The sequence below is a fragment of the Coregonus clupeaformis genome, chromosome 35 (assembly GCF_020615455.1).
Source record: "Coregonus clupeaformis isolate EN_2021a chromosome 35, ASM2061545v1, whole genome shotgun sequence".
NCBI lineage: Eukaryota > Metazoa > Chordata > Actinopteri > Salmoniformes > Salmonidae > Coregonus > Coregonus clupeaformis.
Window position 1 is genome coordinate 41,625,030 of NC_059226.1, and position 69,833 is coordinate 41,694,862.

The 69,833-nt window shown below is 44.6% G+C and overlaps 5 protein-coding genes across 9 annotated transcripts; 4 read left to right on the forward strand and 1 right to left on the reverse strand.

The window, feature by feature from the left end:
- Positions 1 to 1,319: 1,319 nt before the first annotated feature.
- Positions 1,320 to 13,579, forward strand: cavin2b (caveolae associated protein 2b). The gene is made up of 5 exons (XM_041888870.2): positions 1,320 to 2,080; positions 2,390 to 2,491; positions 12,344 to 12,607; positions 12,839 to 13,000; positions 13,102 to 13,579. The coding sequence occupies exons 1-5, from the start codon at positions 1,634 to 1,636 to the stop codon at positions 13,543 to 13,545; spliced, it is 1,419 nt and encodes a 472-aa protein (XP_041744804.2). The 5' UTR covers positions 1,320 to 1,633; the 3' UTR covers positions 13,546 to 13,579.
- A 5,759-nt stretch (positions 13,580 to 19,338) lies between these two features.
- On the forward strand, positions 19,339 to 27,989 carry vps16 (VPS16 core subunit of CORVET and HOPS complexes). Of its 2 annotated transcripts, XM_041888867.2 has the most exons (19): positions 19,343 to 19,579; positions 19,889 to 19,977; positions 20,211 to 20,302; positions 20,466 to 20,594; positions 20,683 to 20,827; positions 20,929 to 21,044; positions 21,126 to 21,248; positions 21,574 to 21,719; positions 22,036 to 22,207; positions 22,313 to 22,444; positions 22,680 to 22,843; positions 22,925 to 23,033; positions 24,428 to 24,562; positions 25,084 to 25,290; positions 25,397 to 25,579; positions 26,122 to 26,291; positions 26,838 to 26,934; positions 27,052 to 27,155; positions 27,240 to 27,989. In XM_041888867.2, exons 1-19 carry the CDS (start codon positions 19,530 to 19,532, stop codon positions 27,382 to 27,384), a joined length of 2,508 nt encoding a protein of 835 aa, XP_041744801.2. In that variant the 5' UTR covers positions 19,343 to 19,529; the 3' UTR covers positions 27,385 to 27,989. The 2 variants fall into 2 exon arrangements, with proteins under 2 accessions (XP_045067053.1, XP_041744801.2); XM_045211118.1 differs by lacking the exons at positions 27,052 to 27,155; positions 27,240 to 27,989 and having other exon boundaries at positions 19,339 to 19,579; positions 26,122 to 26,297; positions 26,838 to 26,922.
- Positions 27,990 to 28,429: 440 nt separating this feature from the next.
- rgn (regucalcin) lies at positions 28,430 to 37,219 on the forward strand. 2 transcript variants are annotated; one of them, XM_041888872.1, is made up of 8 exons: positions 28,430 to 28,522; positions 31,515 to 31,662; positions 32,129 to 32,311; positions 32,421 to 32,521; positions 32,683 to 32,797; positions 32,899 to 33,030; positions 33,413 to 33,567; positions 36,972 to 37,219. In XM_041888872.1, exons 1-8 carry the CDS (start codon positions 28,445 to 28,447, stop codon positions 37,020 to 37,022), a joined length of 963 nt encoding a protein of 320 aa, XP_041744806.1. In that variant the 5' UTR covers positions 28,430 to 28,444; the 3' UTR covers positions 37,023 to 37,219. The 2 variants fall into 2 exon arrangements, with proteins under 2 accessions (XP_041744806.1, XP_041744807.1); XM_041888873.1 differs by having other exon boundaries at positions 28,443 to 28,522; positions 31,498 to 31,662.
- An 87-nt stretch (positions 37,220 to 37,306) lies between these two features.
- On the forward strand, positions 37,307 to 46,101 carry LOC121575648 (PI-PLC X domain-containing protein 1). 2 transcript variants are annotated; one of them, XM_045211119.1, is made up of 8 exons: positions 37,307 to 37,632; positions 37,984 to 38,120; positions 38,388 to 38,555; positions 38,662 to 38,817; positions 39,027 to 39,139; positions 39,237 to 39,310; positions 39,401 to 39,558; positions 45,878 to 46,101. In XM_045211119.1, exons 1-8 carry the CDS (start codon positions 37,536 to 37,538, stop codon positions 45,968 to 45,970), a joined length of 996 nt encoding a protein of 331 aa, XP_045067054.1. In that variant the 5' UTR covers positions 37,307 to 37,535; the 3' UTR covers positions 45,971 to 46,101. The 2 variants fall into 2 exon arrangements, with proteins under 2 accessions (XP_045067054.1, XP_041744805.1); XM_041888871.2 differs by lacking the exon at positions 45,878 to 46,101 and having other exon boundaries at positions 37,313 to 37,632; positions 39,401 to 40,313.
- LOC123482661 lies at positions 40,408 to 50,786 on the reverse strand. 2 transcript variants are annotated; one of them, XM_045211120.1, is made up of 2 exons: positions 50,475 to 50,786; positions 40,408 to 41,493 (listed from the first exon to the last, which is right to left on the reverse strand). In XM_045211120.1, exons 1-2 carry the CDS (start codon positions 50,756 to 50,758, stop codon positions 40,983 to 40,985), a joined length of 795 nt encoding a protein of 264 aa, XP_045067055.1. In that variant the 5' UTR covers positions 50,759 to 50,786; the 3' UTR covers positions 40,408 to 40,982. The 2 variants fall into 2 exon arrangements, with proteins under 2 accessions (XP_045067055.1, XP_045067056.1); XM_045211121.1 differs by having other exon boundaries at positions 40,408 to 40,939; positions 49,921 to 50,786.
- Between the last annotated feature and the right edge of the window lie 19,047 nt (positions 50,787 to 69,833).

Genomic DNA, 69,833 nt, shown 5'->3' on the forward strand with positions numbered 1-69,833 from the left:
TCCAGTGTAAGTGCTGCAGGTGTTGGTGCTTGTGTGTTACATTGTCTGTGCTGTGAATCAGTGTGTGTGCGTGTTTCTTTGTGTGTATGTGTAGGGTGAGGTTAGAGGATAGGGTCTCTTCCGTTCTCATCAGGCCATGTTTCCATAGTGTACACACACACACACACACGCACGCACACACACACACACACACACAAACGCGCACGCGCACACACACACACACACACACACACACACACACACACACACACACACACACACACACACATCACACAGACACACACCACCTAATGACTCTGGTGTCCTAATGGCTGTATTGTTGAAACCTCCATGATGTCACCTCTCCCTTCCTTCCCCTCAGGCGACCGGACTGTGTGTGTGTGTGTGTGTGTGTGTGTGTGTCCTGACTCTCTTACAGTCTTTCACAGGGGTCATGTCATCCCACATGTGACAGAGAACTCCCTCTCTTCTTTCTGTCTTCTGTTGTTTTTCCATCTGAAATGTGCGGAACAGTACATTGTTCTAATACAGCACTATTGAAAGATATATTCTACTCTATTCCATTGGGATCGTTTCTGTTATTTGTGTTGTGCTTTGAGGTGTTCTGAACTCAACATAAGACATAAACCCACTCAGAGAGACAGACTCACTTCAGGAAACACCTTTCTCCCTCTCCTCCTTCTCTCTGTGTTTGTGTAGGGTTCAGGGCCATGTTTAAACAGTGAAGTCATCTGTGCCAGGGTGGAACCGCCCCCTTTCTACCCCTGCTACCCCTTCTCAGAGAGAGAGAGAGACTGGGAGAGAGAAAGAGAGAGAGAGAGTGTGAGAGAGGGAGAGATGCTTCCCTTGACAGAGAAACTGAATGTGTTTTTACTGAAGAGAGAGTCATGAGTGACAAACATAATTCTCTCCCTCGCTGTCACACACACAGCTCACCTCTCACAAACACACACACAGCTCACCTTTTACAAACATGCACACACACACATAGCTCACACACAGTGCTGGGCAGGTCTAGTTGCCGTGGTGAAAGGCTCCTCCCCTTTGGGTGTGGGAGAGATTTTAAGCTCTGGGGCAAAAACACTGCCGCTCTTCTGACTCATAAAAACGAGGGAGAGACTGAGAGAGAGAGAGAGAGAGAGAGAGAGAGAGAGAGAGAGAGAGAGAGAGAGAGAGAGAGAGAGAGAGAGAGAGAGAGAGAGAGAGAGAGAGAGAGAGAGAGAGAGAGAGAGAGAGAGAGAAAGAGAGTGAGAGAGAGCAGAGGGTGAAAGAGAGAGAGAGAGAGAGAGAGAGAGAGAGAGAGGCGATGAGAGAGAGAGAGAGAGAGAGAGAGAGAGAGAGAGAGAGTGAGAGAGCGAGGGAGAGAGAGAGAGAGGCTGACTGAGGAAAGGGAAAAGGGGTGGGGACGGTGAATGCAGGAAAGTTTTCCTTCGTAGCAACAAGTTGGAGAAACTCAGGAAACTGTGGAACAAAATCCTCAGCCAGCTCGACAGCAAAGCAAACAGTGCGGGACTGAACACACACTCCAACTGCCACACACGCTGAGGAGAGAGAGCAGAGCTTTATTCCACGGTGTGAGTGTCCTGTCTGTGTATGTGTGTGTTAGCTAGCACATTATCCAGCCACGTTAGCAATGTGTGAGGACGCAGTCCAAGCAGAGAGGAACAGCATGGTGAGCAGCACCCACGAGAGCCAGGACCTGATGGTCCCCAGCCCCGACCAACCCTCCCCCAATCACAGCCTCTCCCAGCTGGGCATAGGAGCTCAAAGCGCAGACTCCGAATCCGGAGCTCCTGGAGGAACCACCACCAAGGAGGGGCCACCAAGCCCAACACTGACCCCAGGGACGGGCCCGGTTAACGCCATCACGGTGCTGACCCTCCTGGACAAACTGGTCAACATGCTGGACACGGTGCAGGAGAACCAGCACAAGATGGAGGTGCGTCAGGTGGAGATGGAGGGAGCGGTGATGGGGATCCAGGCAGACATGACCAAGCTGTCCAAGAGCCACACACACACCGCCAACACCGTCAGCAAGCTGCTGGACAAGAGCCGCAAGGTGTCCGTCACCATGAAGGAGGTGAGTAGAAGATGGGTTAGTTAGGGATGGATGGGTGGGAAGGTGAGAGAGTAAGAGACAGGCAGTCAGACAGACAGACAGACAGTCAGTCAGTCAGACAGACAGACAGTCAGACAGTCAGTCAGACAGACAGTCAGACAAACAGTCAGACAGACAACAGACAGACAGTCAGACAGTCAGACAGTCAGACAGACAGTCAGACAGTCAGTCAGTCAGTCAGACAGTCAGTCAGTCAGTCAGTCAGACAGACAGACAGATCCATAGATAGATGTATTGTATAGTGTATGTCTGATCACTGTATCTCTCCAGGTGCGTGACAGGATGGAGCGTCAGGCTGGACAGGTTAAGAAGCTGGAGGCAAACCACTCCCACCTGCTCAAGAGGGATAACTTCAAAGTGCTCATATTCCAGGTGAGACGTGTGTGTGTGTTTGTATGTGTGTGTGTGTTTGTGCGTGCATGTGCGTGCGTGTGCGTGTGTGTGTGTGCGTGCGTGTGTGTCTGCCCAAGAGGGACAACTTCAAAGTGGCCATCATCAAGAAGAGAAAATGGATGGGGTCAAAAAAGGGCGTGGGGCGGGACTGGGGGGATCAACAGAGGTATTGAGGGGTCCAAGGTTGTTGTTGGGGCAGGGAGTGGTACTGTAGAGCAGAGGTCACCAACCGGTCGATCGCGATCTTTGGTTTAGCTCTTAATTTAGTAGGAAAGCAAAAATGCAAACTCTAAGCCAGTGGTCGCCAACCAGTCGACTGGTCGATCTTCAAGACATTCCTAGTAGATCATTAAACATTTCTGTAGAAAAGCCAATAATAAAGGCAGAAAGGCTTGCTCTCCTTTTTACCTGTTGTGCTGTTGGCGGTAAGTGCACTTGATTCAGAAGCCCTGTGCACCAGGTGGGCAAAGTGGTCACATGTTGAACCATTTATTGAAAAGACAAACTTCGCCTACCCAGCGGACCGGGAGATCTGTGGCTAAATCGAGTGTGCCTACTGTGCTGGCCAATCGGACTGCTCAAATCACTGTGACTACAGCTTTTCACGACCCCTGCCACAGCAAAGTTTGATACTAGCCTATGTAAGATTTCATAACTTTTAAGACAATGACCAGAGAGACTTTCAAAGGATACAGCAAAGAGCTGCTGTTGTTCTGAGTGAGTATATGTTTTTATTCTGGACTGTCAGCACTGTTTTTATTCAACACTATTACAAAGCATAAAACACGCTTTTCCCTACTTCCACTGGTGCTGCAGCTGCAATGATTGAGTAGCCAAGTGAATCGATAGCCCTGCGTTTTTATTATTATTAGCAGCTCTTCATGTCTATTTTAATATCAAGGAATATTTCACTTTCTCTGGTCATAGGAACAACGTGAATTTGTGCATGAGGCAGATGCGGTGTGACTCGAGTTTCGCCATCAGGTGGAAGACGGTGTCCCCTCTCTCTGGTCAGATTCACTGGAGGAAAGGAAGGAGAGAGCAGGGACCGTGAGAGACGGACCTTCTGCTGCTCTTTCCCTCCCTCCGCTGAGACTAATGCTGTGTTCAAAACAACTTGGAACTGGGAAATCTCAGACTTCCGACTTCAGTGCGTCTCAGACTTCTGTTTAACCTGAAATCTGTTTTACCTAATCTCAGACTTCCGACTATCCGACTGGGAAATATCGCTTTGAACGGTCATCCAACTGAGAAATTCCAAGTGCGAAACGAATCCCGTGTTGTCTTGAAAGCCCCATGACAGATACAATACCATCACATCAGTCCAGTCAAAAAGGCAAATTATTTCAATTTATGCTCAGCTGTGCCTCGCAAGTGCTACACCAACTGATGCTATTTTGTTATCAAAGGTTGAGTTTTGCAATATAATATGGTCTGAGAAGAACAATATTGGCAGGCCAGGCATATAGCCAATATGCTGTGATAATGTATTAGGGATACTGCACAAACCCCATTCATACAGAACAGTTTTTAATAGGTTAATGTAAAAAAAAGATGTTTAGAAATCTGAGCGGTAAATCTCGGCTTGCATTTTGACTGCGAAAGTGATCTGGACTCAGAAAGGTTTGGTGACCACTGCTATAGAGCACGAGACTGTGCAATGTGTGTGAGTTTACACTCTTATCAGCCCGCGGGATAGTCGGCTGAAAACTACAAGATTAAAACAAGGAGACAACTGAGGGGGAGAGAGGATCAGTCATGTCTTGTCTTGTGACACTGAGATGGATTCTGTTATCAATAACACACTAGCATTCTATGGAGGGTGGGGTCGCTCAGACAGCACTTTGTGTGTGAGTTTGTGAGATCCTGTTGGTGTGTGTGTGTGTGTTTCTCTTATTGTGTGTGTTTGTATTTCATACCCCAGAGCCCAGACAGTCTGTCCAGTGACTCAATTCTTCCATGAAGAAAGAAAGAGAGAGAGAGAGAGAGAGAGAGAGAGAGAGAGAGAGAGAGAGAGAGAGAGAGAGAGAGAGAGAGAGAGAGAGAGAGAGAGAGAGAGAGAGAGAGAGAGAGAGAGAGAGAGAGAGAGAGAGAGAGAGAGAGATACATTTTGTCTAACTCGAGCATGGCGTTTCAGTCTAAACTTTGGAAACGACCTCATCACTGTTCTGCAAGGGAAACCCTCGCTGAAGCGGGAAAGCCTGCCTGATTCACCACTAAACAGCGTGTTTGTGTGGCCGTGGCAGGGTGGGGCTGCAGAAGGGAAGAGAGTAGGGAACAAGTGAGGAGCTAACGGTCGGAGCTAGATATAGAGGTCTGGAAGTGTGTGTGATCTATCATGGTTGAGGTTTGGTCTCTTATGCAGCCAAAGGAAAGTCACACTGTTAAGAGTGTGAGTGAGACTTCTAGCACAGTGGAGGGTTTTAATGTTACATTTTTCATACTTACACGCGTAGAGACATAGGCATGGGAACTCACGCACGCACGCACACACTCGCACACACACGCACACACACGCACGCACACGCACACACACACACACACACACACTGGTCTTGCATAAACAGCACCTTTGGAACAGATATACACATTCCTTCACTTTGGCAACTCTCTCTCTCAACCCCTCTCCCTCTTTCTCTCCTCCCTCCCTCCCTCCCTCCCCCCTCCTCGGTTATTAATAGAATAGACTAGAGGCTATGATAACCTCTGGCAGCAGCTGTGTTGTGAATGTTTGAGTGTCTCCTACAGTACAATGAGCCAGCAATCACTAATAGTGTTCTTCTAACAGTCTAGTAAACTCAGTCCAGTAAACTCAGTCTAGTAAACTCAGTCTAGTAAACTCAGTCTAGTAAACTCAGTCTAGTAAACTCAGTCTAGTAAACTCAGTTTAGTAAACTCAGTCTAGTAAACTAGTAAATCAGTCTAGTAAACTCAAGTTATTCTAGTTAGTGCTCTCTTTTGCGCTGTCTCTCCTCCTTTTCTCTCTACCTACTCCACTTTCTCTCTCTCTCTGTCCCCCCCTCTCTCTCTCTCTGTCCCCTTCCCCTCTCTATCTTTCCCCCTCTCCCTCCCCCCCTCTCTCCCTCTCCTTTTGCAGTAGTGTTATGAGAGCAGGATTCTGTATTTTTACTCCGATGCCCTAGTAAGGCTGTCTGCTCTCCTCCAGGGAACACTAGTGTCTGTATGGAGACTAGAGAGACGGAGAGAAAGACAGAAGAAGAAGAGCGAGAGGGAGAAAATAAGAAATAGAGGGAGAGAGGAGGAGTGCGAGGAGAGAGAGAGAGAGAGAGAGAGAGAGAGAGAGAGAGAGAGAGAGAGAGAGAGAGAGAGAGAGAGAGAGAGAGACAATATATATTTTTAAATAATGGGTACACACACAGGTCGGATTTGACCCACTTGTATGTTTGACACCCTTTCACTAGACCATCCCCAGCCCACTGGATGGTCCAGTCTAAGGGGCACCCAGCCCCATTCCTCTGGATGGTCCAGTCTAAGAGGCACCCAGCCCCATTCCTCTGGGCGTGGGCAAATACCAGAGGGGTGTGTGAAATAGTGAACACTGTCTGTTTTAAAATCCATGAGGGAAATACTGTAACCTCATTAGTACAGGATTTACAAAACGTGTGTGTGTGTGTGTGTGTGTGTGTGTGTGTGTGTGAACAATGTGTTGAGGGGCCATGCCTAGGAGAGAGATGTGATTGGTTGAAGCTGTGTGTGTGGTTACTAAACATGCAGAGCGAGGAATGTGGTTTGCCCCATCAGAACCGTTTCACAACTTCATCTCTCTCTCTCTCTCTCTCTCTCTCCCTCTCCCGGGAATAGAGTACATTATTATCACTATCTGCACATACAAAGCAGAGCTACGGACACACCACACCCACACACAGTGAGATACAAAAGCTGTCATTGTGTTGGTCTCGTGACCTGGGTGATAAAGAGCTTGGCAGGACTCTCTCTCCCCCTCTCTCCCTCTCCCTCTCTCTCTCTCTCGCTCACTTTCTAAGTGTTAGTGTTAGTTCAAAGGCTAGTAGGATTGTTGACCACTACTCTCTCTCTACACTCTTAGAAAAAAAGCTATCTAGAACCTAAAAGGGTTCTTCAGCTGTCCCCAAAGGAGAACCCTTTGAATAACCCTTTTTGGTTCCAGGTAGAACCCTTTCCACAGAGGGTTCTACATAGAACCCAAAAGAGTTCTACCTGGAACCAAAAAGGGTTCTACCTGGAACCAAATAGGGTTATCCTATGAGGGACAGCCGAAGAACCCTTTCGGAACCTTTAAAAAAAAGAATGTACTCTCTCCACCTCTTCTCCTCCTTCCCTCACATCTTTCTCGTACCTTTCTCATCATCACACACACACACGCACGCACGCACACACACACACACAAACACACACACACACACACACACACACACACACACACACACACCAACCAATACTCAATCAATGTGTTGAGTACATAACAGCTGTTTTCTGTCAACTGTGCTGAGGACCAGACACTGGAATGTGTGACAGATGAATGTGTGTAGGTGTCTCTGTGCTCAAAAAGTAAAGTCTCTCCAGTCCATAGGCCCAGTCCTATTCATGTGATGGATCCATTACATGGGTAATAACACAAGGAAATAATGTGCTGATACAGATGAACACACACACCCTGCTTGAACACAAACACACTGTTAGGCAGGCAGACATCTGGGCTTTCTCACTCCTCTTAGCTAGGGGAGGACGGACTGCACCCTGACTCTGACTGGTACAGTGAGGTAGCAGTAGCAGGCCTATCATACATGTGTTCACTGAAGGAACCACACCTTATAGGCAGCACAGGGAAACCTAGAGTAAAGCAAAACTCTCTCTCTCTCTCTCTCTCTCGCTCTCTCTCTCTCTCGCTCTCTCTCTCTCTCTCCTACTCTCGCAATGTCTCTTGATGTAATTTTGATCTTGGTGGCAGCTTCATTGGCAAAATGTACCTCTGTGTTTCATTGGTATAACGTGTATTGACTTGTGTAGGTATTCATGTAGCACAGGAATAACAGGTTTCCAACTGAAGCTAGCTAAATTACAGTGACAGAACTCTGATAAGGCTAAGCTACTGTATGCTCTTACTTAATATCCCGGAACACCTTGGCTTTGCTTGGCTTGCCAGTTTCACTTCTGTCAGACTGTTGAGTGATTGATCGGTTGTAGATGTTGTTGATGTTGTGTGTAATGCCGCTTTCAAGACAACTGGGAACTTGGAACTCGGAAATCTCCAACATACGATTTAGTGCGTTCAAGACAACTGGGACCTCAGGGAAAAACGGTAATCCAATTCGGAATTCCAAGTCGGAAACTCTGGGATCATCCTAGAGCTCCAACTTCTCTGACCTGAAGATCACTGACGTCACTACGTGACCTTGTTTTTTTCCCGAGTTCCCAGTTGTCTTGAAAGCACCATTATTATGCTATGAGGGAATGATAGTGCTAGCTAATGTTGGTACTGTAATGGCTGGTAATGGCTGGTATTGACCAAAGCTAACATTAGTATTAGAACACTGTTGTGGCTAAGACCATTAGCACTGGTCCGGTGTCTCCAGTGTCCTAGACTCTTACAGTAGCTATGGGTAGCTAGCTAAAACACAGAAGTTAAAGCTAAAGGTAAGGCTAAGAGTAGCAGCTAAAGGCAGCTAAATGTAGCTGAGGGAAGCTAAATAAGCTAAGGGTAGCTAAATGAAGCTAAGGGTAGCAGCTAAATGTAGCCAAGGGAAGCTAAATACGCTAAGGGTAGCTAAATTAATCTAAGGGTAGCAACTAAATGTAGCTGAAGATAGCTAAATGAAGCTATGGGTAGCAGCTAAATGTAGCTGAAGGAAGCTAAATAAGATAAGGGTAGCTATTGACTCTGCACCGGTACCCCCCTGTATATATAGCCTCCCTACTGTTATTTTATTTTACTTCTGCCCTTTTTTTTCTCAACCCTTTTTTTGTTGTTGTTTTATTTTTACTTTTTTTGTTAAAAATAAATGCACTGTTGGTTAAGGGCTGTAAGTAAGCATTTCACTGTAATGTCTGCACCTGTTGTATTCGGCGCATGTGGCCAATAAAATTTGATTTGATTTGATTTAAATAAGCTAAGGGTAACTAAATTAATCTAAGGGTAGCAGCTACATGTAGCTGAAGGAAGCTAAATAAGCTAAGGGTAGCTAAATAAGATAAGGGTAGCTAAATTAATCTAAGGGTAGCAGCTACATGTACAGTGGGGAAAAAAAGTATTTAGTCAGCCACCAATTGTGCATGTTCTCCCACTTAAAAACATGAGAGAGGCCTGTAATTTTCATCATAGGTACACGTCAACTATGACAGACAAATTGAGAAAAAAAAATCCAGAAAATCCCATTGTAGGATTTTTAATGAATTTATTTGCAAATTATGGTGGAAAATAAGTATTTGGTCACCTACAAACAAGCAAGATTTCTGGCTCTCACAGACCTGTAACTTCTTATTTAAGAGGCTCCTCTGTCCTCCACTCGTTACCTGTATTAATGGCACCTGTTTGAACTTGTTATCAGTATAAAAGACACCTGTCCACAACCTCAAACAGTCACACTCCAAACTTCACAATGGCCAAGACCAAAGAGCTGTCAAAGGACACCAAAAACAAAATTGTAGACCTGCACCAGGCTGGGAAGACTGAATCTGCAATAGGTAAGCAGCTTGGTTTGAAGAAATCAACTGTGGGAGCAATTATTAGGAAATGGAAGACATACAAGACCACTGATAATCTCCCTCGATCTGGGGCTCCACGCAAGATCTCACCCCGTGGGGTCAAAATGATCACAAGAACGGTGAGCAAAAATCCCAGAACCACACGGGGGGACCTAGTGAATGACCTGCAGAGAGCTGGGACCAAAGTAACAAAGCCAACCATCAGTAACACACTACGACGCCAGGGACTCAAATCCTGCAGTGCGAGATGTGTCCCCCTGCTTAAGCCAGTACATGTCCAGGCCCGTCTGAAGTGCATTTGGATGATCCAGAAGAGGATTGGGAGAATGTCATATGGTCAGATGAAACCAAAATATAACTTTTTGGTAAAAACTCAACTCGTCATGTTTGGAGGACAAAGAATGCTGAGTTGCATCCAAAGAACACCATACGTACTGTGAAGCATGGGGTTGGAAACATCCTGCTTTGGGGCTGTTTTTTCTGCAAAGGGACCAGGACGACTGATCCGTGTAAAGGAAAGAATGAATGGGGCCATGTATCGTGAGATTTTGAGTGAAAACCTCCTTCCATCAGCAAGGGCATTGAAGATGAAACGTGGCTGGGTCTTTCAGCATGACAATGATCCCAAACACACCGCCCGGGCAACGAAGGAGTGGCCTCGTAAGAAGCATTTCAAGGTCCTGGAGTGGCCTAGCCAGTCTCCAGATCTCAACCCCCATAGAAAATCTTTGGAGGGAGTTGAAAGTCTGTGTTGCCCAGCGACAGCCCCAAAACATCACTGCTCTAGAGGAGATCTGCATGAAGGAATGGGCCAAAATACCAGCAACAGTGTGTGAAAACCTTGTGAAGACTTACAGAAAATGTTTGACCTGTGTCATTGCCAACAAAGGGTATATAACAAAGTATTGAGAAACTTTTGTTATTGACCAAATACTTATTTTCCACCATCATATGCCAATAAATTCATTAAAAATCCTACAATGTGATTTTCTGGAAAAAAATTTCTCATTTTGTCTGTCATAGTTGACGTGTACCTATGATGAAAATTACAGGCCTCTCTCATCTTTTTAAGTGGGAGAACTTGCACAATTGGTGGCTGACTAAATACTTTTTTTCCCCACTGTAGCTGAAGGAAGCTAAATGAGCTAAGGGTAGCTAAATAAGCTAAGGGTAGCTAAATTAATCTAAGGGTAGCAGCTACATGTAGCTGAAGGAAGCTAAATAAGCTAAGGGTAGCTAAATAAGATAAGGGTAGCTAAATTAATCTAAGGGTAGCAGCTACATGTAGCTGAAGGAAGCTAAATAAACTAAGGGTAGCTAAATAAAGCCAAAGGTACCATAGCTAATGCTAGCCTAAAAGTGAATGCATTCCTCTGAGCCAAGTGGGACATTTTTGTCCGTCTCATCAGGAAAATCCTTGGTAAAGGAGGGAGCAAGTCAATTCCATGACCATTACTCACTTCACAAGCTAGACTTTTCCAGTCTGCTGTCTCTGTCAGAACTGAACTATTTTCTTCGAGTATTAAACACACAGCCCTCTAACTTTATCTTGCAAAAACAGACGTTCCATTTCCTCCACTAACTCCCTACTGCACTTGTGTGTGTGTGTGTGTGCGTGCGTGCGTGCGTGAGCGTGTGAGCGTGTGTGCGTGTGTGTGTGTGTCCAGAGTAATTGTTCTTAAGGTCGAAGGTGCAGAGAATAATACTTTGTCATCTGAGGTTGTGTTGTGGTGCCAGAGGGAGACAGATGATCTCCAGGGTGTGTGTGTGTACGTGCACATGCATGTATGTGTGTACGTACGTGTGTGCACGCATGTGTGTATGTGTCTCTCTCTCCCTTCTCTCTCCTCTTCTCTCTCCTCCTCTCAGGGTTTGACCCATGTCCAGCATTTGGTGGAAACTCTGAGTGCTGCCTTGCCTCCCCAGTGTGTGTGTGAGTGTGTGTGTGTGTGTGTTGCTTCCTTCCCCTCTTCTTCGACATTCTTCTGCCTTTATGATTGTTCCCAGCAACCTGTGTGTGTGTGTGTGTGTGTGTGTGTGTGTGTGTGTGTGTGTGTCCTTCTGTGATGTAGCGCTACATGATATCTTTGTGACAAAGTTTCCAGCAGAACAAACTCTCCCCCAGCCACAGTACCCTTATCATCATGGCTGGACTGTGTTTCCAGCCTGGGCCCAAGCCAGAGCCCAACAACACTGTGTGTGCGTCCGTCCCGTGTGTGTGTGTGTGTTGCGTCGGCCATTTTGTGAAATGTCATTAGGAATGTAGCAATGATTAGTGACTGCATGTAGATGGTATGTGTTCATGGTTTGTAAATAACGCTTTCCACAAATCCAATGATTCCATAACTCAATAGGCCTATGTAGTTTCCCACCACTACACGTCACCACAGAAGGTTTTCAAAGTTAATAGGCCTATGTAGTTTCCCACCATCACACGTAACCACAGAAGGTTTTCAATGTTTTCATACATCAGAAGCAGTCCTGAGTAAACCCTTGAGCAAGGCACTAAACCCTAATTGCTCCTGTAAGTCGCTCTCGCTAAAATGACTAAAATGAAAAATCTACAGGCCTCAATCCCAAAAGAATGGGAAAAAAACCTAACAAGCTGAACATTCCCTTTAGGATACCACTTACTCAGTCTTACAGGCTGTAAGGGCCTGATAATATTGACGTTGGGTAGAAACTAATAAGTAGCGTAAAGAAATCACAAGGTTCTGTTGTGCATCGCCAACATTCCAAACTAACGGGTGAGTTGTCATGGTAACCTACCAGAATAGAACCTGTGATGAGTGTCGGTTTGTGAGAGAGAGAGAGAGAGAGAGAGAGAGAGAGAGAGAGAGAGAGAGAGAGAGAGAGAGAGAGAGAGAGAGAGAGAGAGAGAGAGAGAGACAGAGAGAGAAGAAAAATAGGCATTTTGACATAAATGTGAACCACTCCTAAACTATTAGCTATTAATAAAGATAATTAAATATCTCAACATACCACATCTGTTTTGAATGATGAACGTACTGTTCATGAGTTTCTTTCTCTAACTTCTTATCACACACTTTCCTTTTTACACCCTCTCATTCTCTTTCTCTCCTTCCCTACTCGCCTAACTTCCTCCCTCTTCCCTCTCTCTCTCTGTAGGAGGAGAATGAAATCCCAACCAGTGTGTTTGTCAAGGATCCTGTTCCTTTCCCCCGTGAAGCTGAGGAGGGGGAGGAGCCCACCGCCGTCATCGACGCCAACCGCTCCACGGAGGAGGGGCTTCACACCATCGACCTATCCTCGGACGAGGACGTAGGGCTGGAGGCGGACCTGGACGAGGTGGGAGATGGCGTATACGAGCTGGCCGGAGAGCACACAGACAAATCCCGCGCGGATAAGTTCAAACGCTCCAGTCTAAAGAAGGTGAGTGATGGAGAAAGCCGGGGTTAGGTGTCAAAGTTCATGGGTGAGAGGTTAGGGGTCAAGGTCATGTTCTGTGGCTGCGTGGCATGTTCACTGCTGACTTTTGATGTATTGCAGATGGACAGTCTAAACAAAGCTTAAGATCAGGGGTCAGGGGTCGGAGGTTAGGGGTAAGGGTTAGGAGATTTCCTGCTATGTACTGACTGCATGGGTTTGTACAACGTATTGCAGGTGGACAGTCTGAAGAGGGCCTTCTCCAAAGCGAATATTGAGAAGAAGATGAACAAGATTGTGTCTCAGGAGAAACGAGAGAAGATGAAGAAGAGCCTGACACCCAACCACCCAAAGAGCTCCTCCTTCAAAGTGTCCCCTCTCACCTTCAGCATCAAGAAGGTCAGTACACACACACACACACTTGTAGTATGTACACACACACACACAAACACTCACACTGTTGTGGATTCATCTGACACGACTACATCCTGCTGTAACAGAATCGTAAGTCTGAGGGCCAACCTGAAGCTGAAGCCGAGGTGGAGGCCTCATCCCAGACCGGGGTCTCGCCTACCGCCGTGGCCTCTATCGAGATCTCCCCGCTGGCCAGCCCTGACGAGGAGGTCCTCTTCACCGAGGTGCACTCCCAACTGGCTCCGGGGCTGGAGGAGTCCAAGGCTGAGGCTGATGCTTTGGAGACGGAAGAGGTGGCCGTCAGTGAAGTTCCAGAATCTGACGAAATTCCAGAATCCAACGTTTTCTCTGATTCCAAACCGTTCGTAGAATCCGACGTTCCTGAGGCGGATGTGGATCTGTCGGTTATGACGGAGGGAGTGAGCGAGGAGTACGCTCTCTCTGCCACGCTCCCACAGGATGCCTTCCACTCTACCTCGCCCTTCGATGAGGAAGACAGGGAGGACAAAGTGCAGAGGGAGAAAGAGTAGGAGAAGGAAGGAGAGAAGGATGTGTAGAAAGAGGTGGAGGAGAAGGAAGAGGAGATAGAGGTGGAGGAGAAGGAAGAGGAGATAGAGGTGGAGGAGAAGGAAGAGGAGATAGAGGTGGAGGAGAAGGAAGAGGAGATAGAGGTGGAGGAGAAGGAAGAGGAGATAGAGGTGGAGGAGAAGGAAGTAGAGAAGGAGTTGGAGAAGGAGGGGAGCCTTGTGGAAGAGGAGGCCCAGCCTGAGGCTGTCAAAGGCCCCTAAAACAAACACACACAAAATAAATACACATATACCTATTCCCTAACATACTTTACCCATTCTCACTCCCACACACTCTGTCCATCATCCTCTAAAAAACTCAGACGGACCCTCTGTTCAAAACACACACACACATACAATTATAGTTCCTTTCTGTGTGTGTCTTCCTGTATGTCATTGTGTGCAATTTGTGTGTGTGTGTGTGTGTGTGTGTGTGTGTGTGTGTGTGTGTGTGTGTGTGTTTGCGTCAGGGGCAGATGTCTGTTTCACATGTGAAAAAGGATGATGAAGTTCTTAAAAGGTTTAATTATCTTCTTATGCTACTGCTTAAAGTTTAAACCTAAACGTATATTTGTGTATGTAAGATGCTAACTTTGTTTGACCTAATATATACAATTCAAGCCAATCAGTACAACACAAAGATTTTTGGCATCCATTAGTGTCCGTTACAGGTTTGCCTATACAAAACACCGCCATAGATCTTTCCACTAACCTGGTATTGGCGATACTCTCTTCAATCTCGATTCAGGAAAACAGATATTTTAGAAATGTTTCTATCCAGTTGCAGGTGGTTCTACAAAAACCAGAGAAAACTCAGATAGTAAATCCATGTTTTGTACTGCGCGAGGAGGATCCTCTCCATCTTAGCTGCCGGACATCTAGAATTTCCCAGCATCTTTGACGGAACTAGTCATTTCTATGCGACGTAGCCGCGGCCAGACAGCGCATCACGTTAAAACAAAGATCTACACACATCAATACAAAACTCTTTCAGAGTTTTCTCTGGTGCTTGTAGAACCACCTGCAACTGGAGATGGACATTTCTAAGATAACTGCTTTCCAGAATCGAGAAAGAAGACAGTATTGCCTACACCAGGTTAATTGAAGAATCCATGCCAGCGTTTTGTATAGGCATATCTGTAACTCCCAGTAATGGATACCAAAAATATTTGGTTATATCACATTATCTGGTGTACAATCTGTAGCTATCATAATACATGATCCTCGAATATCTTAGTACTGTATCATCTCTCAGTGAATTTATTGAAAACATAGAGAGAGATAGCATGGCAATAGTTGATAATAAAACATTATAAGGGTTCATACCACAGGAGGATGGTGGCACCTTAATTTGGGAGGACAGGCTCCTGGTAATGGCTCGAGCAGAATAAGTGGATTGATATCAAATGCACCAAACACATGGTTTCCATGTGTTTGCTGCCATTCCATTCACTCCGTTCCAGCCATTATAATGAGCCGTCCTCCCCTCAGCAGCCTCCACTGGTTCATACATACTGTACAACAAGTAATAATGCATTATTGTATATCTGTTGGCTTCAAATGAAGTGTTACTGAAGTAGTGCTTATTTCACTGAAAATTATCTCTGGTGCCAAAGAAACTCCTCTTCAAAATATTTTCCAGATTGTTAAAACTGTGATTGTCATGTTTCTTGCTCTTATTAAAAAAACAGCTATCTCCAGAATCCTTAGAATTCTAAATAAAAACAGCATTGAAACTGTCCTCCTCCTCCTCTTTATTTCCTCCTGTTGGGGATTTGTTTATTTGGATTAGGCTAGATTATAGATAAATAGATTAGAAATTAGACAGCTATTGGTCATTCTGTTCATTACAGCCACAGCGTGTCATATTCCCAGTCATTTCAAGTAATAAAATACACCCTGTGAATTTGAGCTATATGATCGAGTGCTATTTGCATGTGAAGATGTGCTCCGGGCTCACGGACTACCTTCCACTCTTTAATGGTGTGATGGAAAATGTTGCTGCTTTTCTAATAAACCATTTCTGTGTTCTATGTTTGTGCTTTTCTAATAACCAATTTCTGTGTTCATGCAAGTGACTGATTGAATGAATCCTCACTATCAGTATCTGCAATTTGGCAGTACGCCCAGAACCTTGTTTTGAGAACGAAAGGATATCTCAGTTTCAAGGTCTCAGCTTAGAGAAGAAGCCTCGTGAGGTATTGGTCTGTCACATGCATGAACCAGTATTGGTCAGTCACATGCATGAACCAAACGTTAATTATGAATTAATTATGAATGATAAGATAAATCATACCTATGTAACGTGTCTGTAAGCAGTACATAAGAGATCTAACGGGACTGCCCCGATAGAGCTCCTGACAGACGTGTACTATGGTGCATCAAGTTTGCTGGAACCTCTCCAGTTAACTGTTGATAAACAATGATTCATTTAAGATTGACTTTGAGTGTCCCTGTGTAGAATTTCCACGACAATGGCATGTACAGTATGCACACATCTCAAGAAACTGTAACAGGCTATCATAACCTGTCCAGTAGATAGCCAAATTTTGGCCTATTCAAAGCTCTGAGAGTCAGACCTGGTCAAATTAGGTCAAACTTGAACGTATTGAAGCGATTTCGAGGGGTTGCCCCGACCGGGACTCAAAACACGAGTCCAGTTGACTGTCAAGACAACACCTTAACTGTTACGCCAAGAGGTTCAAACCTCTTGACGAGGTCGCTAGGAGAGTGTGTCCCCACGCTTCTCTATACCAAGTCCCTCACGTGTACCCGCCTCAACGATGGCTTCACAGGCACCATCCCACTTTTGACACCAGTGTAGCGATTTCAGGGGTAGCCCAGACTGGGACTCGAACCCAGGTACAGCGACTGTCAAGACAACACCTTAACCGTTACGCGGAGATGTCCGAACCTCTTGATGAGGTTGCTAGGTGCTGGACAGTAGCGGTGCATAGGTAAAATCACTGGGGAAGCCAAGCCAGGGAAAAAAAGCAATATTACAATCTATATGTTGTGATAATTGTGTTGTTTGCTCTATAACCTGTTAGTTCATATGCCTTGACACCGTGATATATAGGCCTAAGGCCGAGACAATAAGAAGACACAGTGGCAGAATAAATTCAACCACACCTTTGTTTCATCACAAAACCGGAGAGCAACATCTGTCCGGTGGAGTCCACAAAGCAAATTGTGTAACAAATAGCTCCATGACCTACAGCATGATCAATCAAGTTAATGTTTCCAAAATTTTCGGACTACTAAACAACTATTGATTTAGAACACTAGAGAGGTACCACAAGTCGCAAAGAAAATAGGAGCTGCCTCCACTATTCCAGCACCTTTTATACTTCATAATTTCAACATCATCCAAATCACCTCTGCTTAGTCTAATACAGTGACAACTAAAAGATTCCCAAAAACAATTTAGTCCAATCAGCGTAAGCTATATATCATGTAGCTGTCCATGGTATTGATTTCTGTCTGGGCCCAGCCAATCAGAATGAATAAAGTGACGTTGGAGGCGGCTTATGGTAGATAAATTAACATTCAATTCTCTGGCAACAGCTCTGGTGGACATTTATGCAGTCAGAATGCCAATTGCACGTTCCCTCAAAACTTGAGACATCTGTGGCATTGTGTTGTGTGACAAAACTGCACATTTTAGAGTGGCCTTTTATTGTCCCCATTACAAGGTGCACCTGTGTAATGATCATGCTGTTTAATAAACTTCTTGATATGCCACACCTGTCAGGTGGATGGATTATCTTGGCAAAGGAGAAATGCTCACTAACAGGGATGTAAATATGTGCACAAAATTTGAGCTAAATAAGCTTCTTTTTTTTTGTGGGTACTTTTTGCATGTTGCGTTTATATTTTTGTTCAGTATACATTATCACAGCATATTGGCTATATGCCTGGCTGGCCAATATTGTTATTCTCAGACCATATTATATTTCAAAACTCAACCTTTGATAACAAAATAGATCAGTCGGTGTAGCACTTGCGAGGCACAGCTGAGCATAAATTGAAATAATTTGCTAATAATTTGCTTTTTATTTGACTGGACCTACATCTGTAACGGTGCTTTCAAGACAACCGCGGATTCTGAAGAAAAATAGGTCAAATCATGACGTCATCTTCAAGTCGGAAAGTCGGAGCTCAAGAAAGATGCCAGAGTTTCCCACTTGGAATTCTGAGTTGGATGACCGTTCAAAGCGATATTTCCCAGTCGGATCTCGTTTTTTTCAGAGTTCCCAGTTGTGAAGTCGGAAGTCTGAGATTAGGTAAAACAGATTTCAGGTAAAACAGAAGTCTGAGACGCACTGAAGTCAGAAGTCTGAGATTTCCCAGTTCCAAGTTGTTTTGAACACGGCATTAGTCTCAGCGGAGGGAGGGAAAGGGCAGCAGAAGGTCCGTCTCTCACGGTCCCTGCTCTCTCCTTCCTTTCCTTCAGTGAATCTGACCAGAGAGAGGGGACATAGTCTCCCACCTGATGGCGAAACTCGAGTCACACCGCATCTGCCTCATGCACAAATTCACGTTGTTCCTATGACCAGAGAAAGTGAAATATTCCTTGATATTAAAATAGACATGAAGAGCTGCTAATAATAATAAAAACGCAGGGCTATCGATTCACTTGGCTAATCAATCATTGCAGCTGCAGCACCAGTGGAAGTAGGGAAAAGCGTGTTTTATGTTTTGTAATAGTGTTGAGTAAAAACAGTGCTGACAGTCCAGAATAAAAACATATACTCACTCATAACAACAGCAGCTCTTTGCTGTATCCTTTGAAAGTCTCTCTCTCTCTCTGGTCATTGTCTTAAAAGTTATAAAATCTTTACATAGGCTAGTATCAAACTTTGCTGTGGCAGGGGTTGTGGAAGCTGTAGTCACAGTGATTTGAGTTATCCAATTGAACAGTGTAGGAGCACTCGATTTAGCCACAGATCTCCCGGTCCGCCGGTTAGGCAAAGTCTTTTCAATAAATGGTTTAAAATGGGACCACTTTGCCCACCTGGTGCACAGGGCTTCTGAATCAAGTGCACTTACCGCCAACAGCACAACAGGTAAAAAGGAGAGCAAGCCTTTCTGCCTTTATTATTGGCTTTTCTACAGAAATGTTTCATGATCTACTAGGAATGTCTTGAAGATCGACCAGTCGACTGGTTGGCGACCACTGGCTTAGAGTTTGCATTTTTGCTTTCCTACTAAATTAACAGCTAAATGACATATTTTTATAACTGAACCAAGATAGACAACAGCCCGTCGTTTCAAACGGGAACAAATGAGTCATAGTGGGCAGAAAAAGCAAGGAGGTGGGCAGAGCCAAGCACGAGCTAACGAGATCCTATTGGCGTATTGTAGCATACATTTGCATACTGACGTTAGGGAACTCTGTAAAGTGAGTGTGTGCAATAACTCAATTCGCCTTTGCACTCCTTCTAAACAATGCCATTTTTTACAACTTTAGCAAAGAGTAAAGACTACAAAACTTTGTCCACTATGTTCGGAACATATTCTAGTTTTGGGAACAGAAAACTGTATTGATGTTTCATCGATGAGAAAATGTGAAGAATGTCGGTCAAAATCCATCTCGTTCCAGCTTCTCCCACTGCCGGACACTTGGCTTCCTCTCACTACCATATTTGGTAGTGAGTGGAAACGCCAAGCGGATGCTTCACATTTATACATCCTGTGAAATATCTGTTTCATTGTTCTATCTGTGGCCAAACACAAACTGCAGTCTCCAACCAGTTGCTGTCGGTAATGAACGGATTTCCTCCGCCGTCGTAAAGAGAAGAAGAAAACCCGGAACTAGGCTGCTCTCCACAAAACGTCAGATGACAAGCGAATCTGAACAATAACAAATACACACCCCACTGATAACAGCCACCCGAATAATTATACACACCATATGCCAGGGTTATAACTTACGGGGGGGAAGCATGGCATTTATAACGGCAAACTGGAATCCGCTCGGGGAAGCGTTTTACAGGTAAGCAGGTTTTAGCTAGCTAGCTGTGTTAGCTGTTCACATGACCAGAGTCTTTGCAAAATGCTAACGTTAGCTAGCTAGATACAAATACATGACAGCTCTATCAGACTGGTAATAAAGCCATGTTCCTTCCTTGCTATTTGCCGTAATGCTTTGTTCAGTAAAAATAAAGTAAGTTCAATATTATTAGCTAATGCCCTGCAATAATTTGGACTTCCCTTGCATGCCATCTAGCAAATCATGTGACAACTGTCATTACTTTTTAGGTTGACTCTGTCATGTGCGTGTGTGTGTGTGTCCACTCTACAGGAAGATCGAGCTGTATGAGATGGGATGGAGCTTGAGAGATGGGCTCAAGGAATGCCTGGTGGCAGCAGCCCCATACGGGGGACCCATCGGTGAGTACACACACACACACATACCAATATGATGGAGCCTGGAGAAGGCAGCCGAGCAGAGAGAATTACTTATACAATTTGGAGAAACTCACATTCTTGCAAAATATTTATAATCTACAACATATGTATTCTAACCACATAGCTAATTAAAGAAGTATGTTTATCTCTCTCTCTCCATCTCTCCCTCCCTCCCTCGCTCCATCTATTTCCCTTCATCACCATCTCTCCCTCAGCTCTCCTGAGGCAGCCACAGAGGCCTTCCTCCAGCGCACGGCCCCTGCTGGAGATCTACTCCTCCTCGGGCGCCAACATGGCCAGCTTCCCGGTACACACACACACACACACACACACACACACACACACACACACACACACACACACACACTTATTCACTCAAGTCACTCTCTCTTTCTCTGTCCTTCCCTCCCTTTCTCCTTCCCTCCATCCCTCTCCTCCGTTCTTCTCCTCCGTCCCTCTCGTTTCTCCAGTGGAAGAGTGGCCCAGTGAGACAGCTGGGTTGGACGGTGTGTGATGACCTGCTGTGTATCCAGGAGGACGGCACTGTCCTCATCTACGACCTGTTTGGTGCCTTCAAAAGACACTTCAGCATGGGCAACGTGAGCACACATAACACAACAAACATGCCACAAACATGATAAAAACATGATAATCCATTTTACGTGTGTGTGTGTGTGTCTTTGACAGGAGGTGGTTCAGAACCATGTGCTGGAAGCCAAGGTGTTCCACTCGCCCTACGGAACCGGTGTCGCCATAGTAACGGGGGCCTCACGTTTCACCCTGGCGACGAACATTGACGACCTGAAGCTGAGGAGACTCCCGGAAGTCCCAGGTGTGTGTGCGTGTGAAATCCTGTCAGGCTTCAAGTTCCAAATGAATGGAAACATTTGTCACTATTTAATTGATTAATTGGCGTGTGTTTGTGTACTCCAGGCCTCCAGGTGGCACCCTCCTGCTGGGCAGTGCTGACTCAGGACAGACAGACCAAAGTGCTGCTGGCTAACGGAGCTGACCTCTACATACTGGACAACACATCTTGCACCCCTGTGGTGAGACACACATGCAACTTATTCATTACTCTCTCTAATCATCCTTGCTCTCTCACCTCTAACTGTGTGTGTGTGTTTCAGACCCCCCCAGGCCTCTCTCCCCAGGCCTGTAGCATCGTGAACATGGCTGTGTCATTCAGCTATAAGTACCTGGCTCTGTTCACCGACTCTGGACACCTGTGGATGGGCTCAGCCAACCTCAAGGTAACATGGATTACTATCCCTCATACTGAATGGCTCCCTGATGTGACTAGCTTCCATTATTATATATCTATTATCTATTGTCTATACACACCAGTGGTCCTCAACCCATCCAGGCAATTCCAGTCTTATCACAGGTTATCTAGGTTGCCAGGCAACTGTAGAGTGTAAATAGCTCTGGTGTGGGGGGAGTGCTGACCATTTTGGGCCAATAGTTTTTTCCTGGTCAAGTTATGTAGTCAGGAGAAGCCATGGTCCTGTATATCAGACATGTCTAATGTAGATGTGTATTATGGTAGTCTGCTACTGACTGTTGTTTGTTCCCCAGGACAAGCTGAGTGAGGTGGACACCAAGGTGAGGACCCCTCCTAAACAGATGGTGTGGTGCAGAAGGCCAAAGAGCCAGCAGCCCTCTGTGGTCATCATGTGGGACAGGCTCCTCCTGGTGGCCGGAGAGTGTAAAGACACCATCCAGTATCCTTCAGCTCACAGCAGCACTATGACAGGACATTACATCCAAGTTAGCTCAGCTAGCTAGTTCCTGTTAGCTCAGCTAGCTTGTTCCTGTTAACTTGTTACTGTTAAAGGTACAGAACTATGACAGGACATTATATCCAAGTTAGCTCAGCTAGCTAGTTCCTGTTGGCTTGTTACTGTTAACGGTACAGTTAGCAATATGGTATTAAATCTACAGTTAGCAATTCTGCTCACAGACATCAACACAAGCATAATTCAACTCTGTCACTGATCCAAATGCGTGCCCTCTCATGGAGCCTTCACCAGTGTTTAGATACACTCTGGATGAGGAGAGTGTGTGTATAGCGGAGCTGGATGGAGTGAGGATCGTAGGAGGGTCCAGGCATGAGCTGCTGCAGGAGGTGCCCTCGGCCTGCCAAGACATCTTTAAAATCGCCTCCATGGCCCCTGGAGCGTTACTACTGGAGGCACACAAGGAGTACGAGGTACGTGTCTGGCCGTGTGACTGTAAGAGGTTTACACTTTACTGTATATATGTATTGGAGGTGATGTACGAAGACTGTACGCTAACTGTGTGTGTGTGTGTGTAGAAGTCCAGTCAGAAGGCAGATGAGTACCTGAGAGAGATAAAGGAACAAAGTGTATTGGGAGAAGCAGTGAGACAGTGTGTGGAGGCTGCCGGTTATGAACATGAACCAGAGACCCAGAAAACACTGCTCAGGGTAAGACACACACTATCTCACTCTACCTCTACCGCTCTTTCTCTCTCTACCTCTTTCTCTCTCTCTCTCTTTTCTCTCACGGTCTCTAACTTATTTTCTCTCTCCCATCTATGCCTGCATGTTATGTTGACAAGATCAAAATGAGTCAGTCCACAGATAAATTAATGTCCCCCCCTCCCCCCTCTTTTCCTCTCTCCCTCCCTCACCCTCCCTCTCCTTCTCTCCCTCCCTCTAGGCTGCGTCCTTTGGGAAGTGTTTTCTCAGTAACTACCCACCAGAGCCGTTTGTCAATATGTGTCGAGACCTGAAGGTTCTCAACTCTGTACGAGACTACACCGTGGGGATCCCCCTCACACACACACAGTACAAACAGATGACTGTTCAGGTCCTCATTGACAGGTAACACCCCAGGTGTGTGTGTGTGTTTACGGTGTGTGTGTGTGTGTGTGTGTTTACTCTCTGTACACTCGTGTTAAACAGGTTGGTGTACCGTAAGCTGTATCCTCTGGCCATTGAGATCTGTCGCTATCTGAAAACACCAGAGTACCAGGGAGTCAGCAGAGTTCTCAAACACTGGGCCTGCTGCAAGGTGAGACAGAGGGGCTGATTTTACTGGTCACTTTTACTATTTGCATAAATGTGGGTGTGTGTCAGCGTATGTATGTTCTTAACATGCTCTGACAGGTACAGTGCTGTGAAAAAGGATTTGCCAATATTCAAATGTTCTCTACTTTTGCATATTTTTGGTACTGAATGTTATCAGATCTTCAACCAAAACCTAATATTAGATAAAGTGAACAAATAACACAACAATTACATACTTATTTCATTTATTTAATAAACAAAGTTATGCAACACCCAATGCCCCTTTGTGAAAAAGTAATTGCCCCCTTACACTCAATAACTGGTTGTGCCACCTTTAGCTGCAATGACTTCAACCAAACGCTTTCTGTAGTTGTTGATCAATCTCTCACGTCGCTGTGGAGGAAATTTGGCCCACTCTTCCATGCAGAACTGCTGTAACTCAGCGACATTTGTGGGTTAACAAGCATGAACTGCTCGTTTCAAGTCCTGCCACAACATCTCAATTGGGATTAGGTCTGGACTTTGACCAAAAAAGTTATACTTTTGAATAATCTGTCCATAGAACATTCTTCCAAGAGTCTTGATGATTATCCAGGTGCTTTTTGGCAAACTTGAGTCAACTTTTTGGACGAGATGGGTCCCATTATGCCTGGCGAAAACCAAACACTGCATTTCACAGTAAGAACCTCATACCAACGGTCAAGCATGGTGGTGGTAGTGTGATGGTTTGGGGATGCTTTGCTGCCTCAGGACCTGGACGACTTAATAGAAGGAACCATGAATTCTGCTCTGTATCAGAGAATTCTACAGGAGAATGTCAGACCATCCGTCTGTGAGCTGAAGCTGAAGCACAGCTGGGTCATGCAGCAAGACAATGATCCAAAACACAATCAAGTCTACATGAAAATGGCTAAAAAGCAACACATTTGAAGTTTTGGAATGGCCTAGTCAAAGTCCAGACCTAATCCCAATTGAGATGTTGTGGCAGGACTTGAAACGAACAGTTCATACTTGAAAAACCACAAGTTAAAGCAGATCTGCATGCAAGAGTGGGCCAAAATTCCTCCACAGTGATGTGAGAGACTGATCAACAACTACAGGAAGCGTTTGGTTGGAGTCATTGCAGCTAAAGGTGGCACAACCAGTTATTGAGTGTAAGGGGACAATTACTTTTTCACACAGGGGAATTGGGTGTTGCGTAACTTTGTTAAATAAATAAAATAAGTATTACTTTTTTTTGTTATTTGTAAACTCAGGTTCCCTTTATCTAATATTAGGTTTTGGTTGAAGATCTGATAACATTCAGTATCAAAAATAGAGAAAATCAGAAAGGGGGGAAAATAGTTTTTCACGGCACTGTATCTCTTGAGATTGAAATAAAACGTGTGTGTGTCTCAGGTCCAGCAGAAAGAAGAGCCTGATGAGTCCATAGCGCGTGCTGTGAGTGTGAAGCTGGGTGAGGCAGCAGGAATCTCCTACTCTGAGATCGCTGCCAGAGCATACGAGTGTGGCAGGACGGAACTGGCCATCAAGGTACTGCACATGCACACACACACACACACACACACACACACACACACACACACACCAGCAGGCCTGAACTGACTATCAAGGTCCACCCACGCCCTAGCCTCACGTGCTTCCAACACAAGAGAAAGTGATTAAAGATGCAATCCAAAATGCTTCATTTGGATGGATTGAACATGTTCACAGAGGTTGATCATTGGGAATGTTACCTTGGCAATACTCTCCCCCTCTCACCTCTTTCCCTCTCTCCTTCCACCTCTCCACCTCTTCTCGCCCTCTCTCCTTCCACCTCTCCACCTCTTCTCGCCCTCTCTCCTTCCACCTCTCCACCTCTTCTCGCCCCTCTCTCCTTCCACCTCTCCACCTCTTCTCGCCCCTCTCTCCTTCCACCTCTCCACCTCTTCTCGCCCCTCTCTCCTTCCACCTCTCCACCTCTTCTCGCCCTCTCTCCTTCCACCTCTCCACCTCTTCTCGCCCCTCTCTCCTTCCACCTCTCCACCTCTTCTCGCCCCTCTCTCTGGGTCAAGTTGTTGGAGTTTGAGCCTCGTTCTGGGGAGCAGGTCCCCCTGCTACTAAAGATGAAGAGGAGTCAGCTGGCCCTGAGTAAAGCTATAGAGAGTGGAGACACAGACCTGGTTTACACGGTGGTGACATACCTGAAGAACGAGATGAACAGAGGAGACTTCTTCATGACGCTCAGAAACCAACCGGTGGCCCTGAGCCTCTACCGGCAGGTATAGTCACAGATACTCACACTCACACACAACTTAGCCTCTACACACAGGTACACACGCACGAAAGGTGGATTCATCTGTGTGTGTGTGTGTGTGTGTGTTTTAGTTCTGTAAGCACCAGGAACAGGACACACTGAAGGATCTGTTCAACCAAGACGACGACCATCAGGAGCTGGGTAACTTCTACGTCAAGGCCAGTTACAAGGAGAAGAAGCTGGAGGCTCGCCTGTCTCTGCTGCAGAGTGCTGTGGACGAGTACAACAAGGCCAAGAACGAGTTTGGAGCCAAGGTGAGACCCAGACAGTTTTAAGTGCATGTTTGGTTTCACCAGGCTCTGAATAGCATTAGCCCCTTGGACCAAAAATTAACATCTAAATTAGATCATGACAATGTTCTCAAAGTGTTGTCTCATTATTATAGTGTTGTCTCATCCCTTCCTCTCTCCCTCGCTCTCTCTCCCCCCCCTCTCTCCCCCTCTCTCTCTACCCCGCTCCCTCTCTCTCTCTCGCCCCTCTCTCTCTCCGCTCTCTCTCTCGCCCCCTCTCTTTCTCTCTCCCCCTGTCTGTCTCTCTCCCTATCCCTCGCTCTCTCTCTCTCCCTCGCTCTCTCTCTCCCTCGCTCTCGCTCCCTCTCTCTCCCCTCTCTCTCTCCCCCCCCCTCTCTCTCTCTATCTCTCTCCCTCTCTCTCTGTCTCCCGCTCTCTCTCCCCCCCCCGCTCCCTCTCTCTCCCCCCCTCTCTCTCCCCCTGCTCTCTCTCTCCCCGCATCGCTCTCTCTCCATCTCTCTCTCTATCCCTCTCTCTCTCTCTCTCTCTCTCTCCCCTCCCCCCAGGCGACGGAGGAGGAGATGAAGCTGCTGCGGTTCCAGAGGCGTCTGGATGAGGAGAAGGGAGAGGCTCTGCTGGGCCTGTCTCTCCAGGAGACCCTGCACGCCCTCCTCACCTCTAACTTCCACAAGCAGGCTGAGCAGCTCTACAGGGACTTCAGGGTGCCAGACAAGAGGTAAAGGTAGGGCTGTGTGTGTTATGGTGCTTTCAAGACAACTGGGAACTCTCGGGGGAAAAAACGAGGTCAAATCATAACGTCAGGGATCTTAAGGTCGACATGTTGGGGTTCTAGAAAGTTGCCCAGGTTGCCGACTTGGAATTCTAAGTTGGATGACCGTTCAAAATGATTCAGAGCTTGTTTTTTTCCCCCCCAAGTTCCCAGTTGTCTTGAATACTCGGAAGTCATAGATTTCCGAGTTGCGAGTTCCCAGTTGTTTTGAACGTGGCATAACGTCACTGTGTAGTTGCTTATTGATGACATCACTGTGTAGTCCCTTATTGATGATGCCACTGTGTATTCCCTTCTTGATGCTGTCACTGTGTAGTCCCTTATTAATGCTGATGCTGTCACTGTATAGTCCCTCCTTGATGATGTCACTGTGTATTCCCTTCTTGATGCTGATGCTGTCACTGTGTAGTCCCTTCTTGATGCTGATGCTGTGTAGTCCCTTCTTGATGATGTCACTGTGTAGTCCCTTATTGATGATGTCACTGTGGTTAGGTACTGGTGGCTGAAGCTGACCGCTCTGGCAGAGAAGGAGGACTGGGAGGAGATGGAGAAATTCGCCAAGAGCAAGAAGTCCCCCATCGGCTACCTAGTATGTTGTTTAAATAATCTTTATACAACGTTATTCATCCAATAGGCTACTTGACAGGTCATGTATAATCTTTATACAACTTAAGTTACGTAACTAACCTCTCCCTTTCTCTCTCAGCCCTTTGTGGAGGTGTGTGTGAAACGACACAATAAGTATGAGGCCAAAAAGTATGTTTCCAAGGTGACCCCGGAGCAAAAGGTCAAAGCCCACTTGGCCATAGGGTGAGTCTGTGTGTGTGTGTGCGCGTGTGTGTCAGTGTGCAGAAACTAAACTCCTTTTCCTTTCTCTCTCTCCCCCTCTCTCAGTGATCTGGAGGGGGCAGCCGAGGCAGCTATAGAGAGGAGGAGTGAAGGAGAGATCAGCACCGTCCTGTCTCGCTGTTCTCCCACCACAGACAGAGCCCTGCTGGAGAGACTCAACCGAGCCAGATCCACTGCCGCCAAAAAGTGACCTCCCTGAAATTAAATTAAAACCACAACATTTCTCACTGTCAAGAAAAGTGAGCCCTATCAAAAACACACTAACTGTTACTGTTGAAAAGTGACCCGTCAACCACCATTCACCCCAGCTCTAGCGTATGTCCTGCTTCAACCACATTTGGAGGGGAAGGAGTGATTTGGGAAAGAAAGACATTCCAAGCTTACACACACACACACACACACACACACACACACACAGGTTAGACACGCTGATATCAACAGCACTCCCATAATAAGCCAATCGTGAAAGAAATGTTCCTCTCGACTGTCTGTTTTAGCCGAGAGACGCAGTGAGATCATCTCAATTCGCAATGAATTGCTTTCATATTGTATATCCTGTGTTTTCAAGTCTGTTCAAATGAAGGAAGTGAGAGAAGTAAGGACACCACTTTTGACTATTGAGAAGCACAGATTGCTCCCATTTACTGTCTGCTGTAAACTGCCTGTGTTACTGACACAGATCATGTGATTGTCACATTAATGAAACCATGTTTGTGTTGTACACACACTGCAGACCCTTGTCTCATGTTTTATCATTGAATAAATGCGTTCCTTTATAAAGGAGCTACGAAACGATAGAGGAACACGGTACTCAGGAATGGGATCGGTGTCCCATGTTGAACATTATGGGAAATAGGCTGCTTGTAGAAAACAAGAAACTCAAAATTACTGCTTCTTTTTGTAATAATCAACAGGGCATATTGTATGTAGGCTATTGTGTAAAAGCATCAGGTCAGAAAATGGGGTTCATAAATGTGGATAGAGGACAGTCAACAACTGTACTGTAACGGTACAGGCCTACTGTATGTGAGTGGGGGAAATAATGTGAAATGTTACAGTATAAATTGGAATTTATGGGCCGAATTTACGACGCCTCCACACACTGAAACTTGGCAGAGGAATCGGCCAAGCATATTCTCTCAACCGTGTTAGGAGTTCTCTTTTTGCTGACGGCATATTTTTTCAGTTCAGAAAGAGGTACCGCCGGGGGGCGCGGGGCTGCGCCTGTCACATGGTCTGTTTGTTTGTCTATGCCTGTCTGTGAGCCGCGAGACACTTGCTGTCACACGATTCAGAAGCTCTTCAAGCGAGTTCCGCGTTTAAAACAGGTAATGTAGCCTTGTCCGTACAATGTGTTGTTTTCTGAGAAATCAGAAACAAAGTTGCAAGTGAGTGTAAGTTGCAAGTTATACTATCCTAGCCAAGAGTTGGCTCAAAGTAAAAACAAGTCGGTGTAGTGGAGTCATTTATATAGGGGCTACTTATAGAAATGAGAGTGAGTGAAGTATTAGAAGTTCACCCGCTGCCTTAGAGATAATTCAACAGCTGTGTAGCCTATTGTGTATAACTCGCAGAGTTATATATACACTGAGTATACCAAACACCTTCCTAATATTGAGTTGCACCGCTCCCTTTTGCCATCGGAACAGCCTCAATTCGTCGGGGTATGGGCTCTACAAGGTGTCGAAAGCGTTCCACTGATGTTGGCCCATGTTGACGCCAATGCTTCCCACAGTTGTGGCAAGTTGGCTGGATGTCCTTTGGGTGGTGAACCATTCTTGATCCACACGGGAAACTGTTGAGCATGAAAAACCCAGCAGCATTGCAGTTCTTGACAAACTGGTGTGCGGGGCACCTACTACCATACCCCTTTCAAAGGCACTTGCATATTTTGTCTTGCCCATTCACCCTCTGACTGGCACACAGGCTTAAAAATCCTTATTTAACCTGTCTCCTCCCCTTCATCTACACTGATTTGAAGTGGATTTAACAAGTGACAGCTTTCACCTGGGTTCACCCGGTCAGTCTGTAATGGAAAGAGCAGGTGTTCTTAATGTTTTGTACACTCATTGTATATTAAGAGTAACTTTCTTGAAAACAATTTTTTTTGATCGAAAACCAGTTTTAGGCTTAGTTATAGTGAAACACTTAAATTCTAGTCTTAATTTTGACTGGTCATTTTGACATATTTTGGACTTTTAGTAGTAAATCGAGCTATTTTGGCCCCTAGCTGTTCAACTTTACCATTGAAATCGTGATGTAGAGGCACCTTGAGAAGGTTCCTTTAAGTCACCTCAAGGGATGGGGTTCCGTATGAAAGGCTCCGTATGGAGGGTGTGACGCAATTGAGGCCAAATTGAGCTCAGTACCGTATAGCTGTGCGCCTCCCAAATGTTGTAACAATGCGGAGGGCTCCGTATAGCGCCATATAGCACCGCATTGACATAATTGGTTGACGGTAGGTGGGGGCGGGAGGTCCTGTATAAACACAAACTCACTTCCTTGACAACTTCCTCCACATAAACTCTACTCAACAGCTCTGCGCTGCGCTGCTAAGCGCAAGAAGTATGAATGCCCTGACTTCTGCAGAGGCCTATCACCATACATGCTGCATGGCCAATAGAGATGGCGGATTGACAGTGTTGCCAACTCCTCAGTAAGGAAAGTAGCTATTGGCTGTCCTAAAAGTCGCAAGAAGTCGCTAAATGAAGTCATCACCTAATTTGCATAATTAGCCATGTGCATGTAATTGTGATGGATGCTGTAGGAGAGAGGAATAACGTCCTGGGAGAGACAAAAAGTGAGTAAAAAACACCCTACATTTACATCCCGCCCTGAATGTAAGCGCGGGATCAGCCAGCGGTGGCTTCCCGCATGCGCGATTCATTTGCAGTCTGGACGCGGAGGGGTGAACATCTCCTGCTCTGACTGCAGCTGGGAGGGACTGCTGCGTGAGGACTGGGCCGCCTGTGAGTGCTTTGGGACGGGGGTAACAAAGTACCCGCTGCTCGTTGAGAAGAGTAAGAACGATACGTGCTTTCACGTCAGAGTCTCCAAAAGTCTCCAATAACACCAGAAAATTGAAATTGATCAGAGGGCCTTATATGGCCCGCGGACCACCAGTTTCCCATCCCTGCTGTAAAAGCTGGTGACAGCTCACCTTATTTGGCAATGGTCTTGGTAAGTGGAGTGTGTCAATATATTTTGAATGATGCTTCCTTGACTAGACTACTGACGTTACACAAAATTCAAAAGGCAATAAGGCACATTTACGCATTAGATAAAAAACGTTGAATTTGGTCAGTGTGCTTTTAAGAAAGAAAACATGTAGGCTATGAGGATTATACGTTTATATTCATGGCTACATCCATCGTAACAAGAAATAGATGACAATGGTGGTCATGTCAACTCGTTGTATTTCTTCCCAACCGCTTTGACTGAGTAAAAGACGCAAAAACAAAACTAAAGAATGGGAAGCATAGAAATCTAGGGAAGCACATAGAACAGATCTACCTCTTCTTAGACTTGCTTTCAATGAGAATGACAGATCTATAACTCAAATTTTTTGGGCGACACAACCAAATTCTATGCTTGCCGTTCATAAGTTTTGTTTTTGCGTCTTTTACTTTTGGTTTTGTACACCAGCTTCAAACAGCTGAAAATACAATATTTTTGGTTATGGAAAATATATTTCACAGTGGTTTTGATGGTACAATTATTCTCTACACAATGACTGCTTGTTTTGTCACATAAACTGAAATTAGGTGAACTATAAAAAAAAAATTGCAACCAGGAAGTGGCCGAGCGATTTCTGCATATTGCAAAAAGAAATTGTAGAAATAGGCGGGGTTTATGACTTTGTGGCGGTGGTAACTAGTGACTACCCCATTTCAGGCTACCAATCAAGTTAGAGTAGCTAGCTTGTCTAACTATCTTAGCTGGCATGCCTGCTGACAAGGTTGGTAGACTTTAGAAAAGCAAGCAACAACTAAATGTACTCAATAAGACTCACATTCCTTTCAGTCTTTTAACCAGATTTTAGCAAAGATGCAGAGAAGCACATTTAGTAAAAAAATAAACACCAATCAGGAAGATACAGACAGCTCAAGAGGTATGCTTAGATATGCAGAAAAATTGAAATATTTCCAACTACTGGTCGGGGGGCCCAGCCCCTCTCCGGACCACCCCCAGCCATCCTTGGGTACTTTGTGCCCCCTCAAATATTTGGGGTGCATGACGCCCCTGGGCTACTGTGTATAACTGTGTGTGTGTGTGTGTGTGTGTGTGTCTCAAATTGCTTTAGTCATGTCATCTGTGAAGGTGGAGTGTGTGGTGAAAGAGAGGTGTGAGATCGGAGAAGGGCCGGTGTGGGAGGAGAAAGAAGGAACTCTGCTCTTTGTTGACATATCCGGACAGCAGATCCACCGCTGGAACCCAGCAACCAATCAGAAAGAGACAGTGGCCACAGGTAACTAAGGTTCAATAAAGATATATTTTCATTGAACTTCCATTTTGTAGATCCAGTTTGTTCCTCATGCAGTTTGTTTGGGCTATGAGGTAGCAACAGCACACCTAATACTCCTGTCAAGTTCTGTATTTTTTTTCTACAACCCTCCCTGTTTCCAACTCCACACGCACCTCTCCCTGCTCCCTCCCCCAATCTCCCTCCACCTGCTCCCTCTTTCTGCTCCCTCCTTCTGCTCCCTCTCCCCATGCCCCTCTCCCTGCTCCCTCCCCTGCTCCCTCTCCCCACGCCCCTCTCCCTGCTCCCTTCACCTGCTCCCTCTCCCCACGCCCCTCTCTCTGCTCCCTCCCCCTGCTCCCTCTCCCCACGCCCGTCTCCCTGCTCCCTCTCCCTGCTTCCTCTCCTCACCTCCTCCCCCCTCTCCTCCCCCCATCCCCACTCCTCCCTCCATCCCCACTCCTCCCCCCAGATAAGTTTGTAGGCTGTGCGGTCCCTCGGCGGTCTGGAGGCTATGTGATCGGAGAGGGACGGAGTTTCAGAGCGCTGGACTGGGAGTCCAAGTCCATATCCACCATCGCTGTCATCGATGAAGACAAACCCAACAACCGCTTTAATGACGGCAAAGTGGACCCTGCTGGACGCCTATTTGCAGGTAGAGATTGATAGATCAATTAATTTGTCAATCCGTTAATCCATTAAGCTCTCATCTACGGCATCTGTTCTGTGTTCTATGTAATGTTCTGTTGCCTGTGTTCTGCCAGGTACCATGGCGATGGAGGAACGTCCTACAGTACTAGAGCTGAAGCAGGGTTCTCTGTTCTCCCTGAACCAGGACCACATTGTGGTCAAACACTTCAATCAGGTGATACATGAGGGTGGAATGTTCTCAGTGATAGTTTCTTGTATAGTTGTTAAGTGTTAGTGGGAGATATACAGTCTCAAACACTAATCTATAACGTATTAGATCAAAAGAGACTGAAGCGAGTGCTAACCTTTATGTTGCTATTTTGACTCTTTGACCAGGTGGACATCTCCAACGGTCTGGACTGGTCTCTGGACCACAACACCTTCTACTACATAGACAGCCTCACCTACACTGTGGAAGCTTTCAACTATGACATTAACACCGGGAGGATCAGTGAGTGAGAGACACACACACACACACACACATATAAACACTTACACCTTGCACTACATGGACAGCCTTGTGTGTGTGTGTGTGTGTGTGTGTGTGTGTAGGTAACCGGCGGATGGTGTATAAGATGGAGGAGGGGGAAGGGATTCCTGATGGCATGTGTATCGATGCGGACGGTAGACTCTGGGTCGCCTGCTACAATGGAGGCAGAGTGATTCAGATTGACACACAGACAGGTGTGTGTGTATATCTGCTTATGTTTGTCAGAGCATAACAGTTACAGTATATTGTAGTATGAAGGTAACAACCACCAATCCCCCCCTTCCCTCTCTCGCCCCCCTCTCTCTCTCTCTCTCTCTTCTCTCTATCTCTCTCTCTCTCTCTGCCCCCTCTCTCTCTCTCTCTCTCTCTCTCTCTCTCTCTCTCTCTCTCTCTCTCTCTCTGTCCCATATCTCTCTCTCTCTCTCCCTCCCTCTCTCTCTCTCTCTGTCCCCCCCTCTCTCTCTCTCTCTCTGTCCCCTCTCTCTCTCTGCCCCCTCTCCCTCCCTCTCTCTCTTGTCCTCTCTCTCTCTGCCCCCTCCCTCTCTCTCCTCCCTCTCTCCCTCCCCCTCTTCTCAGGGGTGCGTTTGCAGACAGTGAAGCTGCCAGTGGATAAGACAACATCATGTTGTTTCGGGGGTAGAGACTATTCAGACCTGTACGTGACCTCAGCCTGTAAGGGAATGGACGAGGCAGACATGGCCAAGCAACCGCAGGCAGGCTGTGTCTTTAGGGTACGTGTGTGTGTGTGTGTCAGTGGAGGCTCCTCAGAGGAGGAAGGGGAGGACCATCCTACTCAGTGAATTTCAACAACAATAAAAATGAGTGAAACATTAAAAAAGTTATCCTTTTTAGATAAAACTATACAAAATATATTCACATTTTACCAAATAACTGATTAAAACACACTGTTTTGCAATGGTCTACCGCCGCTGGAACGGCAATGGTCTACAGTAGCCTGAACGGCACATTCTGGGGTAGCACCATGGTGTAGCCCGAGTACAGCTATTTTCCGTCCTCTGGGGTACATTGACTTCAATACAAAACCTAGGAGGCTCATGGTTCGCACCCCCTTCCATAAGACTTACACAGTAATTATGACGACTTCCGGAAGACGTCCTCCAACCTATCAGAGTTCTTGCAGCATGAACGGACATGTTGTCCACCTAATCAAAGGATCAGATAATTAATCTAGTACTGAAAGCATAAGCTATAGCTAGCTAGCACTGCGGTGTGTAAAATGTGGTGAGTAGTTGACTCAAAGAGAGAGAAAAACAATAGTTGAACAGTTTTTAACAAATTAATTTCTTTAAAAATTAATGAGACGCAGAGATATAGGTATATTTCGTTGTAATTTTTTCACTTTCACTTACACTACCCGTCAAAAGTTTTAGAACACCTACTCATTCAAAGGTTTTTCTTTATTTTTACTATATCCTACGTTGTAGAATAATAGTGAAGACATCAAAACTATGAAATAACACATATGGAATCATGTAGTAACCAAAAACGTGTTAAACTAATCAAAACATATTTTATATGAGATTCTTCAAATAGCCACCCTTTGCCTTGATGACAGCTTTGCACACTCTTGGCATTCTCTCGACCAGCTTCACCTGGAATGCTTTTCCAACAGTCTTGAAGGAGTTCCCACACATGCTGAGCACTTGTTGGCTGCTTTTCCTTCACTCTGCGGTCAATTTGGTGGAGGCCAGGTAATCTGATGCAACACCATCACTCTCCTTCTTGGTAAAATAGCCCTTACACAGCTTGGAGGTGTGTTGGGTCATTGTCATGTTGCATTGGCCTCCCGAGTGGCGCAGTGGTCTAAGGCTGTGCCACTAGAGATCCTGGTTCGAATCCAGGCTCTGTCGTAGCCGGCCGCGACCGGGAGACCCATGGGGCGGCGCACAATTGGCCCAGCGTCGTCCAGGGTAGGGGAGGGAATGTCTGGCAGGGATGTAGCTCAGTTGGTAGAGCATGGCGTTTGCAACGCCAGGGTTGGGGGTTCGAAAAAATAATAAAAGTAATGTATGCACTCACTGACTGTAAGTCACTCTGGATAAGAGCGTCTGCTAAATGACTAAAATGTAAAATGTAAATGTAATGTTGAAAAACAAATTATAGTCCCACTAAGCGCAAACCAGATGGGATGGCATATCGCTGCAGAATGCTGTGGTAGCCATGCTGGTTAAGTGTGCCTTGAATTCTAAATAATTCACAGACAGTGTCACCAGCAAATCACCCCCACACCATAACACCTCCACCTCCTCCATGCTTTACGGTGGGAAATACACATACAGAGAGCATCCGTTCACCCACACCGCGTCTCACAAAGACATAGCGGTTGGAACCAAAAATCTCAAATTCGGACTCCAGACCAAAGGACACATTTCCACTGGTCTAATGTCCATTGCTTGTGTTTCTTGGCCCAAGCAAGTCTCTTCTCCTTATCGGTGTCCTTTAGTAGTGGTTTCTTTGCAGCAATTCGACCATGAAGGCCTGATTCACACAGTTCCCTCTGAACAGTTGATGTTGAGATGTGTCTGTTACTTGAACTCTGTGAAGCATTTATTTGGGCTGCAATTTCTAAGGCTGGTAACTCTAATGAACTTATCCTCTACAGCAGAGGTAACTCTGGGTCTTCCATTCCTGTGGCGGTCCTCATGAGAGGCAGTTTCATCATAGCGCTTGATGGTTTTTGTGACTGCACTTGAAGAAACTTTCAAAGTTCTTGACATCTTCCATATTGACTGACCTTCATGTCTTAAAGTAATGATGGACTGTTGTTTCTCTTTGCTTATTTGAGCTGTTCTTGACATAATATGGACTTGGTCTTTTACCAAATAGGGGTATCTTCTACCTTGTCACAACACAACTGATTGGCTCAAACGCATTAAGAAGGAAAGAAATTCCACAAATTAACTTTTAACAAGGCACACCTGTTAATTGAAATGCATTACATGTGACTACCTCATGAAGCTGGTTGAGAGAATGCCAAGAGTGTGCAAAGCTGTCATCAAGGCAAAGGGTGGCTATGTGAAGAATCTCAAATATACAATATATTTTGATTTGTTTAACACTTTTTTGGTTACTTAATGATTCCCTATGTGATATTTCATAGTTTTGATGTCTTCACTATTATTCTACAGAAAATAGTAAAAAAAATTAAGAAAAACCCTTGAATGAGTAGGTGTTCTAAAAAGTTTGACCGGTAGTGTACCTAATTTAGCCTACTCAAACAACCGGCTCAAACAGAGAGGAATGCTATTTATGTTATCTAGCTGGCTAAGGCTATCCAACACTGGAACTCTTCCAAGTCAAGGTAAACTTTTGGTTTTATAAATGTATTGCCACAGGGGCTCACCAGTGTAACTGCAAAAAATGTGAGCCTGGTCACAGACAGTTGTGTTGTGCACTGAAGTCCACAAGCAAAGGAAAAAGGTGAGAGGAGGAGAGCTCGTAAATGAAAGAAGGAATTATACAACAAGCAAAGTGATGATGCTGTTTGTATGTGGCTGCTATGAAAGTGAACTGTGTGTGCTGGTGATCAGGAGTGTATTCATTCCGGAGATTCTGTTGAAAAACTTTTCTTAAACGTAAGCAAACGGAACGAAACAGGGATAAACCTATCAAATCTGTAATATCTGTAATATAAACTCTTGTTTGCAACTGATTACAACCTAGATCAGCTAGATGCAGGCAAGCGTGTGCAAGACGGTATTGAATGTGTCACTGTCTGTCTCCTTGATTACTCCAATTTGTCTCGACCTATGTTAGAAAAAAAAAAATATTTGTATTTTTTTGCAGACGCTCTTATCCAAAGTGACTTACAGTAGTGAGTGCATACATTTTCATACTTTTACATACTAGCTAGGTTGTAGCAACCTCATGATAGGTATAGGGAACATTTTTGTATCATGTAGTAGCCTAAACCTATCGATGTTACATTGAGCTGGGTGAATGGAATATGAGTGACAGTGATCCAATATGCTGTAATAGAAATAGGGCCATGCTCATTAAAAAAAAATTGGCCTCCCTAATCTTAAACGGCACCGACCGCCACTGGTGTGTGTGTGTGTGTGTGTGTGTGTGTGTGTGTGTGTTTTATTCAGCCTGTGTTTTATTCTCCTTGCAGATCACAGGTCTGGGTGCAAAGGGCGTTCCTGCAAACTCATTCGCTGGATGAGTGACACAATGGAAACACTGAAAACCGGCCCTTGTTAATCATTCCATGATGATCAGCCTGTAACTCGACTGCACAACTAAACTGCACCCACTAACCACTAATCTCTCTAATAAAATAATGTGACTTTATGATTTTAAGCAAAACTCAACATGCCTCAGTTACTGTACATATTTTGTCCAATAAAAAGCTCAAATTGATAGGTAGTTTGTGCGTTTGTATGAGGACTCTTATTTTGACACAATTCTCGCTGTTATGCCATTGCTGCTGACGTCACACGGCTTTCATGCAGGGGGGTTTTTTCTTGGGGAAACTGGAATTTCCTCCTCATAGGCTCCTACTGAAGATGATGCGGAAGCAAGAATAGAACCAAAGGGGAAAGGGCATTTTCATCTCTTTCTAGTCACAGACCAGGGTGAACTCCAACATATTTACAGCATTTTAACTGTGGTCCTGCTACATCCCGCTCGCTGTTTACAAGCTAGCATCAGTAGTAGATGTCGATAGGCGGTGGAAATGGAGCGCGGAGACGCAGCGTCTACAAACGCAGACTGGATGTCTCAACTGCCAGAGGAACTGTGGGGTATACCGCTTTGGGACCTGGCGATACCCGGTGAGAATGAACTTGGGAAGGTCACTAGTGATAGCCTACTGTTATCCTTTCTATTTCGATTACAAAAAGAGTTTGATATTGAATAGAAATAGAGTTTAGAGCCCAATCTATGTTCGTTTGAACGAACGTGTCAAATTCGGGACTAGGCTATTTTATTAGCCTTGAGAAAAATGTATGCACTCACTAACTGTAAGTCGCTCTGGATAAGAGCGTCTGCTAAATGACTAAAATAAAAAACATTTGTCACGAGTTTAATTAGAGGAAGTAAGCCTGTTTTTTTAAAAACCCATTCAGTCCCTTTCCTTGATGTCATGACTGTGCACTTTTATGTATTTTTGTCTCTACTTGCAGGGAGTCATGACAGCATGAGTTACTGTCTGGATAGACACTCTGCTGTCTTGGGTTCTGAGTCGTTGGTGCTGCAGTTGCTGGATCGGCTGGCACCCTGCATCGTACGCCCCTGTGTCTTCCGCTGGGCCACCACACAGGCAGGCTTCACACACACGTTTGTTTTGCTATCCTTGTGGGGACCAAACTATTTTATACCCATTAAAAATCATATTTTCCTGAACCCTAACCCCTGAGCCTAAAATAGCCTTTTTTCCTTGTGGGGACCGGCGAAATGTCCCCACTTCTGGTCCCCCCAAGGATAGTAAATTAAAACACACACTGCAGACAGAGAACTGTGTGTGTGTATATTATTCATATTATATACAATCTAACTTAGAGATTTTCCCTGTCCCTTTCTCCCATAGGCATGGTGTATTCCTGATCAGTTGGATGCTGGAATCCGATTCTTCGATCTACGGATCGCCCATAAAAACATAAAAAATACACACCGCACACAAGACATGCTAAAAACACACAACACAGATGACACACTGTACTTCGCACATGCGATCTATACGCTACAGACTGTAAAGGTACGGTATAGTATACACATCATTCTGGTGTGTGAATCTTCTGTACTCAGTGTGTGAGCGTGTACACTAGAAATATGATTTACAATCCGTGTGTGTGTGTATATAGGAGGCCCTGTCAACCATGGCTGTGTGGTTGGAGCAGCACCAGAAGGAGGTAGTGATCCTGTCCTGTTCCCACTTCTACCTGCTGAGTGACTCTGAGCACCAGGCCCTGGTCTCCTACATCACTCAGCTGTTTAAAGACAAACTCTGCCCCCCACAGGTACAGGATAGACAAGACCCCACTACTGGCTGTCTCAGTCAGGGTTGGGGTCAGTTCAGTTTTCAGGAAGTGAGTTCAGTTTTCAGGAAGTGGTGTCAGATATGGTCAGTTCATGTTTTCAGGAAGTGGTGTCGGATCAGTTTTTTGGAAGTTAAGTGCCCATTTTTTTATAGGAATTAATGAACTCACAGCTGTGTGTGTGTGTCTAGGAAACTCCCTATCTGAGTCAATGCTGGTATCTGGGACAGCAGGTCATCGTTTCATATGACAATGAGACGATTCTTCACCAACACAAGGAACTGTGGCCGAAGATCCCTTACTGGTAAGCTCTGTGTGTGTGTGTGGCTGTGTGTGGGTGGGTGGGGGTGTGTGTGTGTGTGCGTGCGTGTGTTAAACCTGTAACCTTTGACTCTTTACAGGTACGCTGACTCGGCAGACCCCAAAGAGGTCATTTCTTACCTGGAGGAGCGGCAGAAGGCCCAAGGGAGAGCAGGTTAGAGTGTGTGTGTGTGTGTGTGTTTATGTGTGTGTGTGTGTGTGCGTGCGTGTCCTTTGATTGACAGCTGAGCTCTTTGATTGACAGCTCATTTCTTCACCTCGGGGCTGAACCTGACGGAGGATACTGCTGTGGTGGTCTGCAACCCCTGTCTGACAATGAGGGAGTTAACGATGAAGAGTTTCTCTCTGCTGCTGGACTGGGTGGAGGAGCAGACTCCTGGACCAGACCTGACCGCTGTCAACATCATCTGTGGAGACTTTGTGGGTCTCAACAACTTTGCCTCTGTGGTTATCGGGCTCAATAAGAAACTGCTGAAGACAGAGAACCACAGATGACTGACAAGGGAAGGAGTGAGAAGGAGAACGTCTGATAAACATGCACAGAATCCCAAATGGCTGCTAGTTCCTACTACCTATGGAGATCTAAGAGGTTTGGTTAGGTGTAATCAACATGGTACTCTGATACACAAGATCAAGGGTGTCAAACTCATTCCATTGAGGGCCTAGTGTCGGCTGGTTTTTGGTTTCTCCTTTCAATTAAGACCTAGACAACCAGGTGAGGGGCGTTCCTTAATAATTAGCAACCTTATTTTATCAAGTACAAGGGAGGAGCGAAAAACCATAGACACTCAGCCCTCTGTGGAATTAGTTTGACACCTGCACTAGATCATATGAATGAGTTTGACACCTGCACTAGATCATATGAATGAGTTTCCATGTTCCCTATGTGTCTATGTACAGCACAGGGTGTCAGGTTTACTGTGTTGTTAATGTGTATGATGTGTATAATGGGTGTTTTTTTTTCATTCTTCTAAAGTCATGCCAAAGGAAAAGTTCCAATATAATTTGTATTCTACTATATATGCAAATGTACTACATACAGGGGAAAATGCATAAATGTTTATTAAACTATGCATCAGTTTGAAATAGTCATGTTACAGCAGGTGTGAGTCAAATAAACCACTTCCTCATGGTTAAGAAGGGAGGTACCCTGAGAACTGAGTTGTAATGTAAACTATGTGCTGTCCTGCCTTTCTTTGTTCAAACAGAAGTGCAGTGAAACATGTTGCAGGACCAGATTTTATTGTGGAGGTAAAACAAAAGAAGTCATTTAAAATCATATAATACAAAGAGCAGGAAAAAGCAGAAATGATGGCAGATCACTGAAGAGAATATACATTTGAACTCACACCTAACAAGGTGCACAATTAATGTCACAACATTAACAGTAGAAAAGTGGATACATTGTAGTAAAATTTAGTAAACATATACCTTAAATCAACATTGATTGATGTAATTCAAAAATTGTATTTTCACTTAAGGCACTTCATTGATACAGCTAGACAGAAAAAACATGGATTTGACAATACAAAGCTACTCTAAGTTTACTTTCACCCTCCGATTAAAACAATAACACACAACTATGAGATGAATAAAGAAGATGGAATGTGAAATATAATCGAACTCCTTCCAGAGGCAATTATTTCTGAAAAAGAACCAACATGGCTTCCTGCTCTAAAGTCTCTATAGGGAAGATCTCAATTGCATACTCCTCACATCCTCTCATCTCCTTCTCAAAACCCATTGGAGGAGAAGGTCAGAGGGGAAAGTATGTAATTGACATCTTCCCTATGACTTTGGTGTACCTTCTCTTATCACACCTCCCTTCAGATCTCCCTCAGCAGAATCCCATAGGGGCGTATGGAGCGCTCCACAATCCTCCTCTCTTCTTCCTCAGATGTGCCGTCATTAACTGGAACAAGCCAGTAGTCAACTCTCTCACAGATCGTCCGTTTGGCTGGGTTGATGCGGTTCTGAAAGACCATCCTGTAGGTTTTCCTGTTTGTCTTCGACAGAAAGTCTCTAGCGTAGCCGCTGGCCTGGCTGAGGTCAGGAGTGGAGTAGATCCCTCTGCCATAGAGCTGCCTAGCTCCTGCTTTATAGTGGGACTGGATGATGCCTTTAGCCCCGTCCTCGCTGGTACCGTGATACGACACTGGCCACTCCCCGGTAACCGAGTGTGTCCGAAACCCGTTTGGACCGAGCCACGTGTTATCTCCGTATTTGTCCAGAACCTTCAATGCAATGCGTTTCCATCCACACGGTCGCTTGTAGCCCTCACCGCCTCTCTCAAAACACTCGGAGTCGGAAACGTTGGTGAAGTCATAATCAAACTTCCTATCGAAGAATTTTGCCTCATCCACGTAGAGTTTAGTGTCCTCACTCAAAACCGCTGACGCCACCGATGTCAACCGTGACACGGAACCACCGAAAGCATCTTTCTTAGTCAGAAATGACACAGGACCATTGAGAAAGCCTTCTACAGTCAGAAGGTTATTTGGCATCTTGCCCGGGTTGTTCTTCTGAAATTCGGACAAGGGCCTCACCGTGGCTCCCATTGCCGCTGATAGGGCCTCATAGCGTACACCCTCGTCAAGCATGGCTGGTCTGAGAACAGTTGTTAACAGTGAAAAAGCCTCTCAAACCAGTAATGAGATCTGTCAGTAGCTGATAGTAGACTAGTCGATTACAGCTAACACCTCAAATTTCTGTCAGGAGCTCCGTTTGTATCCGTTCTTTGTCTCTGAGAACTAACAGAATGAAAATCCTTGTGGCTATGCCCTACTTTATACAGACTCCACCTACATAATTTCAGTTTCATTTTAGTCTTGACAGAATTGGGAGGGAAGTGTAGTTGATCTTGGGCCGAGGCTTGTAAACAGGAAAGGCCAATAGCAAACTAGCTGGGAAGGAACTATACCTCCCTTCATGAATACAAAGAATGAAAAGCTTGCACATTGTAAATGCTGCTCCTAAGTGCTTTATTCCTGCATCACAATAAACAACCTCACCAGGCCTGTAGACACTGTAGTTTCATCTGAGAACTCCTCTCTATCTCTCTCACATGTATGTGGTGTAGTGTTCTTTCTCTCTGTGTGAGTAAAGGTCACTTTTGATTTAATTTGCAAAATAGGGAAGGGGAGATAGATAATTGTGGTGTGTCTGTGTGTGTACACATTTTACTATACTTAAGAGTACCAAAAGTCCTCACAAGAATAGTAAATTAAATTCAGAGAAGTGAGGGCATTTTGCCGGTCCTCACTTGTAAAAAGGCTATTTTAGGCCTAGGGGTTAGGAAAATTTTGATTTTGAATGGTAATCAATTGGTCTCCAAAAAGTCCTCACAAGTATAGTACGCCATAGCAGTGTGTGTGTGTGTTCTGACAGCTGAGCTCTTTGATTGACAGCTAATTTCTTCACCTCGGGGCTGAACCTGACGGAGGATACTGCTGTGGTGGTCTGCAACCCCTGTCTGACGATGAGGGAGTTAACGATGAAGAGTTTCCCCCTGCTGCTGGACTGGGTGGAGGAGCAGACTCCTGGACCGGACCTGACCGCTGTCAACATCAGTGGCGGCTGGCCGATAGAGGGCGCTAGGGCGCCCCCCCTTAAATAAAAATTATTTTAAAAAATAAAAAAATAAAAAAAATAATAATAATAATAATAAAAACATCAGTATGTCAATATTTGTGTGTTTGAAATATGGAATGCACACAGTAATATGTGTAAGATATGATAGAAAATCATATTCGCAACCTTTCCTCTGCCTGTCAAACGCCCGTCAGCTCTGGGCGATACAGAAAGTGCCCCGAGGAGGCGGGTCTACGTAGCAGTTAAGCCAATTGCTAATTTAAGATATGAATGTATGACATAAAATGTAGTCAATAAGCGATCTTAAATCGAATCCAAGGAGGGCGATTATTTTACCGCCCCAAGCTCGCCCCTGATAAAATAAGGACGGGGTCCAGTGACGCCGTATTTTTACTAGACAACAATGGCGAACGCAAACGTTACTCCTCCAAGACCCAACCCTAACTCGGTGAAATCTCTCCTCCAAGATCCGTTTGAGAGGAGAACTTTGTCAGAGAAAGTTCGGGTGAAAGAGCTGGGCCTAGATCAACCTGACCTCTCAATCAGACAGCAGGCTAGCGAGAAAGGGAAGCAGTATATGCGCGGCTTCTCCCGTAGCTGGTACACCAGGAAGGCTTGGCTAGCTGGGTGCACTGATGCTAATGCTTTATTTTGCTTTCCGTGCTTGCTTTTTAAAACGACGGGGTCAGATTCAGCATGGACAGGTACCGGAGTGAGGGATATGAAGCACCTGTCAGAGAAGGTAAAGAAACATGAGAACACCAGGGCACACATGGACAACTCCGTAAAGCTAGCTGTATTAGGAAGGGTGAACATTGCTACGCAGCTGGATGACGGCCACAGGATTGCGGTGAGGAAACACAATGAGGAGGTGGATAAAAACAGGCACATTCTATCCAAAATTATCGATTGTGTGAAGTTCTGTGGGGCTTTTGAGTTGGCCTTGCGTGGGCACGAGGAGACTGACTCCTCAGACAACCCCGGCATTTTCCGGGGCTTAGTGGATTTTGTTGCCTCCCTCGACAGTGTGCTGGAGGAGCACCTGAAGACAGCTACCGCTTTTTAAGGGCACGTCAAAGACGATACAGAACGAGCTGTTGGACTGTATGCTGTCAATGCTTAAGGATTACATCCTGGAGGAAGTAAAGAGTGCTGATTTTATCGCCATTCAAGCTGACGAGACGACTGACGTTTCCACCCACTGCCAGTTGGTGCTTGTGTGAGTGATTATCATAGAGCCGTCACAATTATATTTGTTTTAGTATTTTAAAAAGGAAAGAGAAGACACAATCAGACGTTGATAATAATGCAGGAAAGTACTACACAGTTTGTAATAATTATTCAGGTGTCCACCAGGTCAATTTCTAGAAGAGGCCTAGTTGTTATTGAATATTAACTTTATTGCTAAGTGAACAGCAGAACAAAATTATGTTGCATCCCTCTCACAAATGTAATAGAAAAAGGCTTTAAAACGTAATAACATCAGTTAATTATGTACATCACAGGTTAAAAGCAGTACTAGACATAGTTTGTGTGTATATACACACTGTCTGTCTGTCTGTCTGTCTGTCTGTCTGTCATATATATATATATAAGTCACTGGTTGTGTGTTGAGGGGGGAATTACAGTGAGTTAAGAAGTCTGATTGCAAGTTATCAAATTAAACTTTATTTTTGGACCCAGGGCCTCAATTCCCTCTTTGTGTGGGGACAGCGCATCTGACGAGCAGCAACAGCCCATCAAGCGACTGGAGGATGCTGGGACCAGGAGAACAACAGAGGTTGGCTATAGAGGTAAGTTGTGATGTAATTGTCAGTGTTTCCCACCCAGAACTTTTTCAGGCCTGGTAGTATGTAGACAAAACCCTGAACAATCAGCACCTTGGTAATCATATACTTGAGTTGGACATAGGCATGTGTCAGTCAGGATCACTTGCATCAAAATAAACTAATTGCAAATTAAAGCTGATGATGTATCTTTACAGGTATGTGATACCATCTGAGTCATGCCAAAGAGAGGTTCTCCTTCACCCAGCACCTCATCAGAGCAACACTATTGCACGGAGAGTTGTTCCCACAACACAGTGTGAAGTTCCCCGATACAGCGCTTGAAACAACCGTGGAGGCGTACTCCATGTTGAACAAGGCCAAGCTCAAAACCAAACTGTCCCTCATCTATGAGAACAGTGAGTTCAAGGCTTGTAGTGGTGCAGTGCCCCTGTACCAGTTCTTCATGGAGAACAACCTTCAGAGCACTTTCACAGAGACTGCCAGCCTCCTCAAGATCCTCATCACCACACCCATGACAACTGCTGAGTCAGGAAAGGTGCTTCTCTACACTGAAAAGGATCAAGACCTTCCTGAGAAACAGCATGACACAGGATCGCCTGAACGCTCTGGCCATGCTCTCCATGGAGAAGAAACTTGTCAGGGACATTCCTGACTTTAATCAAAGGGTCATTGAGAGGTTTGCCACTCAGGAAGGACAGACGGGCAAAATTCCTGTACAAATAAGATGACAGACACACACACACAGAGCAGCTCTGGCCGCATGTTTCTTTGTATATAGTTGACCTTAGCATAAAAATCCAGTTATATATGGTACTCTAGAAAGTCTTAATAGTGTCTTTGCTAATATTACTGTATATATGTTGTTTTGTATCAATTAATTGTTGCAGTTCTGGAGCATTAACAATTAGTCACATTTAGTATGATCATAAAATACTGTATGCTATTCTTCCAGTCAAAGGTTTGAGTTCATCCACTTGATATCCATTTCTATATTATACATCCCTTTCATACAGTGTAAGATTTCCTATAAACTTTATAATAATTTCATGTTATTGTCCACTTTCCACTCTGTTCTGACAGCATGCCTGTTGCGTTGCCTGTTTACTACCAATGGTGAAAAGTTCACTTTAAAATGCAAATGAAAGGCTTGGGTTTGTGTAATATGTTTTTGTGTAAGAATGCCTCAACTTTTTAATATTGGCATTAAATAATTACTGAATGTTTCACTGAGCACTGCTGTCCTGCAGTTTGTGTTAAAATATATCGCGATGGTTACAGGAAAAAAAGTATGGCACAGCCCCCACCGAGAGAATATTTTTCACCAGCCGCCACTGGTCAACATCATCTGTGGAGACTTTGTGGGTCTCAACAACTTTGCCTCTGTGGTTATCGGGCTCAATAAGAAACTGCTGAAGACAGAGAACCACAGATGACTGATAAGGGAAGGAATGAGAAGGAGACCGACTGATAAACATGCACAGAATCCCAAATGGCTGCTAGTTCCTACTACCTATGGAGATCTAAGAGGTTTGGTTAGGTGTAATCAACATGGTACTCTGATACACTAGATCAGGGGTGTCAAACTCATTCCATGGAGGGCCTAGTGTCGGCTGGTTTTTGGTTTCTCCTTTCAATTAAGACCTAGACAACCAGGTGAGGGGCATTCCTTACTAATTAGTGACCTTATTTCATTAAGTACAAGGGAGGAGCGAAAACCCATAGACACTCAGCCCTCTGTGGAATTAGCTTGACACCTGCACTAGATCATATGAATGAGTTTGACACGTGCACTAGGTCATATGAATGCGTTTCCATGTACAATGGGTGTTTTTTTCATTCTTATAAGGTGATGCCAAAGGAAAAGTTCCATCTTCGGATGGACAATATAATGTATATTGTATTCTATATGCAAATGTAGTACATGCAGGTGCAAATACATAAATGTTTATTGAACTCACATCATCAGTTTGAGGAATCTTTATTACAAAAAGATGTCAAACACTAGTAATAACTTTAAGTAGTCATGTTAAAGCAGGTGTGACTTTATCAGCAGCACCTTCAAGGTCATGGGAGTGAAGAGGCTTGCGTCCAGCCACTAGCCTGTCTGTGACATCAGACATCCGATCCCATATTGCTCCCTATCTGTCCCCCCTTGGCCCTAACCCCTCAAAGTTGGCATGTCTAAAGTGGTCCTCTGTAGCTCAATTGGTAGAGCATGGCGCTTGTAACGCCAGGGTAGTGGGTTCGATCCCCGGGACCACCCATACGTAAAAATGTATGCACACATGACTGTAAGTCGCTTTGGATAAAAGCGTCTGCAAAATGGCATATTATTATTATTATTATCAAATAAACCACATACTCATGGTTAAGAACGAATACCCTGAGAAGTTGTAATGTAAACTCTGTGCTGCCCTGCCCTCCTGTGTTCAAACAACAGAAGTGCAGTAAAACGTTGCAGCGCTAGATCTGCAGGGGTAATTTAATACCACTTGATCTTCAAAAATATGGAAATATATATTAGCCAATTAGTTTTACGTGAGCATAATCCCAAAAAACGAAGGACTAATTAGCCTTGTCTGTTGTTTTTTTTGTCATGGAGGACTGATTGGCAGTGGCGTGTGTTCATGGATGACCAATATATATTTTTATACATACAGTACCAGTCAAAGGTTTGGACACACCTACTCATTCAAGGGTTTTTCTTTATTTTTACTATTTTCTACATTGTAGATTAATAGTGAAGACATCAAAACTATGAAATAACACATATGGAATCATGTAGTAACCAAAAGTGTTAAACAAATAAAAATATATTTTGTATTTGAGATTCTTCAAAGTAGCCACCCTTTGCCTTGATGACAGCTTTGCACATGCTTGGCATTCTCTCAACCAGCTTCATGAGGTAGTCACCTGGAATGCATTTCAATTAACAGGTGTGCCTTCTTAAAAGTTAATTTGTGGAATTTCTTTCCTTCTTAATGCGTTTGAGCCAATCAGTTGTGTTGTGACAAGGTAGGGGTGGTATACAGAAGATAGCCCTATTTGGTAAAAGACCAAGTCCATATTATGTCAAGAACAGCTCAAATAAGCAAAGAGAAACGATAGTCCATCATTACTTTAAGACATGAAGGTCAGTCAATCCGGAAAATTTCAAGAACTTTGAACGTTTTTTCAAGTGCAGTCGTAAAAATCATCAAGCGCTATGATGAAACTGGCTATCATGAGGACCGCCACAGGAAAGGAAGACCCAGAGTTACCTCTGCTGCAGAGGATAAGTTAATTAGAGCTACCAGCCTCAGAAATTGCAGCCCAAATAAATGCTTCACAAAGTTCAAGTAATAAGCTGTCTGGTCCAAACGAGTATGACAGACATTGTTTCCACACAAGGTATTGAAGGCAAAGGGAAGCTAGCGAGCATTTGGCCTCCCTTGATAAAAGAAAAAGTAACAATCAGCGTTGAGCTCAACTGTGAATGGTCCTGGCGCACCAAAAAAAAGTGTAAAGGGAAGCCATCTTGGATTTTGGTGTCACTCCTATTAAATCCCATTGAGAGCATACATCACTGACAGAAAAACTTGTTGTGTTGTCCTCCGGTGGCTAATTGATTGGGATTGAGATGGGAATTTGGACTTGTGGTTTTACTTAATTCTCCGTCCTGGCCAATGATTATAATGGTGATTATGATCCAACCATTAATTCATACATTGTTGTGCCCCTGGCATGAGAGGATGGAAGTTCAATATGTAGCTAGACATAGAAGGCTAACGTTAAGTACAAGGGAGGAGCGAAAACCCATAGACACTCGGTCCTCCGTGGAATGAGTTTGACACGTGCACTAGATCATATGAATGAGTTTGACACGTGCACTAGATCATATGAATGAGTTTGACACGTGCACTAGATCATATGAATGAGTTTGACACGTGCACTAGATCATATGAATGAGTTTGACACGTGCACAATATCATATGAATGAGTTTGACACGTGCACTAGGTCATATGAATGAGTTTGACATGTGCACTAGATCATATGAATGAGTTTGACACCTGCACTAGATCATATGAATGAGTTTGACACCTGCACTAGATCATATGAATGAGTTTCCATGTTCCCTATGTGTCTATGTACAGCACAGGGTGTCAGGTTTACTGTGTTGTTAATGTGTATGATGTATATAATGGGAGGTTTTTTCATTCTTCTAAAGTGATGCCAAAGGAAAAGTTCCATCCTTGGATGGACAATATAATATATTCACAAACCTTCCATAACAAAGCCATCACCTACAGAGAAATTAACCTTGAGAAGAGCCCCCTTAGCAAGCTGGTCCTGGGGCTCTGTTCACATACACAAACAGACCCCACAGAGCCACAGGGCAGCAACCAAATCATGAGAAAACAAAAATATAATTACTTGACCCATCGGAAAGAATTAACAAAAAAACAGAGGATGATGTCTATGATATGTACAATGGGAATTTTTTTCATTCTTCTAAAGGAAAAGTTCCATCCTCGGATGGACAATATAATTTGTATTCTATTCTATATGCAAATATACTACATGCAGGGGAAAATGCAATAATGTTTATTGAACTGTTCATCAGTTTGAGGAATCTTTATTTAAAACATTAACACTAGCAACACCTTGAAAAAGTCATATTACAGCAGGTACCCTGAGAACTGAGTTGTAATGTAAACTATGTGCTGTCCTGCCCTCCTGTGTTCAAACAGAAGTGCAGTGAAACATGTTGCAGGGCCAGATTTTATTCTGGAGGTAAAACAAAATAAGACTTAAAATAATAAAATAAAAACAGGAAAAAGCAGAAATGATGGCAGATCACTGAACAAAATATACATTTGAACTCACACCTAACAAGGTGCACAATTAATGTCACACCATTTACAGTAGAAAAGTGGATACATTGTAGTAAAATATAGTAAACATATACCTTAAATAAACATTGATTGATGTAATTCACAAAAGGCATTTTCACATAAGGCACTTCATTGAAACAGCCAGACAGAAAAAACATGGATTTGACAATACAAAGCTACTCTAAGTTTACTATCACCCTCAGATTAAAACAATAACACACAACTATGAGATGAATAAAGAAGACGGAATATCTAGCAGTTCAAATCTAATTCATGAAATATAATCGAACTCCTTCAAGAGGCAATCATTTCTGAAAAATAACCAACATGGCTTCCTGCTTTAAAGTCTCTATATGGGAAGATCTCAATTGCATACTCCTCACATCCTCTCATCTCCTCAAAACCCATTGGAGGAGAAGGTCAGAGGGGAAGGAACTCTGGCTTTCTCATCCAATGGGTTTTGAGAAAGAGACGAAGAGAGAGGACGCGAGGAGTATGCAATTGACACCTTCCCTATGACTTTGGTGTACCTTCTCTTATCACACCTCCCTTCAGATCTCCCTCAGCAGAATCCCATAGGGGCGTATGGAGCGCTCCACAATCCTCCTCTCTTCTTCCTCAGATGTGCCGTCATTAACTGGAACAAGCCAGTAGTCAACTCTCTTACAGATCTTCCGTTGGGCTGGGTTGATGCGGTTCTGAAGGACCATCCTGTAGGTTTTCCCGTTTGTCTTCGACAGAAAGTCTCTAGCGTAGCCGCTGGCTTGGCTGAGGTCAGGAGTGGAGTAGATCCCTCTACCGTAGAGCTGCCTAGCTCCTGCTTTATAGTGGGACTGGATGATGCCTTTAGCCCCGTCCTCGCTGGTACCGTGATACGACACTGGCCACTCCCCGGTAACCGAGTGTGTCCGAAACCCGTTTGGACCGAGCCACGTGTTAGCTCCGTATTTGTCCAGAACCTTCAACGCGATGCGTTTCCATCCACACGGTCGCTTGTAACCCTCATCGCCTCTCACAAAACACTCGGAGTCGGAAATGTTGGTGAAGTCATAATCAAACTTCCTATCAAAGAATTCTGCCTCGTCCACGTAGAGTTCAGTGTCTGTTGCCTTGCTTTTGTCCTCACTGAAGAAAAGCTTTGACACCCCCCATGCCAACCATGACACAGGGTTGAGCCACTGCAGGAGAGAGGTGACGCCCAGGACAGAACCGATGAGAAAGCCCTCCACAGTCAAAAGGTTATCAGGCGTCTTGCCAGGGTTGTTCCTCTGGAAGTCAGACAAGGGCCTCACCGTGGCTCCCATGGCCACTGATAGGGCCTCATAGCGTACACCCTCGTCAAGCATGGATGGTCTGAGAACAGTTGTTAACAGTGAAAGCCTCTCAAACATGTAAGGATATCTGTTTGTAGCTGATTGAAAAGCAGTCGTTAGCAGCTTACACCTCAAACTTATCTCAGGCGCTCCGTTTGTATCCAATCTCTGCAAACTAACCAAATGAAAAGCCTTCTGGCTACTACACAGGTACTGCCTCCACCAACAAAATCATTGACAGACTTTCAGTTTCATTTTTAGGTTTGTTAGAATTGGGAGGGACATGCCATTGGTCTTGGGCAGAGGACCAGGCTTATAAACATGAAGTCAATAACAGAGTAGCTGGAACATAACTTTACTCTGAATACAAAGAAACCAAATGAAAACAACCTCACCAGGCCTGTAGACACGGTAGTTTCATCTGATAACTCCTCTCTATCTCTCTCACATGTATGTGGTGTAGTGTTGTTTCTCTCTGTGTGAATAAAGATCACTTTTTGGATTTAATTTGAAAAATAGGGGAGAGGAGATAGATAATTCTGGTGTGTGTGTGTACTCACCGGCCTGTTGGCCTGGGCCAGTACCTCTGGGTTTGGTTCACTAAAGTTTGGCACCTCAGAGAAAACCATGCTAAACCTACAGCACAACAAGATGAATACCTTAACTAAATCTACAACACATTAACATCCAAGCCAACCGTTTGTGTGTCTTACTCTCCTATCTTCTGCAGGTCTCCTCCTCTATCGAGAGAGAGAGAGGGGTATGTATCAGATGTTGAACATGCTCTGCTCACACATACTGTGATGGTCCGGTTCCTAAACCACACAAAAACAACACCAGACACTATCGAACACAAAGCTTTTACTATCTCATCCTGGAATATCCAAGGCCTGAGGTCATCTGCCTTTGGCCTAAAGAGCAGGAACCCGGACTTCACCAAAGAAATTGGAAACACAGACATTGTCATCCTACAAGAAACATGTTATAAAGGAGATGGACCCACTGGTTGCCCTCTAGGTTACAGAGAGCTGGTAGTCCCATCCACCAAACTACCAGGTGTGAACCAGGGAAGACTCAGGGGGTATGCTAATTTGGTATAGAGCAGACCAAACCCACTCTATGAAATTATTCCAAACAGGAACATTTTACATCTGGCTATAAATTAATAAGGAAATGATCTCAACAGAGACAAATGTCCTCCTGTGTGCTACCTATATCCCCCCAAAATAATCCCCATACTTTAACGATGACAGCCTCTCCATCCTAGAGGGGGAGATCAACAATTTCCAGGCTCAGGGACATGTACTAGTCTGTGGCCACCTAAATGCCAGAACTGGACAAGAATCTGAAACCCTCAGCACACAGGGGGACAAACACCTACCTGGAGGTGACAGCATTCCCTCCCCATATGCCCCCCTAGACACAACTACGACAACATAGCCAACAAAAACGTGTCACAACACCTGCAGTTACAACCTTTATAGAAAAGTACGTCCTCCTGAGTCTTCTTGACAAACAACAGATGTGTGGAATGGGTCTAGAGGTGAAGTTTTGTATGTAAGAAAGGAGTAACCCCCCAGCCAGATAGCATTTGCTGTGTTGGCTGTTCTAATTGTATAGAAACCAGGGTTTGGCCCCAAAGACAAGGTTTTTCTTATCAGCTGTCCACACCAGAGACATCTCTTCCCTGGAACCTCATAGTACACAAACACCAACTCTTTCTATGGAATGCAGGCTGTAGGTTTTATCACCAAGCCATCATAAATCAATTGCCAGCGCCAAGCCCCAGAGGCCCAACTCAGTCCACACAGACACAGATGAGAGAGTACTGAGCAACCTTATTCGATGCATAAACAGTATTAAAATGTAATCTTGTAATTTTCTACCATACACCCCTATCAGATCACAGCAAAATCACACTCTACTTGAACAGAGCTATGCTCAATTTTGAGGCATCAAAGCCAAAGGAACTGAATAATATTAAGAAATGCTATAGATGGAAGGAAAATAGTGTGGAAATCTACCAAAAAATAATTAGACAACAACAAATTCTATCCTTTCTAGACAATTTCCTGGACAAAAGGTTTCACTGTAATAGTGAAGGTGTAAACTTAGCAGTAGAAAACCTAAACTGTATATTTGACCTCTCAGCTTCCCTATCAAACCTAAACATTTCAAGCAGACAACCTAAGAAAATTGACAACAATGACAAATGGTTTGATGAAGAACGCAAAAACCTAAGAAAGAAATTGAGAAACCTATCCAACCAAAAACAAAGAGACCCAGAAAACCTGAGGCTACACCTTCACTATGGTGAATCACTAAAACAATACAGAAATACACCACGGAAAAAGAAGGAACAGCACGTCAGAAATCAGCTCATGTATTTGAAGAATCCATAGAATCTAACCACTTCTAGGAAAATAGGAAAACTCTAAACAAACAACAACACGAAGAGTTATCTATCCAAAATGGAGATGTGTGGATAAACCACTTCTCCAATATCTTTGGCTTTATAACAAAGAACAGTAAAAACATATACATGATCAAATACAAATCTTAGAATCAACTATTAAAGACTACCAGAACCCACTGAATTCTCCAATTACATTGAATTAACTACAGGACAAAATACAAACCCTCCAACCCAAAAAGGCCTGTGGGCCTAAATGAAATGATCAAATATACAGACCACAAATTCCAATTGGTTATACTTAAACTCTTTAACATCATCCTCAGCTCCAGCATCTTCCCCAATATTTGGAACCAAGGACTGATCACCCCAATTCACAAAAGTGGAGACAAATTTGACCCCAATAACTACCAGGGGATATGCGTCAACAGCAACCTTGGGAAAATCCTCTGCATTATCATTAACACGGGGGGCCAGTATGAAAAATGTATGGACTCACTAATTGTAAGTTGTTCTGGATAAGAGCGTCTGCTAAATGACTCAAATGCAAAAATGCAAATTAACAGCGAAAACAATGTACTGAGCAAATGTCAAATTGTATTTTTACCAAATTACCGTACAACAGACCATGTATTCACCCTGCACACCATATTTGACAAACAAACAAAACAAAACAAAAGCAAAGAGTTCTCATGTTTTGTTGATTTCAAAAAAAGTTTTTGACTCTATTTGGCATGAGGGTCTGCTAAACAAATTGATGGAAAGTGGTGTTGGGGGAAAAACATACGACATTATAAAATCCATGTACACAAACAACAAGTGTGCAGTTAAAATTGACACACACATTTCTTTCCACAGGGCCGGGGGGTGAGACAGGGATGCAGCTTAAGCCCCACCCTCTTCAACATATATATCAACGAATTGGCGAGGGCACTAGAACAGTCTGCAGCACCCGGCCTGACCCTACTAGAATCTGAAGTCAAATGTCTACTGTTTGCTGATGATCTGGTGCTTCTGCCACAAACCAAGGAGGGCCTACAGCAGCACCTAGATCTTCTGCACAGATTCTGTCAGACATGGGCCCTGACAGTAAATCTCAGTAAGACAAAAATAATGGTGTTCCAAAAAAGGTTCAGTTGCCAGGTCACGAATACAAATTCCATCTAGACACTGTTACCCTAGAGCACACAAAAAACGATACATACCTCGGCCTAAATATTAGCGCCACAGGTAACTTCCACAAAGCTGTGAATGATCTGAGAGACAAGGCAAGAAGGGCCTTCTATGCCATCAAAAGGAACATAAAATTCGACATACTAATTAGAATCTGGCTAAAAATACTTGAATCTGTTATAGAACCCATTGCCCTTTATAGTTGTGAGGTCTGGGGTCCGCTCACCAACCAAGAATTTACAAAATGGGACAAACACCAAATTGAGACTCTGTATGCAGAATTCTGCAAAAATATAATCTGTGTACAACGAAAAACACCAAATAATGCATGCAGAGCAGAATTAGGCCGATACCCGCTAATTATCAAAATCCAGAAAAGAGCCGTTAAATTCTACAACCACTTAAAAGGAAGCGATTTCCAAACCTTCCATAACAAAGCCATCACCTACAGAGAGATGAACCTGGAGAAGAGTCCCCTAAGCAAGCTGGTCCTGGGGCTCTGTTCACAAACACAAACAGACCCCACAGAGCCCCAGGACAGCAACACAATTAGACCCAACCAAATCATGAGAAAACAAAAAAGAGAATTACTTAAACAGAGAGTACACAGTGGCAGAATACCTGACCACTGTGACTGACCCAAACTTAAGGAAAGCTTTGACTATGTACAGACTCAGTGAGCATAGCCTTGCTATTGAGAAAGGCCGCCGAAGGCAGACCTGGCTCTCAAGAGAAGACAGGCTATGTGCACACTGCCCACAAAATGAGGTGGAAACTGAGCTGCACTTCCTAACCTCCTGCCAAATGTATGGCCATATTAGAGACACATATTTCCCTCAGATTACACAGATCCACAAAGAATTCGAAAACAAACCCAATTTTGATCAACACCCTTATCTACTGGGTGAAAAACCACAGTGTGCCATCACAGCAACAAGATTTGTGACCTGTTACCACAAGAAAATGGCAACCAGTGAAGAACAAACACCATTGTAAATACAACCCATATTTATGTTTATTTATTTTCCCATTTGTACTTTAACTATTTGCACATTGTTACAACACTGTATATATACATAATATGACATTTGAAATGTCTTTATTCTTTTGGAACTTCTGAGTGTAATGTTTACTGTTAATTTTTATTGTTTATTTCACTTTTGTTTACTATCTACTTCACTTGCTTTGGCAATGTTAACAAATGTTTCCCATGCCAATAAAGCCCTTAAATTCAATTGAATTGAATTGAAATTGAATTGAGAGAGAGAGAGATACAGAGAGAGAGATACAGGGAGAGAGAGACAGAGAGAGAGAGACAGAGAGAGAGATACAGAGGGAGAGAGAGAGAAAGAGAGAGAGAACCATGGCTGTGTGGTTGGAGCAGCACCAGAAGGAGGTAGTGATCCTGTCCTGTTCCCACTTCCACCTGCTGAGTGACTCTGAGCACCAGGCTCTGATCTCCTACATCACTCAGCTGTTTAATGACAAACTCTGCCCCCCACAGGTACAGGATAGACAAGACCCCACTACTGGCTGTCTCAGTCAGGGTTGGGGTCAGTTCAGTTTTCAGGGAGTGGTGTCAGTTGGGGGTGAGTTCAGTTTTCAGGAAGTGGTGTCAGTTTGGGTGAGTTCAGTTTTCAGGAAGTGGTGTCAGTTTGGGTCCAAAAAGTCCTCACAAGTATAGTAAGCCATAGCAGTGTGTGTGTGTGTGTGTGTGTGTGTTCTGACAGCTGAGCTCTTAGATTAACAGCTCATTTCTTCACCTCGGGGCTGAACCTGACGGAGGATACTGCTGTGGTGGTCTGCAACCCCTGTCTGACGATGAGGGAGTTAACGATGAAGAGTTTCTCCCTGCTGCTGGACTGGGCGGAGGAGCAGACTCCTGGACCGGACCTGACAGCTGTCAACATCATCTGTGGAGACTTTGTGGGTCTCAACAACTTTGCCTCTGTGGTTATCGGGCTCAATAAGAAACTGCTGAAGACAGAGAACCACAGATGACTGACAAGGGAAGGCGTGAGAAAGAGAACGTCTGATAAACATGCACAGAATCCCAAATGGCTGCTAGTTCCTACTACCTATGGAGATCTAAGAGGTTTGGTTAGGTGTAATCAACATGGTACTCTGATACACTAGATATGGGGTGTCAAACTCATTCCATGGAGGGCCTAGTGTCTGCTGGTTTTTGGTTTCTCCTTTCAATTAAGACCTAGACAACCAGGTGAGAGGCGTTCCTTACTAATTAGTGACCTTATTTCATCAAGTACAAGGGAGGAGCGAAAAACCATAGACACTCAGCCCTCTGTGGAATGAGCTTGACACCTGCACTAGATCATATGAATGAGTTTGACACGTGCACTAGATCATATGAATGAGTTTGACACGTGCACTAGGTCATATGAATGAGTTTGACACGTGCACTAGGTCATATGAATGCGTTTCCATGTTCCCTATGTGTCTATGTACAGCACAGGGTGTCAGGTTTACTGTGTTGTTAATGTGTATGATGTATATAATGGGAGGTTTTTTCATTCTTCTAAAGTGATGCCAAAGGAAAAGTTCCATCCTTGGATGGACAATAGAATTTGTATTCTATTCTATATGCAAATGTACTACATACAGGGGAAAATGCATAAATGTTTATTAAACTATGCATCAGTTTGAAATAGTCATGTTACAGCAGGTGTGAGTCAAATAAACCACTTCCTCATGGTTAAGAAGGGAGGTACCCTGAGAACTGAGTTGTAATGTAAACTATGTGCTGCCCTGCCCTCCTTTGTTCAAACAGAAGTGCAGTGAAACATGTTGCAGGACCAGATTTTATTGTAAAGGTAAAACAAAAGAAGTCATTTAAAATCATATAATACAAAAAGCAGGAAAAAGCAGAAATGATGGCAGATCACTGAAGAGAATATACATTTGAACTCACACCTAACAAGGTGCACAATTAATGTCACAACATTAACAGTAGAAAAGTGGATACATTGTAGTAAAATATAGTAAACATATACCTTAAATAAACATTGATTGATGTAATTCACAAAAGGCATTTTCACATTAGGCACTTCATTGATACAGCTAGACAGAAAAAACATGGATTTGACAATACAAAGCTACTCTAAGTTTACTATCACCCTCCGATTAAAACAATAACACACAACTATGAGATGAATAAAGAAGACGGAATATCTAGCAGTTCAAATCTAATTAATGAAATATAATCGAACTCCTTCCAGAGGCAATCATTTCTGAAAAAGAAGCAACATGGCTTCCTGCTTTAAAGTCTCTATATGGGAAGATCTCAAATGCATGCTCCTCACATCCTCTCATCTCCTTCTCAAAACCCATTGGAGGAGAAGGTCAGAGGGGAAGGAACTCTGGCTTTCTCATCCAATGGGTTTTGAGAAAGAGACGAAGCGAGGGACGCGAGGAGTATGCAATTGACACCTTCCCTATGACTTTGGTGCACCTTCTCTTATCACACCTCCCTTCACACCTCCTTCAGCAGAATCCCATAGGGGCGTATGGAGCGCTCCACAATCCTCCTCTCTTCTTCCTCAGATGTGCCGTCATTAACTGGAACAAGCCAGTAGTCAACTCTCTTACAGATCTTCCGTTGGGCTGGGTTGATGCGGTTCTGAAGGACCATCCTGTAGGTTTTCCCGTTTGTCTTCGACAGAAAGTCTCTAGCGTAGCCGCTGGCCTGGCTGAGGTCAGGAGTGGAGTAGATCCCTCTGCCGTAGAGCTGCCTAGCTCCTGCTTTATAGTGGGACTGGATGATGCCTTTAGCCCCGTCCTCGCTGGTACCGTGATACGACACTGGCCACTCCCCGTTAACCGAGTGTGTCCGAAACTCGTTTGGACCGAGCCACGTGTTATCTCTGTATTTGTCCAGAACCTTCAACGCGATCCGTTTCCATCCACACGGTCGCTTGTAGCCCTCACCGCCTCTCTCAAAACACTCGGAGTCGGAAACGTTGGTGAAGTCATAATCAAACTTCCTATCGAAGAATTTTGTCTCGTCCACGTAGAGTTCAGTGTCAGTTGCCTTGCTTTTGTCCTCACTGAAGAAAAGCTTTGACACCCCCATTGCCAACCATGACACAGGGTTGAGCCACTGCAGGAGAGAGTTGACGCCCAGGACAGAACCGATGAGAAAGCCCTCCACAGTCAAAAGGTTATCAGGCGTCTTGCCAGGGTTGTTCCTCTGGAAGTCGGACAAGGGCCTCACCGTGGCTCCCATGGCCACTGATAGGGCCTCATAGCGTACACCCTCGTCAAGCATGGATGGTCTGAGAACAGTTGTTAACAGTGAAAGACTCTCAAACCAGTAAGGATATCTGTTTGTAGCTGATTGGAAAGCAGTCGTTAGCAGCTAACACCTCAAACTTCTCTCAGGCGCTCCGTCTGTATCAATTCTTTGTCTCTGCAAACTAACCAAATGAAAAGCCTTCTGGCTACTTTACGTAGATACTGTCTCCACCCACAGAATCATTGACAGACTTTCAGTTTCATTTTTAAGTTTGTTAGAATTGGGAGGGACTTTGGTCTTGGGCAGAGGACCAGGCTTAAAAACAGGAAGTCAATAACAGAGTAGCTGGAACATAACTTTACTCTGAATACAAAGAAAGGAAATCCTGCACACTGTAAATGCTGCTCCCAAGTCCTTTATTCACCTTCATGCACCAACTGAAAACAACCTCACCAGGCCTGTAGACACGGTAGTTTCATCTGAGAACTCCTCTCTATCTCTCTCACATGTATGTGGTGTAGTGTTGTTTCTCTCTGTGTTAATAAAGATCACTTTTTGGATTTAATTTGCAAAATAGGGGAGGGGAGATAGATAATTCTGGTGTGTGTGTGTGTGTGTGTGTGTTTGTGTGTGTGTGTACTCACCGGCCTGTTGGCCTGGGCCTGTACCTCTGGGTTTGGTTCACTAAAGTTTGCCACCTCAGAGAAAATCATGCTAAACCTACAGCACAACACAGATCAATACCTCAACTAAATCTACAACACATTAACATACAAGCCAACCGTTTGTGTGTCTTACTCTCCTATCTTCTGCAGGTCTCCTCCTCTGTCTAGAGAGAGAGAGAGAGAGAGAGAGAGAGAGAGAGAGAGAGAGAGAGAGAGAGAGAGAGAGAGAGAGAGAGAGAGAGAGAGAGAGAGAGAGAGAGAGAGAGAGAGAGATGCATGTATCAGATGCTCAACATGCTCTGCTCACACCTACTGTGATGGTCCGGTTCCTAAAACAACACTAGACACTATGGAACACAAAGCTTTTACTATCTCATCCTGGAATATACAAGGGCTGAGGTCATCTGCCTTTGGCCTAAAGAGCCGGAACCCAGACTTCATTAAAAACATTGGAAATACAGACATTGTCGTCCTACAAGAAACATGGTATAAAGAAGACGGACCCACTGGTTGCCCTCTAGGTTACAGAGAGCTGGTAGTCCCATCCACCAAACTACCAGGTGTGAACCAGGGAAGACTCAGGGGGTATGCCAATTTGGTATAGAGCAGACCAAACCCACTCTATGAAATTAGTCAAAACAGGAACATTTTACATCTGGCTAGAAATTAATAAGGAAATGATCTCAACAGAGACAAATGTCCTCATGTGTGCTACCTATATCCCCCCAATAGAATCCCCATACTTTAATGAAGACAGCCTCTCCATCCTAGAGGGGGAGATCAACAATTTTCAGGCTCAGGGACATGTACTAGTCTGTAGCGACCTAAATGCCAGAACTGGACAAGAATCTGAAACCCTCAGCACACAGGGGGACAAACACCTACCTGGAGGTGACGGCATTCCCTCCCCCATATGCCCCCCTGGACACAACTACGACAACATAACCAACAAAAACGGGTCACAACTCCTGCAGCTCTGTCGGACGCTGGGTATGTACATAGTCAATGGTAGGCTTCGAGGGGACTCCTATGGTAGGGACACATATAGCTCATCTCTTGGCAGTAGTACTGTAGACTACTTTATCACTGACCTCAACCCAGAATCTCTTAGAGGGTTCACAGTCAGTCCACTGACACCTGTCTTGGAATTATTCTAACCAAAAGAGAGATACTTTTAGATTTCTTCAAAACCATCAAACTTTATTAATAATTATTGCAGTAATGGAGCATTAACGGTCACCCAATGGTGATTGTTAAGAGCCCAATGAGCAGAGTTGGGTTACAACAATTATAGAAAAGTACGTCCTCCTGAGTCTTCTTGACAAACAACAGATGTGTGGAATAATAATATAATATGCCATTTAGCAGACGCTTTTATCCAAAGCGACTTACAGTCATGCGTGCATATATTATTCGTTTTTTGTGTATGGGTGGTCCCGGGGATCGAACCCACTACCTTAGCGTTACAAGCGCCGTGCTCTACCAGCTGAGCTACAGAGGACCACTGGGTCTAGAGGTGAAGTTTTGTATGTAAGAAAGGAGTAACCCCCCATCCAGATAGCGTTTGCTGTTTTGACTGTTCTAATTGTATAGAAACCAGGGTTTGGCCCCAAAGACAAGGTTTTTCTTATCAGCTGTCCACACCAGAGATATCTCTTCCCTGGAACCTCATAGTACACAAACACCAACTCTTTCTATGGAATGCAGGCTGTAGGTTTTATCACCAAGCCATCATAAATCAATTGCCAGCTCCAAGCCCCAGAGGCCCAACTCAGTCCACACAGACACAGATGAGAGAGTACTGAGCAACCTTATTCGATGCATAAACAGTATTAAAATGTAATCTTGTAATTTTCTACCATACACCCCTATTAGATCACAGCAAAATCACACTCTAATTGAACAGAGCTATGCTCAATTTTAAGGCATCAAAGCCAAAGGAACTGAATAATATTAAGAAATGCTATAGATGGAAGGAAAATAGTGTGGAAATCTACCAAAAAATAATTAGACAACAACAAATTCAATCCTTTCTAGACAATTTCCTGGACAAAAGGTTTCACTGTAATAGTGAAGGTGTAAACTTAGCAGTAGAAAACCTAAACAGTATGTTTGACCTCTCAGCTTCCCGATCAAACCTAAACATTTCATGCAGATAACCTAAGAAAATTAACAACAATGACAAATGGTTTGATGAAGAACGCAAAAACCTAAGAAAGAAATGGAGAAACCTATCCAACCAAAAACAAAAAGACCCAGAAAACCTGAGGCTACGCCTTCACTATGGCGAATCACTAAAACAATACAGAAATACACCACGGAAAAAGAAGGAACAGCACGTCAGAAATCAGCTCAATGTATTTGAAGAATCCATAGAATCTAACCACTTCTAGGAAAATAGGAAAACTCTAAACAAACAACAACACGAAGAGTTATCTATCCAAAATGGAGATGTATGGATAAACCACTTCTCCAATATTTTTGGCTCTATAACAAAGAACAGTAAAAACATATACATGATCAAATACAAATCTTAGAATCAACTATGAAAGACTACCAGAACCCACTGAATTCTCCAATTACATTGAATGAACTATAGGACAAAATACAAACCCTCCAAACCAAAAAGGCCTGTGGTGTTGATGGTATCCTAAATGAAATGATCAAATATACAGACCACAAATTCCAATTGGTTATACTTAAACTCTTTAACATCATCCTCAGCTCCAGCATCTTCCCCAATATTTGGAACCAAGGACTGATCACCCCAATTCACAAAAGTGGAGACAAATGTGACCCCAATAACTACCAGGGGATATGCGTCAACAGCAACCTTGGGAAAATCCTCTGCATTATCATTAACACGGGGGGCCAGTATGAAAAATTTATGGACTCACTAATTGTAAGTTGTTCTGGATAAGAGCGTCTGCTAAATGACTCAAATGCAAAAATGCAAATTAACAGCGAAAACAATGTACTGAGCAAATGTCAAATTGTATTTTTACCAAATTACCGTACAACAGACCACGTATTCACCCTGCACACCATATTTGACAAACAAACAAACCAAAACAAAAGCAAAGCCTTCTCATGCTTTGTTGATTTCAAAAAAAGCTTTTGACTCTATTTGGCATGAGGGTCTGCTATACAAATTGATGGAAAGTGGTGTTGGGGGAAAAACATACAACATTATAAAATCCATGTACACAAACAACAAGTGTGCAGTTAAAATTGACACACACATTTCTTTCCACAGGGCCGGGGGGTGAGACAGGGATGCAGCTTAAGCCCCACCCTCTTCAACATATATATCAACGAATTGGCGAGGGCACTAGAACAGTCTGCAGCACCCGGCCTCACCCTACTAGAATCTGAAGTCACATGTCTACTGTTTGCTGATGATCTGGTGCTTCTGCCACAAACCAAGGAGGGCCTACAGCAGCACCTAGATCTTCTGCACAGATTCTGTCAGACATGGGCCCTGACAGTAAATCTCAGTAAGACAAAAATAATGTTGTTCCAAAAAACACTGTTACCCTAGAGCACACAAAAAACGATACATACCTCGGCCTAAATATCAGCGCCACAGGTAACTTCCACAAAGCTGTGAATGATCTGAGAGACAAGGCAAGAAGGGCCTTCTATGCCATCAAAAGGAACATATAATTCGACATACCAATTAGAATCTGGCTAAAAATACTTGAATCTGTTATAGAACCCATTGCCCTTTATAGTTGTGAGGTCTGTGGTCCGCTCACCAACCAAGAATTTACAAAATGGGACAAACACCAAATTGAGACTGCATGCAGAATTCTGCAAAAAATATCATCCGTGTACAACGAAAAACACCAAATAATGCATGCAGAGCAGAATTAGGCCGATACCCGCTAATTATCAAAATCCAGAAAAGAGCCGTTAAATTCTACAACCACTTAAAAGGAAGCGATTTCCAAACCTTCCATAACAAAGCTATCACCTACAGAGAGATGAACCTGGAGAAGAGTCCCCTAAGCAAGCTGGTCCTGGGGCTCTGTTCACAAACACAAACAGACCCCACAGAGCCCCAGGACAGCAACACAATTAGACCCAACCAAATCATGAGAAAACAAAAAGAGAATTACTTAAACAGAGAGTACACAGTGGCAGAATACCTGACCACTGTGACTGACCCAAACTTAAGGAAAGCTTTGACTATGTACAGACTCAGTGAGCATAGCCTTGCTATTGAGAAAGGCCGCCGAAGGCAGACCTGGCTCTCAAGAGAAGACAGGCTATGTGCACACTGCCCACAAAATGAGGTGGAAACTGAGCTGCACTTCCTAACCTCCTGCCAAATGTATGACCATATTAGAGACACATATTTCCCTCAGATTACACAGATCCACAAAGAATTCGAAAACAAACCCAATTTTGATCAACACCCTTATCTACTGGGTGAAAAACCACAGTGTGCCATCACAGCAACAATATTTGTGACCTGTTGCCACAAGAAAAGGGCAACCAGTGAAGAACAAACACCATTGTAAATACAACCTATATTTATGTTTATTTATTTTCCCATTTGTACTTTAACTATTTGCAAATTGTTACAACACTGTATATATACATAATATGACATTTGAAATGTCTTTATTCTTTTGGAACTTCTGAGTGTAATGTTTACTGTTAATTTTTATTGTTTATTTCACTTTTGTTTACTATCTACTTCACTTGCTTTGGCAATGTTAACACATGTTTCCCATGCCAATAAAGCCCTTAAATTCAATTGAATTGAATTGAAATTGAATTGAGAGAAAGAGGTACAGAGAGAGAGAGAGATACAGAGAGAGAGATAGAGAGAGAGAGATACAGGGAGAGATACAGAGAGAGAGAGAGAGAGAGAGAGAGAGAGAGAGAGATACAGAGAGAGAGAGAGAGAGAGAGAGAGAACCATGGCTGTGTGGTTGGAGCAGCACCAGGAGGTAGTGATCCTGTCCTGTTCCCACTTCCACCTGCTGAGTTACTCTGAGCACCAGGCTCTGATCTCCTACATCACTCAGCTGTTTAATGACAAACTCTGCCCCCCACAGGTACAGGATAGACAAGACCCCACTACTGGCTGTCTCAGTCAGGGTTGGGGTCAGTTCAGTTTTCAGGGAGTGGTGTCAGTTGGGGGTGAGTTCAGTTTTCAGGAAGTGGTGTCAGTTTGGGTGAGTTCAGTTTTCAGGAAGTGGTGTCAGTTTGGGTGAGTTCATGTTTTCAGGAAGTGAAGTGCCCATTGTTTTCTGTCTTTATTGGCATGAAAAGTGAATTACCTCACAGATGTGTGTGTGTGTACATGTTTTACTATACTTGTGAGTACCAAAAATCCTCACAAGAATAGTAAATTAAATTAAATTCAGAGAAGTGAGGACATTTTGCCAGTCCTCACTTGTAAAAAGGCTATTAAGGGGTTAGGGTTTAGGACATTTATTATTTTGAATGGGAATCAATTGGTCTCCAAAAAGTCCTCAAGTATAGTAAGCCATAGCAGTGTGTGTGTGTGTGTGTGTGTGTTCTGACAGCTGAGCTCTTTGATTGACAGCTCATTTCTTCACCTCTGGGCTGAACCTGACGGAGGATACTGCTGTGGTGGTCTGCAACCCCTGTCTGACGATGAGGGAGTTAACGATGAAGAGTTTCTCCCTGCTGCTGGACTGGGTGGAGGAGCAGACTCCTGGACCGAACCTGACCGCTGTCAACATCATCTGTGGAGACTTTGTGGGTCTCAACAACTTTGCCTCTGTGGTTATCAGGCTCAATAAGAAACTGCTGAAGACAGAGAACCACAGATGACTGACAAGGGAAGGAGTGAGAAGGAGACCGTCTGATAAACATGCACAGAATCCCAAATGGCTGCTAGTTCCTACTACCTATGGAGATCTAAGAGGTTTGGTTAGGTGTAATCAACATGGTACTCTGATACACTAGATATGGGGTGTCAAACTCATTCCATGGAGGGCCTAGTTGTCACGAACGTCGTATGAAGGAGTGGACCAAAGCGCAGCGTTAGTTGCGAACATACTTGCTTTATTTAATTAAAGCATACACACGAAATAACAAAACAATAAACGACTCGTGAAGTCCTCAGTGACAATGACCGAACACGGAACAAAAACCCACAAACACAAAGTGAAACACAGACAGTTAAATATGGCTCCCAATCAGAGACAACCAGCACACAGCTGACACTCGTTGCCTCTGATTGGGAGTCACTCAGTCAAACATAGAAATAAACAACCTAGAACACCCAACATAGAAACAGAAAACATAGAATGAACACACCCTGGCTCAACATAATGAGTCCCAGAGCCAGGGTGTGACAGTACCCCCCCCTAAAGGCGCGGACTGCGACCGCGCCTAAATACGAGCAAAACAGGGGAGGGCTGGGTGGGCATTCCTCCTCGGCGGCGGCTCCGGGCTTGCCCACCACCCTCCAACAAACCCCCCATAGCGCCCCTGGTCCGGTCTGGCCCCGCTGGCTGGAGCTGGACTGGACGTAGCAGGAGCGGTAGGCTTCAGCTCCTTAGTGGAGCAGTAGAGCGGTACCTGAATTGGCACCGATGACCCAGGCACGGGTTGTGCCGGACTGACGACTCGCACCCCTGGCTTGGTGCGAGTGGCAGGAACGGGCCGGGCCGGGCTGGCGACGCGCACCGTAGACTTGGTGCGAGTGGCAGGAACAGGCCGGACCGGGCTGGCGACGCGCACCGTAGACTTGGTGCGTGGAGCAGGGACAGGCCGGGCCGGGCTGGCGACGCACCCCGTAGGCTTGGTGCGTGGAGCAGGGACAGGCCGGGCTGGGCTGACGACGCACACCGTAGGCTTGGTGCGTGGAGCAGGGACAGGCCGGACAGGGCTGGCGACGCACACCGTAGGCTTGGTGCGTGGAGCAGGGACAGGCCGGGCAGGGCTGGCGACGCACACCGTAGGCTTGGTGCGTGGAGCAGGAACAGGCCGGGCAGGGCTGGCGACGCAAACCGTAGGCTTGGTGCGTGGAGCAGGAACAGGCCGGGCTGGGCTGGCGACGCACACCGTAGGTTTGGTGCGTGGAGCAGGGACAGGCCGGGCAGGACTGGCGACGCACACCGTAGGCTTGGTGCGTGGAGCAGGAACAGGCCGGGCTGGGCTGGCGACGCACACCGTAGGTTTGGTGCGAGTGGCAGGAACAGGCCGGGTCGGGCTGGCGACGCACACCGTAGGCTTGGTGCGTGGAGCAGGAACAGGCCGGACCGGACTGGCAATACACCTCAGTACCTCTCGCCGTGCCTCTACAACTTCCTTCCCTCCTCTCGCCAATGGCTCCCGTAACCCGGTGGCCTTCTCTCCTCGTCTCCTATTTCGCCCTGTGGCAGCCTCCTGCTGCCCAGTCGCCCATGCCGTGTGCCCCCCCCTAAAAAATTATTGGGGGTGCCTCTTGTCCTTCCGACGATGGCACTGCTGACGCCGCTGCTCCTCTCTCGCCAGGGCCTTAATCCTACCCCAAGGTCCCTTGCCCCCGAGCATGTCCTCCCAGGACCACGATTTGCCCACCTGGGCCATCGCCAGCCTCTCCATCTCCTTTCCTGGCGCTTCCTCCCATGTCCAGTCTGCCTGCTCCTGGACACGCTGCTTGGTCCTTTTATGGTGGGTTTTTCTGTCACGAACGTCGTATGAAGGAGTGGACCAAAGCGCAGCGTTAGTAGCGAACATACTTGCTTTATTTAATTAAAGCATACACACGAAATAACAAAACAATAAACGACTCGTGAAGTCCTCAGTGACAATGACCGAACACGGAACAAAAACCCACAAACACAAAGTGAAACACAGACAGTTAAATATGGCTCCCAATCAGAGACAACCAGCACACAGCTGACACTCGTTGCCTCTGATTGGGAGTCACTCAGTCAAACATAGAAATAAACAACCTAGAACACCCAACATAGAAACAGAAAACATAGAATGAACACACCCTGGCTCAACATAATGAGTCCCAGAGCCAGGGTGTGACACTAGTGTCTGCTGGTTTTTGGTTTCTCCTTTCAATTAAGACCTAGACAACCAGGTGAGAGGCGTTCCTTACTAATTAGTGACCTTATTTCATCATGTACAAGGGAGGAGCGAAAAACCATAGACACTCAGCCCTCTGTGGAATGAGATTGACACCTGCACTAGGTCATATGAATGAGTTTGACACGTGCACTAGGTCATATGAATGAGTTTAACACGTGCACTAGGTCATATGAATGAGTTTGACACGTGCACTAGGTCATATGAATGAGTTTCCATGTTCCCTATGTGTCTATGTACAGCACAGGGTGTCAGGTTTACTGTGTTGTTAATGTGTATGATGTATATAATGGGAGGTTTTTTCATTCTTCTAAAGTCATGCCAAAGGAAAAGTTCCATCCTTGGATGGACAATATAATTTGTATTCTATTCTATATGCAAATGTACTACATACAGGGGAAAATGCATAAATGTTTATTGAACTGTTCATCAGTTTGAAATAGTCATGTTACAGCAGGTGTGAGTCAAATAAACCACTTCCTCATGGCTAAGAATGGAGGTACCCTGAGAACTGAGTTGTAATGTAAACTATGTGCTGTCCTGCCCTCCTTTGTTCAAACAGAAGTGCAGTGAAACATGTTGCAGGACCAGATTTTATTGTAAAGGTAAAACAAAATAATTAATTTAAAATCATAAAATAAAAACAGGAAAAAGCAGAAATGAACAAAAGATACATTTGAACTCACACCTAACAAGGTGCACAATTAATGTCACACCATTTACAGTAGGAAAGTGGATACATTGTAGTAAAATATAGTAAACATATACCTTAAATAAACATTGATTGATGTAATTCACAAAAGGCATTTTCACATTAGGCACTTCATTGATACAGCTAGACAGAAAAAACATGGATTTGACAATACAAAGCTACTCTAAGTTTACTATCACCCTCCGATTAAAACAATAACACACAACTATGAGATGAATAAAGAAGACGGAATATCTAGCAGTTCAAATCTAATTAATGAAATATAATCGAACTCCTTCCAGAGGCAATCATTTCTGAAAAAGAAGCAACATGGCTTCCTGCTTTAAAGTCTCTATATGGGAAGATCTCAAATGCATGCTCCTCACATCCTCTCATCTCCTTCTCAAAACCCATTGGAGGAGAAGGTCAGAGGGGAAGGAACTCTGGCTTTCTCATCCAATGGGTTTTGAGAAAGAGACGAAGCGAGGGGACGCGAGGAGTATGCAATTGACACCTTCCCTATGACTTTGGTGCACCTTCTCTTATCACACCTCCCTTCACACCTCCTTCAGCAGAATCCCATAGGGGCGTATGGAGCGCTCCACAATCCTCCTCTCTTCTTCCTCAGATGTGCCGTCATTAACTGGAACAAGCCAGTAGTCAACTCTCTTACAGATCTTCCGTTTGGCTGGGTTGATGCGGTTCTGAAGGACCATCCTGTAGGTTTTCCCGTTTGTCTTCGACAGAAAGTCTCTAGCGTAGCCGCTGGCCTGGCTGAGGTCAGGAGTGGAGTAGATCCCTCTGCCGTAGAGCTGCCTAGCTCCTGCTTTATAGTGGGACTGGATGATGCCTTTAGCCCCGTCCTCACTGGTACCGTGATACGACACTGGCCACTCCCCGTTAACCGAGTGTGTCCGAAACTCGTTTGGACCGAGCCACGTGTTATCGCTGTATTTGTCCAGAACCTTCAACGCGATGCGTTTCCATCCACACGGTCGCTTGTAGCCCTCACCGCCTCTCTCAAAACACTCGGAGTCGGAAACATTGGTGAAGTCATAATCAAACTCCCTATCAAAGAATTCTGCCTCGTCCACGTAGAGTTTGGTGTCAGTTGCCTTGCTTTTGTCCTCACTGAAGAAAAGCTTTGACACCCCCCATGCCAACCATGACACAGGGTTGAGCCACTGCAGGAGAGAGTTGACGCCCAGGACAGAACCGATGAGAAAGCCCTCCACAGTCAAAAGGTTATCAGGCGTCTTGCCAGGGTTGTTCCTCTGGAAGTCGGACAAGGGCCTCACCGTGGCTCCCATGGCCACTGATAGGGCCTCATAGCGTACACCCTCGTCAAGCATGGATGGTCTGAGAACAGTTGTTAACCGTGAAAGCCTCTCAAACCAGTAAGGATATCTGTTTGTAGCTGATTGGAAAGCAGTCGTTAGCAGCTAACACCTCAAACTTCTCTCAGGCGCTCCGTTTGTATCCAGTCTCTGCAAACTAACCAAATGAAAAGCCTTCTGGCTATTTTTCACAGGTACTGCCTCCACCAACAAAATCATTGACAGACTTTCAGTTTCATTTTTAGTCTTGGCAGAATTGGGAGGGACATACCATTTGGTCTTGGGCAGGGGACCAGTCTTATAAACATGAAGTCAATAGCAGACTAGCTGGGACGTATCAGTACTCTGAATACAAAGAAAGGAAATCCTGCACACTGTAAATGCTGCTCCTAAGTGCTTTATTCCTGTGCCACAATTAAATTGTTTGACAGCAGTAGCCTTCGTCAGGCCTTCATTGCTTGTGTTACCTCACTCCCCCCTCTCTCCCCTGAGCGTTCGCTTACCTCC

Bases quoted from the DNA above. Each gene is read 5' to 3' on its own strand.
- cavin2b (XM_041888870.2), top strand. From the start codon at position 1,634: ATGTGTGAGGACGCAGTCCAAGCAGAGAGGAACAGCATGGTGAGCAGC. The intron at 2,492-12,343 runs GTGAGACGTGTG...CTCTCTCTGTAG, and splicing joins TCAAAGTGCTCATATTCCAG to GAGGAGAATGAAATCCCAAC. The intron at 12,608-12,838 runs GTGAGTGATGGA...AACGTATTGCAG, and splicing joins AACGCTCCAGTCTAAAGAAG to GTGGACAGTCTGAAGAGGGC.
- vps16 (XM_041888867.2), top strand. From the start codon at position 19,530: ATGGCATTTATAACGGCAAACTGGAATCCGCTCGGGGAAGCGTTTTAC. The intron at 21,045-21,125 runs GTGAGACACACA...TGTGTGTTTCAG, and splicing joins ACACATCTTGCACCCCTGTG to ACCCCCCCAGGCCTCTCTCC. The intron at 21,249-21,573 runs GTAACATGGATT...TTTGTTCCCCAG, and splicing joins TGGGCTCAGCCAACCTCAAG to GACAAGCTGAGTGAGGTGGA.
- rgn (XM_041888872.1), top strand. From the start codon at position 28,445: ATGCCTGTCTGTGAGCCGCGAGACACTTGCTGTCACACGATTCAGAAG. The intron at 28,523-31,514 runs GTAATGTAGCCT...TCATCTGTGAAG, and splicing joins GAGTTCCGCGTTTAAAACAG to GTGGAGTGTGTGGTGAAAGA. The intron at 32,798-32,898 runs GTGAGTGAGAGA...GTGTGTGTGTAG, and splicing joins CATTAACACCGGGAGGATCA to GTAACCGGCGGATGGTGTAT.
- LOC121575648 (XM_045211119.1), top strand. From the start codon at position 37,536: ATGGAGCGCGGAGACGCAGCGTCTACAAACGCAGACTGGATGTCTCAA. The intron at 37,633-37,983 runs GTGAGAATGAAC...CTCTACTTGCAG, and splicing joins TTGGGACCTGGCGATACCCG to GGAGTCATGACAGCATGAGT. The intron at 38,121-38,387 runs GCAGGCTTCACA...TTTCTCCCATAG, and splicing joins TCCGCTGGGCCACCACACAG to GCATGGTGTATTCCTGATCA.
- LOC123482661 (XM_045211120.1), bottom strand. From the start codon at position 50,758: ATGCTTGACGAGGGTGTACGCTATGAGGCCCTATCAGTGGCCATGGGA. The intron at 41,494-50,474 runs GAAGTTTGATTA...ATTCTTCGATAG, and splicing joins GAGGCAGAATTCTTTGATAG to GAAGTTTGATTATGACTTCA.